Source organism: Pinus tabuliformis, chromosome 1_1 (genome assembly GCF_031772625.1).
Source record: "Pinus tabuliformis cultivar Carrire ecotype Pingquan chromosome 1_1, CPIR1, whole genome shotgun sequence".
Lineage (NCBI taxonomy): Eukaryota > Viridiplantae > Streptophyta > Pinopsida > Pinales > Pinaceae > Pinus > Pinus tabuliformis.
Window position 1 is genome coordinate 893,250,426 of NC_142297.1, and position 72,089 is coordinate 893,322,514.

Sequence of the window (72,089 nt, forward strand, 5' to 3'; positions counted from 1 at the left end):
AAGTCACTTAACATATAAACTACATATGACATATATAATGTTATTATAACTACATTTTATAATGAAAATATGAATATATTATAACTCCAAAACATTGAGCCGTATACATCATGACATTGTGAATAGATAATATAGACATATTTTTTTGTTTTTTTTGTGTTTTTTTTATATCAACCCACCCGTACTTCATGGGCTATGACAATCACATCCACTATTCATATGATCCGAGGAATGATCTGCCCAACTGGTCGATTGATTATTCGGGGAAACCAAGAGCCGAGGGGATATTTTATATTTTTGTTATATTAAAAAATTTTCAAATAATAAAAATAAATTTTATTTAAATTAATTATATTTAAATATTAATAAATCTAAAATATATAGAATAACCAAAATGTGATCTACATAAATTAACTTAAAAACAAATTTAAAAATAAATAAAATTCAAAATAACAAAAAAAGGTTTTATCATAAGGTTTAATGTACTTATGAAGGACATGGTGAAATGGAGGATGACGGACCACACGGGATTTGGAGGAAATTTCTAGAGAGCCCCTTAGGTTTCTTTTCGGATCATTGCATCTAGGGAACCTTGGAGGACTTTTCAATTTACTTATTTTAATATATTTTTAATATTATTTAATTAATAAATTAATAAATTATTTACAGTTTAATTAATTATAATTAAATGTAATTAAATTAATAAAATAATTTAAAATGAGATATTTTTCGGGTAAAAATCACATTAGAGAAATTATGTTGATACGTTTCAAACCATCCAATGTGGTCTATGGTTAGGACAAGATGGAGAATTAGATCTAGACACCATATTAAATAGAGATATCGTCATAAAGAGATAATAAATTCTAATGGTTAGATTGAAATGGATAATTTGAATAAAATAAAATATTTATTAAAAGGAAATAGATTGGAATATTCAATTTTAAAAGAGGATTAAAAATCCTAAAAAATTAAATTGGGTCAAATCTAACAAAAGGAATAAGTGAAGGTCAACCAAAATAAATGATAAATAAAATAATATCAAATTCAAAGTTACCAATTAATTCATATTAAATTAATTAAACAAATAATTAATTTTATTATTATTATTATTATTCCTATTACTATTATTATCATTGATCAAGAAAATAAAGTATTGAAAAAAGTCAAGATTATTTTAAAATGGGTGAAAGAAAATAGATCAATAATTAACATGTTAAAAGATTGTTCATTTATTTATTTATTTATTTATTTAGGGAAGAAATTTGAGAAAAATAAATTAATAATAATAATAAAATAAAAAATAAATTAAAGGATTACATAATGCAAAAAATATAATAAATCATGAATCAAAAATGAAATAAGAATAAAAGAAGTTAGAAATCACAAGGCTAGAAAAAGGCAAACAATGACATGAAACACAAGAAGGGTGGAAATTTAAGGAAAAAGACAAAATAACCAGATAAATAGAACCTAAACCGAAATGCCAAGGATCCAACAACTGCTAATTTTCTATCGATCATCTTTATTCAGATTACTAGGTCTCATTTCAATCTCTAATGCTTCCCTAAACTTTTGGTGATGGAAATTATCAATCCTCCCAATGACTCGGGCCTCTTTAGTGCAATGTGGGGTTTCGTCTTTTCTGCATTGTTTTGTTAATGCTGAGGAGCGGGTCCTCCCATGCTTGATGTCTGTTGCATGCTCTTAAATCCTTTGATTTATTTAGCGGCCAATTTCACCAATGTAGGGAGTCTTGCATGAACATGCGATAACATAAATACATTTCATATTCTTAGAGTCCACTGGGTCTTTCATTGATCATAAGGAGATAGAATGGTGTTTAGGGGCCTGAAGGACAAGGGAACCTTAGATAAATGGAAGATGCACCCCTAAACTTTAATCTTTAGGCTCATTTTTAACCTTAGGATCTTTTCCAGCTTTATCAAACTTATGCAACATGGGTACCTCTTAGATGAAAAAATAAATTGTGCATCCAACGAGTGCTCCCACTTGAAATTTGAGTAAAATCATAAGGAGATAAGTTGTAACAGTTGAAAAAATAGTTTTTTTTAGTTATTATTTTTTTTATTTTTTAACTACAAAAATGGTGAATCATCCCCTATGGTTGACATCATCATATTGAATTCTAGTGACTCTTATAAAGTTGATTTTCGTTGTGCATTTTTGTTTTGAGGCTCATTTTACCTCAAAATTTCTCTAACGGTTAGTCAATTGAATAAATGTTGTGTAGAGTGCAGACAAAAATTTGTACAATGAAAGGTTTCTGCATAATGAAATATCTATTGAAGGAAATGTAACTAGGTTTGGTCTTCATAAATGTAATTTTTATATTTGTACTTATTCAAGAAAAGAGAAATTATTTTCATATTATTTGTAAATGAGTTTCTTGCTCATTGAAAATAGGTCAAGCACATTTTGAAGTGCTTCTAGAGAGTCAAAGTCAAAATGTAATTATGATGAGACCCTTTGAGGGCATGTTACATCATGTATGTCAACATACAAGGTCATGGGAACACCTCCAAGCATAGTCAAATCCTCTCCTAGCACCAACGAAGTCTCCAAGTAGCAAAATAATGAATAAAAATGAATTATAGAGAAAACTGTCAAGTCGGCCTTATGGACAGTCAAGTCGGCCTAAAAGAGGAGGGACAAACCTCTATTTATAGAGGTTGTCCACTCCTCATTTGGAATACTTCTCTCTAAAATCCGCAAGCAAGAAAGACGATGAGGAAGGATGAAGATAAGCCAAGGAAAAGGGTTAAAAAGACAGCGTGATAAGGAGACAGAACAATGAGGATAAGAAGATGGTTTTCTAGGTTTTTTGTAGCCAAACGTGCAAGTTTCAGGAAGGCCTGCCTGCAGCCATAGTAGGAAAATAAAGATCATTATATATCACTATTTTGGGTGAAAAGTAGGCCTACAAGGCCTCTCTCTCCAACGAAGAAAAAATAAAAGATCAACGAGGTTAAAAGAACTACTTTAGGGTTCTATCCATAAGTAACACAAGAATAACCTTTGTAGATTTGACAGCAGATGAAAGCAGCACATGGAGAGGCATCATTCGGAGGTATAACTAGGTTTACAAGGTCTCTAAGGAAAGCGAAGAAGGTTCTCCCTATACCGAAGAAGTGAATCCCTAATGTTATAGAGTTCCTCCTAAGAAGAAGAGAAGTCTGGCTTGGACAAGCAGCAGAAGAAGGACAAAGTACTAGGGAGTAAAGTGCCAGAAGGAAGAGGTCCATGTGCTAGAAGTTATAGTGTAGAAAGAGGAAGGATTTGACTCATGCTTGGAGGATATCCTAGTCAAAGGTCTAGGGTTTAGACATTGTTCAAATAGGAAGCTTCAATAAGATAAAACTTACAAAGGGTTTTCCTCTCAAGAGTGGAGAGGTTTTGTCCCTGGAAGAGAGCCAAATTTTGTGTTCTTATCATTTTGTTTTGGTAGAAGTTTGATGAAGTACACACATATGCACTAATAAGAATAAGAAGAAGAATAAGCTAACAAGAAAAGTAAAAATACTCCACAAATTGTATCAAGTAATGAAGAATCACACTACACTGCTTTGCCCTAGATTCTTCAACATGGTATCAAAGTTAAGGTGACACATCAGAGAAAGGGAAACTCAAGAACACTCATCAAGAAGAAGAATCTACAAAGTTGAAGCATCAAGCCTAGAAGTCTCAACCACTTCAAGGACAAGAAGGGTCTACAATCCATCTTCCATCATGGATGTCTACAAAGCCAGAAGAAGAGCCCTACATAAAGGCACCTACGAAAAAGAGCAGATTAAAGCAGGACCTACATCAAGCTACAAGTCTTCAAGCAAACATCATCACCAAGAAAGTCCACTTGCAGAAGGCAACATGAAGAACATCAAGATCTAGGAAAGGCAAGCCATCAAGCCTTCCAGGAGGAAGCAAAACCATTATATCTAAAAATCTATCAAGTACATGTCCCATTCTGAATATACATCAACGTCTTTTTTCAAGGAAAGCATTAAATTGGTATGTATCAATAACTTTCTTTCATGGAAGAAGAGGATTGATCTACTACTCAAGGAGAATGAACTCCTAGAGCATGTCAAAGTGAATATCATTATCCCTGCTAAGGAACAAACTCAAGCCTTAGCCAAGTATCATAAGGATGAGACAAGAGCTCAAGGGATTATGATAGAATCAATCAAAGACTCTCTCATTCCCTATGTCTCCAAGTTTGAGACATCAAAAAGAAATCTATGATAAGCTAGTAGATATTTATCGGTATCTACAACCAAAGAAGTAATATCTCTAAGGAATGAATTATACAAGATGAAGATAACAAAGGAAGGAATAGATCCCTACTTCATGAAAATCCCTAAAATGAGAGATCAACTTCAAGATCTTGGGGAAGTCATGTTTCACAGAGAGATGAAAACTATAGTACTCAATGCTCTACCTGAGGAGTGGAGAAACTTCACATCTAGCATATATGCCAAGAAGGAAGCAACCACTCTCATTGAAATTTCGTCTCTATACAGAACAAAGGAAACTCGACTTAAGGAAATGGAATATGTGGGATAAAGGAGCAAGAATTTTCGACCATGGCCAAGAGAAAGGGTAAATTTTGCAAGTTTGGTCCAAGATGAACAAACAACAAAGATATGTCCAAGATCAAATTCTTTGCATTCCAAAAATATGGACATTACAAAAGGAATTGTCCTGAACTTAATAAGGACAACAACAACAAAAGGAAGAGGGAAGAAGCTCACATAACTCGAGAAATGAAAGAAGAAGGAAATAAGAAAAAGAAGGAAGATCTTCGGATCTCTAATATGACTAGTCGTCAAACTCTTTACTTCTAGACTTCTTTCAAAGTTTTAAGTAGAATAGGAGCATGTAGGAATAAATTAAATTGCATGGATAGAATCACCCTTTATAATATCGTAGCATGATCTACATAGAGTTTTAGACACTCATGTATATGTAGCATTTATGATAAGAACAAAAATGTATAAGTAGAAATGTCTTCTAGAATATAGGAGCATGGCAGATATAGCTCAAGATATTTGTGTAAAAGAAGCATACCTAATATAGGACCTCATACATGATGAAAAAAAATTGATCATGATAATAATATTAGAAGACCTACATCATCAAAAGAATGAAAACATTTGCAAGGCAAGGATCTTTAAGATCCTGTAACAGAATATTCAAAAGAAGGTTCATGGGCTCAAGCAGATGTCTCATTGGGAATCTCATTCATGGGTTTCAAGAAAAGAATAATATATAGGTAGGCTAAGATGAAGCAAGAAGGGCCACACCAAAGGATGATCAAAGGAGAATCAAGATGAGGTATGTATGCATCAAAGTTTAAGTCATGTTATCATTTGTATATTATTGAGTCATGGGTATAGTTCTACAACATCATAAAGCATGAAAGAATCTCTTTCACCAAGGACATGCTCAAATGAATGCACTACAATGCAATGAAGGTCAACAAAAGAATATGCTCACTTAAGGAGCATAAGATTGCTGACTAAGAAGCAAGAAGAAATGTTGACAAGTCCATAAAGCAGACAATGAAGGAATGCTCTCACAAGAAGCATTAGATGGTTGACCTATCTATTTGAGGAGAAGAAAATGAAGAAATAGATCAAGCATGTGAAGAAAACCATGATCACCAAGGATCACTATATGATAAAATGCCTTGAAAATACATCTCCCGAAAGAAGGCAAGACAACTCTAATAAAAGAAAAAAGGACCCTTGACACCTTTGACGGCCTTGGAGATACAAAAGGTGCAGATAATTGATTCTACTCTACAGAAATGTGATGTTGAATAAGTCATCCAACAAAAGAGGCAATGTTGAATCAATATCAGGATGAAGTCATGATGGGCTACTAGGTCAAAGCATGTAACCTAGCAAGTACTATGAAGCATCCATGAGGAGAGTATTACCAATCATGGGCAAGATGACAAAGGAGTAGCCTAGATGACAAGAAAAACCTGATAGTCACTTTCCACGAAGCAATGAAAAAGCAAGAAATTGATCTATGGATGGTGCCCTACCTAGAAGAAGTTCGATCAAAGACTTCATGACATCAAGAAAGAAATCAAGCAACTGAAGGACCCACGAAGAAGAAGCTGATGATGAAGGAAAGAGTCCCAAGTTAAGAGGGAGCTCCGACAGGTCCCTGATCAAGAGGGAGTTTTTGAATCACCCCTGATTACAAAGGAGTGACAATTGTGTTTACCATTTCACGGGTCATGCACTATACCAAGTCTAATAGCTGTAAGTCTAGATGAAGGCCATGAATGGAAATGTAGACACAAGATAGGCACAACATTCTTGTCTAAACTTGGGAAGAAATAATGGGAGGATTAGGTAATAATTTGGTATCTAATACTCTTTGAGGATGTGTAGGGTATCCAAGACAAGAGTAGGAAAGAGGACCGATATTCTTTGAGGGCTGGGAACCCAAGATAAGAATAGGCCTAAAAGGTCATTCTTGAGAACACTCAAGTGGGTATGTACCTTGAGAGACAATGATGAAGGTGTCTATAAATCATTGGTCTCACCAGCATTGTAGTTCATAGTCTTGTAAAGAGAGGGAGTTGTTAATCAAGGCCTTGTACTATGACAATGTTGATGGATATGATGCTATAACAGATGGATTACAAATCCGGTTTCTCTTATGTGAATTCTTCAAGATTGAAAATTTCCAATCACCTTGTAATGTTGTATGAATACCTCCCTAGTTAAGAGGAAGTGTCGAAGGAAATGTAACTAGGTTTGGTCTTCATAAATTTATTTTTGATATTTGTACTTATTGAAGAAAAGGGATTATTTTGATATTATTTTTCAATGATTTTCTTGCTCATTGAAAATAGGTCAAGCACATTTTGAAGTGTTTCTATAGAGTCAAAGTCAAAACATAATTATTATGAGACCCTTTGAGGGCATGTTACATCATGTATGTCAACATATGAGGTCAAGGGAACACCTCCAAGCATAGCCAAATCCTCTCCTAGCACCAACGAAGTCTCCAAGCAGCAAAATAATGAATAAAAATGAATTATAGAGCAAATTATCAAGTCATCCTTATGGACAGTTAAGTCGGCCTAAAAGAGAAGGGACGGACCTCTATTTATAGAGTTTGTCCACTCCTCATTTGCAATACTTCATTCTGAAATCCACAAGAAAGAAAGAGGACGAGGAAGGATGAAGATAATCCAAGGAAAAGGGTTAAAAAGACAGCATGACAAGGATTTTGACAGAACATCAAGGATAAGAGGATGATTTTCTAGGGTTTCTACAGCCACACGTGCAAGGTTCAGGAAGACCTACCTATGGCCATAGTAGAAGTAAAATAAATATCATTATATACCACTATTTTGGGTGCAAATAGGCCTACAAGGCCTCTCTCTCCAACGAAGAAAGAAGGAAAGATTAGTGAGGTTAAAAGAACTGTTTTACGGTTCTATCCACAAGTACAGTAGGAATAACCTTTGCGGATTTGACAAAAGATGAAAGCAACACATGGAGTGACATCATTCAGAGGTATAACTAATTCTACAAGGTCTCTAAGGAAAGCGAATAAGGTTCTCCCTATAGCGAAGTATAGAAGCCCTAATGTTCTAGGGTTTCTCCTAAGAAGAAGAGAATTATGACTTGGACAAGCAACAGAAGAAGGAAGAAGTACTAAGGAGTAAAGTGTAGGAAGGAAGAGGTCCATGTGCCAGAAGTTATAGTGCAGAGAGAGGAAGGATTTGACTCATGCTTGGAGGATATCCTAGTCAAAGGTCTAGGGTTTGACAATTTTTCAAATAAGAAGCTTCAATAAGAGAAAACTTACAAAGGGTTTTCCTCTCAAGAGTGGAAAGGTTTTGTCCCTGGCAGAGAGCCAAACTTTGTGTTCTTGTTATTTTATTTTGGTAGTATTTTGATGACGTATACACATGTGAAATAATATGAAGAAGAAGAAGAATAAGCTAACAAGAAAGTAAAAAGACTCCACAAATTATTATCAAGTAACGAAGAATCACACTACACTACTTTTCCCTAGATTGTTCAACAATATCTTTGCAAAAACTCTTTGCATAAGCAAGGTAAGGCTTGTTTATGGTTATGTTTGTGTAATTATACATATGTGCAAGAGTGTGGAGGAATCTTTTAAGCTTTCATTGTGCGGACCTCTGCATAATGACAAACCTTCCACATAATTCATACACACTCACACTCAATAACAATTTTTTTAATCACAAAATTTACAAAAACACATTTCTTCATGTTGATACCTATAAACAATGTTCGTCCCCGCCACTACCTTATTAACTGGATTTATGAGGAAGTGCGGAAGTGCTAAGAATAGTGATTTTACCTCACTCTCATAGAATCAACTTATTTTGTGATAAAGACTTTGTTAATTAATTGATTAAAGGTTGTTCTCTTCTAATGAAAGTTGTCATAATTGTGCAGAACACAAAAGCGGAATCGAAACTTTTATTGTAGAAAATGTGAAATATCATTATGTTAGAAAACGTGAAACTTTTATGTAATAGGAAAATGTAAAATATCATTACATTGTGAATTAAAGTTATAAAGTTCCCTATGCACCTCTGTTCTCTGGCACATATCATACACAACTAAATATGTAAAAGTTTTAGATGGAAAATAGTTTAAGATTAATTTTCCCTCTATAGCCCCATTCTCCCACAAAATCCCCATCCTTTGCCGCAATAAAATCTTTGCACAAGGAAACATAATAGTATTAATTCAACAAAAAATCATAGTTAAATTAATTACATGTCGACATTGTGAAACGTTTCCATTATCGCCTTCGATTTTCTTGATTGTTTGGTAGTTGTGGATCAAGCCAACATTAATGGTGAAGGCAGAGGCTTAAAATCAAGGAAAGTTAGATCGATGGTATATTTATATTGTTGGAGCAACTTTGCAAGCATAGAGTCAGGGATTATAGCCATAATTCACCAAGTTTATTAGCAAGTGTGGCACAGGTTGAAGTTTATGGAGCACGAACAAAAATTTCTACAATCAAAGCTCTCTTCACAATGAAATTTGTCAATATAAAACTCTCTGCATAAGCACAAATGTTGGTGAATACCTCTCGGAGATGAAGTATTTTTACGCAGTTCAGCAAAATCAACTTCTTTTGTGCTCAAGACTTTGCTAATCAATTGATTAATTGTTGTAATGAAATATCTACGCATAAGCATATTTACATGGGGGAAGCTTTTCTTATGGTTATATTTGTGTAATTAGGAATATGTGCAGGGTTGCGCAGGATGTCCATTGTGCAGAGGAATATTTCAAGCTTTCATTGTATGGACCTCCACAGTCCGCACAATGACAAACCTTTCACACAATTCATACATGCTCACACTCATAATAAATTTTTTCAATCACAAAATTAAAAAAAAAATACTTGTGTTCATGTTAACACCTATAAACAGTGTTGGGCCCCACCACTATGTTATTAGCTGGCTGTAGGAAGAAGTGTGGAAGTGCGAAGAATAGTGATTTTTCTACAGTCCCGCGGAATCAACCTATTTTACGCTAAATATTAATAATAATTAATTGATTAAAGGTTGTGCCCTCATAATGAAATATCTCATAATTGTGTGGAGTATGAAAGTGAAATCGAAAATTTTATTCTCGAAAAAGAACATTGAAAGAGCCCTACCTTAATCAATTTGTATATTGAGAAAAATTATATATATGTAATAGGAAAATATGAAATATCATTATATTAATAATTAAAGTTATAAAGTTCCCTCTGCACCTTTGTTCATATCTTGTCATGCACACATCCTTCATTTCGTACCATTAAATTTGTGAATGTTTCAAATGGAAAATAGTTTAAAATTAATTTTCCCTCTACACCCCATTCTCCTTCACATTCCCTATCCTCCACATAGTAGAATATTCGCACAAGGAAACATAATAATACTAATTCGAAATTTATTCATAGTTAAATTAATTGTGTGTCGACAGGATAAAATTGTTTGGTACGTGTGGATCGAATCGGAATTAATGGCAAAGATAGAGGATTTAAATCAAGGAAAGTTAGATCGATGTTATATTTAGATTTTTGGTGGGTGTCATACAGGTTGAATTTTATGTAGCGCAATTATGGAGTTGCAGAGTAAGAGCTTTGCATTTCTTTAGTTAAAATGGTCATTGCTCTATAATTTATCATTGCTAATGGAGAATGATAATGAAGCAGATAAGGATATCATGGTGCAACATGGGATTTTACTGTAGGATGGGGAGAGTAGCTTTGACTCCACCATTGACTAGGATTCCCCTCCTTGTGAGCTTGAGCTAGAAGTTAAGGTGCTTGTAGGTTCGTTTTGGAGACTATATGGGGCAAATTAGTTTAGAATAGCTTGTATGGTATAATTGTGAACTGTGTCAATCCTTCTTCAATTTTTTGGACATTAGAAGAATAAATATTGGTTGATGACGTACAAGGTTGTGTCCATTCACCTCATTTCCTCATCAGATTCGAAAATTAAAAAAAAAAAAAAAAAATCCATGCATAAAATTTGGATATGTATGGTAGAATCTTCATTCATTGTTTTTAACACTTTCACATCCATTATCCATCCACGTGTAACAACATTCTAGAGATCATATTACTGAATATTAAAAGTTAATTAAGGCTAATAATGAAATCGTTATGGAGAAGTATTTCGCCCAAACTCCGCAATAATGAAAATTATAAAAATGCAAGCATTCTCGAATAATAAGAAAATGTGAGCCCTACATAAATAAGCATGGCCTCAAAAAATTAATTAGCAGTAGAGGTTGCTAATAATTTTTCCAATGATGCCAAAGCTCATGAGATTACCAAATATGCATAAATAGCTTTGAAATGGTTTATTTGTGCGGAGGACATGTATGTGTGGAGATAAGGGAATATAGAGAAGCACTTCGCGTAATAAAAAAATTCACTCTACCTCCGCACTTCGCAATAAGGACAAATTGCACTCCCAATTAAAGTTTCATCAATCATTCTATCATTAATAACAAAACTAGTAAACGATAACTATAATACATGCAATCATAACAAATTCCATAAGCCATGCAATTTGAACAAATAACAGTAGATGCTTTATTACATTTAATATGATTTTGTCTAGGCATGGTCACATTGTCTAGCCATCTGATTTTGATTAAACATATTTGTGACAAAATAAATATGCAAATAGAAGTGTATAAAGGAGAATTTCATATCGTTTCAATTTGCTATAAGGCATATTGGTTTCAAAAATCTGTCTATATACTTGAATTCACTAGATAAATGCCAAAATATTATTTTATAATATAGATAGATACGATTTTATTGATATAAGAGTAAATGATATTGAGAATTTTAGTGATAATGTGATTGTGTATCATTTATCTGAATATATATTAATAGCACTGCTAAGAATGATTAATTCTTCAATGTTAAATGTGAATTTGTTTGCATCATAATCAGTATATGTATTATCTCTCTGCATAGTTCTTTTGTATCACTTTTATTATATATTATTGGTAATATTTTAATACTATATCATATTTTGAATACCGCTAGCTAATTAATTAAAGGTTCTACAGAGTGCAGATAAAACTCTACACCTTGAAATCCCCCTGCATAATAAAATCTCTCTCTACATAATGAAAGTTGTTCGCTCAATTCCCTCCACATAGTAAAAGATATTAGCATAATGAAAGCTCTCTCCACACAGTAAAATCTATCAACATAATGAAATATTTCTACATAATGAATTTTGTTTGCAAAAAACTCTCTCGATAATGAAATCTTTCTACAAAAGTGCAAAGAATAGTGATTTTCCCACGATGTTGTATAATCAATTTCTTTTGCACTGAAGAGATTGCATTGTAGATTTTTTCTTGGAACACGTACGAGAGTACAGAGCTTTGTTTGAATGCGGAGAGTGAGTGTGGGAGATTTAAAATATAACATACAATTATGCACAATCAAATTCTCTACACTTCAAATCCAATATACAATATCAATTCTCATTTATCAAATTTAATATTGCATATTATACTTCTTATTTGTGCAGTTTAATAATAGTGTTTAAAAAATATTTTATTATGTAATTACTGTAATGATAACAAGTAACATACAAATTGTTGGAAAAATTTAGTACTAGAGCATGTGAGAAAGGACAAGTGTGTTATATGCAAAAAAATTGTCAAGATGGTAATGTTTACGAAGATACAGAAACTTAGAAATTTCAAGTAGCAATGAATAATTAATTAATGCTTAGCATGATATTAATATCTATTTAGAAAATCGATACGCAATTATGTTATCATTGAAGAATTTAATAGCATTTAATTTGATGCATTGTGTAATGGTTATTGGTTGCAGACATATTAATAAAATCATATCTATCAATATTATAAAATACTCCTTTCAATATTTATTTGGTAAATTAAAGTATACATAATGATTTTAAAAGAGCAGCTTTGGTTAGAGATGTTGTTGGTGTTGGTGTTGGTGCAACGAGTGTTGGTGATCAGTAGTTTGTATCTACATGTGACAAGTCAGAAAGATTAGTCATAAACAAAGGATATGTGGAGGAGGTACAGTTTACAAATTAGACATTAGTTTGGAGACCAAGTGATAGTTTTGTGAATGGACATGCTTCCGTGTCTTGGATGGAATATTAAATCTATTTCCAAGGCTATTTCTAAACCGAACAGTTTGATACTTATTTCTATTATGTTGTGCCTATATGAAGGTGCAAGATGGAGATAGATGGTGCTATTTAGTCTTAGCTTTCTCATGATGTTCAAAGCATAATCGTTTTTGGCAATGCAATGATACTAAAAGTTTTCCAAATCCTGAAAGTTTTGTTTAGTTGTTATCGATAGTGTAATCTTTTATTTTTCCTTTCAAAGTGAAGAGTTTACAATCAAAGCTTTTATTGTGCATAAAAATCTTATAATAGTTTTGGAATGCTAGTTTTTAGCTATACACAAAATGACAAAACCCATACCAATTTATAAATTGTTACTTAATTCACGTATTTGAGTGAACAGAGTTCATTGAATATTTGGATAGTGTGACAAAGGAAATAAGGCATCTAAGTCATGAATTGACATCTAAGATATGAAATCACTTTGTCTTCCACATAGTAAAATTTGGTTCATAGCAAGACAAGTTTGCATAGTAAATGTGTTGAATACGTGTTGGTTCGGTGAATAAATGTGGAAAATATTTATATTTGCTAGCAAGAGAACTTTATTTAATCAAAATAGAATAGGATATTGATAAAATAGTATCTCGATATCGATTTATAAAGCGTGCAAAATGGATCAATCATGAAACATAATTGTATCAATTGGACTATGTCAAGTTGGAATTTAAGTAAAACATATATGATTTAAAGTAATCAATTTCACAACAATATTTTTGATTAAAGATCAGGAAAATCAGTACTATCCATATTGATGACGATCACTGGTTAATGAATACAATTAAAATTGATAGTAGTTAAATGTCATTTCAGAACTTAGATGTCAATTCGTGATTTAGATGACTTATCGCCTTTGACACATTATATGCAGTCTTGTTTCCAATCAAAGAAATTTGTCAATGTTTATTTTTTTGTAGACTCGTTAGTAAGTTCTTGGAAATCAACTTGCTTTGTTTGTTCTGAAAATACTAAGTGTTTTCAGGATTTTCTTTATAATTTGCCTATTGTTTTCTGAATTTGTTACTAAGATTGAAAAAATGGCCCAAAGCAACCATCGCAGAAGCACGTAGGAATAGGTACATGTAGAGAGCCAAGATATCTTAATGCTTAGTTAAGGTATTTTAATGCTAATAGAAAGATATTGGAACTTCAAAAAATGTTTAGGTGATTCCAAGATGAACTAGACACCATAAGCATGTTGCAAAAAGAGCTCTTGAAAAACATGAACAGAGCAATCAAATCTCCATTTTGGTAGGATAATCAATAGAAGCTTTAACCTCCAAAACCAATGGTTAATTAGCAAAGAAATTGTTACCAAATTTTATTATTTTCTCAACCAATTTTGAAATTCAATATATGTTAAAGGTTATGTCTTATAATATTCTCAACACACATAAAGAAGAAAAACATATCAGACTATTTTGGATTACAGATATATGTATAGATGCAAAATATTTTATAACTTATATCGTAGTCTTGCTTATTCGATTTAGAAATTTGTTTCATATATGTATGATAATAATTTATTTAGATATTTGTTAAAATATTGCATGAAATAACTTTTTTTGTAGAAAGAATATTGGATTGGTTGACAATGTAAACAAAGAAAATTGTGATTGCAAACTCCATTAATTAATAACAATGTCACCGAAAAATGATTAACTAAGCTGTAAAATCTCACGTAACCAAGTTGCAATATTGTCTGAGTAGTTATAGAACTTGAAAATTTGATAAATAAATAAAACAATGTAAGAAACGATATTGCAAAAAAGAAAACACAACAAAGCATAATACAAAACATAGAACTTGAACAAAATAACTCATTGAAATACATTATTGCACAATGTCATATTAGCATTTGCATTAGTAGAAGAAATCGCCTTGTTTTATCTAATGATTGCATTCCTAATCTTGTTCTCATGAGTATAGTATATTTCTTGACAATGTGAAATCAGGTCCCAATCATCGAGTAAAATGAAAGAGTTGTTTGACAATAGTCCAATTCTTAAACCAGAAACTATAAGTAAATGTTAAGTTTCTTAACAATGCAAACAACGAGAATTGTGTCATTACTAGATTTGAAAATGTAAACAAATAAAATCATCATTGTATATGTATAATCAAGTTTTGATGGTTTATTTTAAATGTGCCATGTGTCTCAAAATTGGACAACATATAAATAACAATTGATTTGTTTGTACAATATTTCTCATAGGAAAATTCTCAAAGTTCAGGTAATACTTTTTTCCAGTTCCATGCCTCTCAAAATGCACTATATTTAAGTCTTGTCATTTGTATGTATATTGTAGTTTAGCTGATGGAAATAAACGAAGCGAGAGTCCTACTTGCAAGTGGTGCAATAAAGAATAGTTTTATTCATAGTTCTAGTACTTGTAATTGGACTACTTTATTTCACACATATAGTCTCAAATGGGTTTGTATATGCACTAGTCATTGTCAGGTGTCCTTGGAAGTACTGTAAAATTGATATAGAAAATAGAGGCCTAGTAACATCAAATCAAATTTCTTTTTGTTATTTTTTCTTTATCTATGTCTATATAAACAATACAATAAAGTTTACCATGCATATTCCACTTAGCGAAGAAAATAGGTTTCTTAGATTTTCAGATTTCTTTCCTATTTTCAATGGACATATGAACATTGATTGTGAAGTTAGGAAAACTCTTTCTTGTTTTCTAACTATATTTTTTTATCAATATTAGCGGAAAAATGTTTTCTTGCAATTGTATTTGAATTGAAAGTCATGCGAAAACAATTTTATCGGGTACTTGAACCTATCACATATGTAGAATTTGTAAAGCAATACATGAAAACTATATAACACATGGAAAATAACTTTGTAATATTGAAACATTCAAATAAATCAAAGCTTATTGTTTCCCTGTCCTATTATACATTGTCGTCTTTGATTTCCAACATATATTTCATTGTTGTGTGTGTTACCAAAATTGAAATAGTAGTGATTGTTCCAACTGGAAATGAATCTTCATTATGTGACATGTTTGCAATCGTCATATTTGGAAAGAATCAGTACTCTGCACAAATAGGACAAATATTTTCTACACTGTTAAAACTATTTAGACAAATAGTTTTTCATAATCACCACTGTCGTATTTATTATTTAGAATTATTTCGGAATCTCTAATGGAAACACAAACATTTGCAATAAATTTTGTTTCAGGTTGTTCGATAAATTGTGTTGGCACAAACAATGTTATTCTCATTTTGAATTTCTTATCTATTAAATATGCATGGAGTATTGCTTTTGTCTTGTTTTATTTGTCCAAAAATGTTCAATATGTAACCAAGACAAGGCCATAAAAAATCCTCCCAGTTATATTATTACTGATATCTTTGATCAACAATGGCATAGACTCAATTTCCTTTTTCCTAGTCATGAGAATTGAATTGAAATAAATTAAAAAAAGGGAACAAAAACACAAAAAATAAATTTGATATGTAGTTAACTAAAACTGCATAGAACTACCTATTTGCTTTTGTTTATTCATTGGTTTTTTGTTTCTTTCATTTTGTCTATTGCGATATTTGTTTCTGTAGTACTTCATTTCTATCTCTATACCCTCATCCATCTCTATTGTAACATCATTAGAATTTGATATATTTTTCATGTTCACATATAATACATTGAAATCAATGCTTAAAAGAACATTATAATTGAAACTAAGTAAGAACTATCTAATGAAAATAGAATGAGATAATGTGAATTAATTTCTAATGTACATAAACTCTAAATAGATTTTAGTTTCAGCAAATACAAATGTTTTATAGAAATGTTCATGTACTTTTTTCTTTGTAATTATTATCCTCGATCCGAATTTCTAAGTTTTATATGTTTCCTAAAAATTGAAAAGGCATTGCTTTTAGTTAAAATACATTAAAATTATAGCAAAAAAAAACATTGGGTTGTATAATGTAAAAATAATAAAATAGCAATAAATAGAAGAGAAACACACCTCTTAGCCAAGTTATCATTGTCTTTAACGGTATATTTTCTAATTGTGTTCATTTTTGTTGCTTTAATGATAAGAGTTAGATCAAATATATAGAAATAAGAAAAATAAGACATTCTTATTTCATAGCACAGGAGTAATTCAAACATAAGAGCTATATGACAGTAAAACATCATGTGTAAATGTGTTTAGCATTATCACATTATCCAATACTTGAAGTTTGTACATCATTTCTATATGAATGTATCGTATATTGTATAAATGTTCTAAGCACTCACATATAGATGAAACAATGCATTGTTTTCCTATAAAAATGCTACATTTTTTTCACTTTTGTTCGAAATAAGCTTGCAAAGGTAATCCCTCACAGTATGCAACTACCAGAACAACACCATATAGCTTGGAAAATGAATCTATTTGTAACAAACTCATCTCAAAACTAATGTAACATGCATTCATAATGTGTATGCTAAAAAAAATGCATGATGAACACCTGGAAAATGCTTCTGCAAAAAACACAACCAAAATTAGTGGCTACAATTGTCACTTTACCATATAAATATTTAACATACATATGAGATAGTCAATGCAGTTCGACCTACAAATAGGAAAAATTGTAGTCAAAAATAATTTATAGTCAGTGGACTTTGACCATGAGGCGAGTGATGTAGTCTCCATTGAGGTAGGGAGTTATCAACGCATTTCATTCAAGAAGAAATTACTATTAATAATAAAATTTAACATTAAATAAACTTGATTCAATATATCATTGTACAAAGTAAAAAAAATTGTTCTCTGAAATTATTATTATTTTCATATACAAAATTTTTGCTAAGAGGTTTGCTTATGTTCAATTTAATAAAATAGATCTTAAATAAGAAAATTTGTAAAAGTTTTAAATGAAAAAGAGTTTAAAATTAATTGTGTTCACGAAATAAAGTTCGCTTTACACGTTCATTCTCCCACACATATCTTTTCCTCTGCACTGATTCTTCATTCCATATAGATTCATAACTCCTACACATACCCTATCCTCCGCAGATATTTCCTTCCACACATATAAATATGTAGAATAATAAAAGATAAATATAGTAGCAATAGTTGTCTTGTTGTCAATGACAAAGAACTAGTCAAATAAATGCTCGCCGCACCCCCACCCTCTCTGAAACACAATGAGAGATCCCCACAAGAAAATATTTGGACAATGAAATGTGCTAAAACTGACTGAATATTGTTAGTTCAAAGTAGATATTGAAAGTGATTGAAAAGCTAATGGTTATTGCTAAAGAAATTACATTGTGTGGAATGCTTAAATATTATATCAAACCTTAATATTGGTTTATCATCTCCATAAATGAAGCAAAATCAGATCTACTTGGAAAAGTCAAAGTTATTTTGATTAATAACACTAGTTTTTTGATATGCATAAGAAAGAGAAACGTTGTGGGATAACTAAGCCATAAATACTATATAAGAAAAATTGGGAAGAAATATGCAAAAGTAGATTTCAGATATTAATTTAATGTGAAATATGAGAGAATGAAGAAAAGTATAACATATACAGTTAGAGACAATAGTACACAATGATAATTTTTCTAGAAGGTGCACTTTCTCCAGCACATACCCCATTCTCCGCACATCTTTCGTTCTGCACAACTAAATCTAAATAATAAAAGATAAACAAAATAACAATAGTTTCCTTGTTGTCAGTGACAGAGAACTAATTGAAGAAATGCCCACCCACCCTCATGCTCTTTCTAGTTTTTCCTATTACATTATGACTTGGAGTTTGTGTTCCTATTCAAATTAAATTTGCATCTATGGAGTAAAATTCCCTTTGCACCTTGGTTCTCCCCCACATACCTCATGCTCAGTACATCCTCCAGTCCACACAAATTCATAGCTCTATGCAACCGCTCTTTTGCATAGCTAAATCTTTAAAGTCTTAAATGAAAAAAAGTTTTAAATTAATTTCATCTCATTTGATTATCATTATCACATTATACAACCATGTTTTTTTTCTATATCTTTTATGTATTCTATAACATGTAATTTTGTATACAGAAAGGCACTCAAAAATGTATATAGACATAAAAAAACATTACGGAACAATGTTTTTGTTGCCTATCCCACAGAGCCATTCTTCCGCACAAAAGAGGTTGTTCATTTAATTTTGCAAAAAATCTTGAATAAGAGCACCACCATTCCATTTCTGATAAGCAACATCAAATGCAATTTTTTCAATATCACTACGTCAATGTTTCCTTAACAGTTCTTCACGATTACTTCATGCTTTGAAAGTATTGCTACTCCACAACTTGCCCCATTTTCATTAAATTAGATATTAGTATTAATTAATTATGCATATGCATATTAATTATAATCCTGGAAAACTAAAAATATCCTTTCCACTCCACAACATGCCCAGTGTCCTTTCGATCTGCTATATACAACTTCTTTACATATATCAAATAGAACAAGCAATTGTATTAAGGATCCACATAATCTTCAAGCACTTTGCACAATCTTTCGCACCTCTGCACAATGTGTCAACATTGCTTGTTCTGCACCTCCGCACAATGTGTCAATGTTACTTTTTCTGAACCTCCGCCCAATAATATAAGGAAATTTATATAAGTGACAATATGATTTTAAAGTTAAATTTGATTTTGTCATAATCAAAGTTTCATTGTGCAACTCAGGCTTCCCTACAACTTTGGCTTCTCTCTTAGAATTATAACGGAACACTAAGAATTTTTGATACATTTTACGAAATGCGGAAGTGCCCACTCGTACATTTTTTGGATTTATACATTCTACTGAACATAGTTAATAGTTAGAAGGAGACTTCATTTAGTATTAGATACTAATGCTACAATGCAAAAGTGCAAGCAATGTTTTCCTTGTACGGAGTGCGGAAGTGGAGTTGAATTTGCTTTCTTTGTACATAGATCTTGTTGTGGTGTCCACACATGTATCCCTTCAATAATGTGTCTTGGAGACTAAGGTTATTTTTCATTTTTGTGAGGAGCACACTACACTAAATAGTAGTTTAAAGGTTTGTCCAATTTTCAGAAAATGTTGTTATAGTGAATTAATGAGATCATTGCATTTTTGTTTATGCAATGTCCTCCAATATGGATTTCATGAAAGCATTTAGTTCTCACTGGTGTTAATTCTGTTATCAGTTCTACTAGCATGTGAAGCAATTTTCATGTAGAAAAATAGGCCAACCACCTCCACATTGTAGGAGCTAAGAGTTTCAAAAGGCTTCAGTTGATTTCACAAAAATATTTGCTAAAAGTGTTAGTAGCTTTCCCTGTGCAAAAAGCTCTACACACTGCTTGTTCATACAAGAAAATCTTTGCACACTACATGTCCCTCTTTAACAAACTTTATAAACACGGTAAACGTATTAACTTTTATTTTTTAATTCCAAGGTGATCAATTTTATTCACGCTATCAACAAGGTTTAATTGGGAACGTAATTCGATATATACGAAAATGATTATCACCTAGTGATGTTGTCTAACATGGTGACAAGTTCCTGGTGTTGTGAGGAGGAAAGTTTCCTCTCATTGTGTAGAGGCAAGTTTACTCCACACAATGGGAAGCTTCATTCAAATTTGAGACCGCAACATGTCTAATTTTCATGTTTATTAATAGTCTAATGTTCATATTTATTTATTAATAGTCTAATGTTAACAAATATGTCATGAAGTGATTTTCTTGGGATAGCATGTGAAACAATTGTCATGTAGAAATATAGGCCAACCACCCCCGCATTATAGGAGCTAGGATTTTCAATAGGCTTAAGCTTATTTCATGAAAATATTTGCTAGGCTTGTGCAAAGCTTTGCATCTAGCACTAACAAAATAGTGTCGCCAGTTGTAGAAGTGCCATTTCACTACAGAGAGCTTTATGTGGGAATATTTTGATGTGCGAAGAGCTCTGTGCACAGATTTTTGTGCGAAGTGTAGAAGTGGAGTCAAAATTTTTAATGTACGAAGCACTCCTACACTTTTTCTTATCTCCACATATAGCTTTTGTTGACACCTTCGCACTTTGCACATGTATCCACTCAACTGTATGTCTTAGAATTATAAGGAAATGTGGAGGTGTGGAAGCAAGCATTATGCCATGGGAAAGTCAATGTTTTATTACATGGAGTGCAGATGGACAATGAACTTCTTTCTTCAAATATTTGACTAGGTGAAATGAATTACTCCATTATTGTAGAGTGTACGGAAAAAATTCGTTCATTGTTTATGAAATCTCTATGCACAATGAAAGCTCTCCACAAAATTATCTACCACTAATTAATTTATTAGAGGTTCTGTAGTCTACACAATGAAGCTTTCCATACAACTAAATACTTCCACACAAAACTTTCATCATTTTTTTTCTTTCTTGAACAATATTGGTTCATTTTCTGCAAAGTTCTTATTTTGCTTAAGATTGAAATGCTTTGTATCAAGCAATTGTATACCTAAAAATCGAAATCAAATAAAATCAATATATCAATTTCATTTCGAAATACAGGAAAAAACTTTCATTATGTATAGTAGGGAGATATGGGAAAAGCGTAGTAAAATCCTTTCCTAGACTGTTGTAGTCCGCACAAATTTAAAATATTAAGGAAATCAACATTATTCAAGCTTCATAGCAAATAAAAGTACTTGAAAAATATAAAACCCTTAACTACATTTCTATTATGTGTTATTGGCATATGTACGCATGACATAATATAGGAGCTCAAAGCATAAGTATCTAACATTAAGCAATACAATCACAATAACAAGAATTGTATCAAGTTTCAAATTTCAATCATCATAGATATGATTAAAATAAATACAATATATGAAACATACATATGAAATCTAAAGTTGTTTTCGACTATTCATTATAACTATAATCAGTGACTTATGCTCTATTAATGTTTCTGAAAATTTCACAGTATACAGATGCATACAAGATCATATGCAAAACATTAAGTACTCTAATTCTCAGTGCAAATCGCTTATATCAGTATTGAAAATGCTCAATAGCTCAGTTCATTAGCTCATTTACTATGTTATTTTGGCATCTTCTCTTCAACTATCTACTCCTACATTCTATAAAAGTAAATGTGTTCGTCCCAATGGGGACTAGGGTTGGGCTCTTGTGAACCGTAATATGGAAAAAGGAAACTACAAAAGAAAACAAGGAACCGCATTAAGCAACTAGACTAGGTGACATTAATAAAATTAACACATCCCAATAACTAAATACTACCAAATAGAAAAAAAATATGTGAATATTTAAGGACACTTACAGTATGTGAAATCATATACGCTAATTATTTCACTATCAGTTGTCTTATGCATTCATGACCTATTGAACCAATGTCTTCAACATAGCTTTAATGAAATCTTTCATTGGAATGATTGTAATATCTAGCTTAACATGATGGCTGAATATCTTCTTTTTGATCTCCATGGCCTCTTTTTGTAAATGAGCAGCTAAGACAGACTTCTCATCATAAATACTAACAAAGATAACTAGCCATTTGCTAATTTCTTCTAGAGTAAAATTAGTTATATCATCAAATTGTTTTTCCATTGACTCTTTTAGCTTTTTCAATTCAACTATTAGTGTATCTTCAGTGATCAATTAAGAATTTCATATGATGCATTGACCGTCTAGAGCTTTAATTTGCATCGCCTCTAGAAATGCATCACTTATTCTATTCTTTATGCTTTCACATTCAAAAATAATGTTTTCTAGTGTATTGATTATTTTGGACCATCTAGATTTGATTTGCCTAATTTGATTAAGATTTGAGAGTTCTCTATTTTTTTGTCCAGATCAAACAGCAATTCAAGACTTTAACTAAAATAAAGTAAGTAATTATTAATGAAATGCTTGTCTTTGTTAATATTACTCCTCACCAAATCGAAAAATGAGTTGATTTCATGTGCTAATCGTAGCAGAAACTACTTTCCATGCATGTTCAATGATTCCTAATCTTTGGGATACATTAGTGACAATATGACATTTGGTTGCATTAAGTGTTAATAAATCCATGATATGTGTTAGTAGTGGGAATTGCAAGAAGCAGTGTCTGTAACATGAGTGGAGTCATCAACCAAAAAACCAGATTTAAACCATTTTCCATCTCTTGCTATACACAAATTCTATAATTAAATGTTATATATTCAAAAAAAAACTAATTTAATTTCTTATATTTTGTAATTTATACCATATTAAATTCATTATAAAACTACCCCAAATTATTTTTTCAAATTAATAAATTATTATTTTTCCATATTTACATTGCCATCTATCAAAAATCACTATTTACACTTACTGAATTAAATCAATCTATTAAACATAAGTTAAATTAGGCATCAAATCAATCTATTACACATAAATTAAATTACGCATCACTTTTGACAAGATGTTTTTTGTACAATGATTCTATTTTAAAAAATATAAAATAATAGGTTTCTGATCTCTCCAAATTCAATTATATAAATATATAAATTTTGGAAAAATATGACCTAGAAAATAATATCATCCACGGTCACCTTTTACGGTATATATATATATATATATATATATATATCTCTCCAGAAAATGAGATCATTCACCGTCACCGTCGCCTTTTATGTATAGTCCACTGACAACAACTCGAAGCATAACTTATGCTGATGTTTTAGCGCAGCGCAGCGCAGCTCTTGAAACTCTCAAACCGGGTTACGCCACTAACATTGTACAGCATTGAAACATTAGCATTTTCTTGACATTGCAGATTCTTGATATCAGCTGCTTTCAACAGTGATGTTGTGCATGTGTCACTGCTAACGATATCCAAAATTAATATAGATCTCATTTCACTATCCTCCTTCAAGAGTTTTATATGATATGTGGTTTAACTTATATTAAACCAGATCAACATTGTTAAATAACATATACCTTATATCTATATATAGATATACATACATACACGCGTGTTACTCAATATTTTTTGTTATTATATTTTTTTGGTTGTTTCTTAATCATTTAAAATAAAAATAATATATACATATTATTAACTATATATATAACTAACTTCTATATATATGATTTACCCAAGCTAAACCTAATGCAACTTAGGAGATAAGTGCATATCCATTCCCATGACAAGAATGCCTTCTCTCCACTTTCTTGAAAAGAGCATATTACATTACTTCTACATAAACATGATTTACCCAACCTAAACCTAATGCAAATTGAGGAAGTAAGTGCATATCCATTCCAATGCCAAGAATGGTTTCTCTCTCCTGACATTCTTGAAAAGAGCAAACCACTACCCATCATAATCGTGTCATCGATAACTTCAGTAAGAGGAACCACCTATGACAATTGGGCCACCAGCAGGGAGAGCATGACGAGCAACAGTCTTGCAGTGGACATCGTCGCATGGACAGCCATGAAATGCACAATCTGCATAAATTATTGGTAATGCTGTCTTTCTCTGTGTTACAATCTGCGTAAATTATTGGCAATGCTGTCTTTCTCTGTGTTACAATCTGCATAAATTTTTGCCAATGGTGTCATTGTCTGTGTTCGTGTAATCATGATAGAGAAAGAGCAGCCACATCAATAAAGCAAATCCACTTCCTGAAATTTATAATATTCTGGCTGACAGTGCGCCGTCCATTGGTCTTTGAAATCATAGATGAAAGAATTTATTTATGGGTGGAAGTTCACGTGCGGGCTCGCGATTGATCATATTTGTTGCAAAACAGCTATAAATTCAGACACTCCAATCCTCCCAGTCCATAGTCATAGTTGTAACGTGTAGTACAAACAATCAGTCATTCATAGCAAGCAATGGCGTTCACTATTGCAAACTTGCTTTCTCTCGTCGTCATTCTGAGTGTTGTTTTGGGAGCAAACGCAGCAGGTGAATGTGCAGTGGAGTCAGAGGCGACGAAGCTGGCGCCGTGCATGGAGGCCGCTCAGAACGCAAACGCTCCCGTCTCAACCGGCTGCTGCAATGCCGTCCACAAATTCTCCACCGATCCCGCCTGCCTCTGCTCCGTCATGCTCTCCAAAACAGCCAAAGCTGCAGGAATCGATCCCGCCGTCGCCATATCCATTCCCCAGCGCTGCCAATTCTCCGACAGACCTGTTGGTTACAAATGCGGAGGTAAGATATATATATATATATATATATATATATATATACATTCTTGGACTTCAGCTTTCTTTCTTATTTTTTTTAACAAGAATTCTACCGAATAACGATGGTGTTTTTTGGTTGGCAGCTTACACTGTACCGTAAAGGAATCAACAATGGGCCTCCCAGCGTATATGAACAAGATACGGAGGTTCATACATAGCATGTAAAGTGGGCTGGGCTGCACCGAAATTCCTGCATGGATATATTATAGACTGTTTAATGCAAACGTATGGATGTGTGTTTGCCGCTTCTGAATGCAAATACCAAAATAATGAAGCCATGTGTTGTAATCTATGCTGCAATACATCTCTGCGGTTTGCTGTTTTATACTGAACTTCAGTTTTGTTTATGGCACACAGTCGAATTAATATATTTCCATAAATTTTATATATAGACAACGATACTCAACCACAATAAATGGAATCTGAAGGTACTCATATAAAATTTAAAATATTTATAAGGATTCTAAAAGGATAGAACATTAACAAGAAGTATGCACAATATTCTTTATCCATTCTTTTGAAATCAAATTTTAAGCTTTATGCTTTCAACTAAAGTATGATTTCATTCAACCTTTTGTATTTAGAAATATGAATTATATTGCGTATAAGATTAGTTTTATGGATCAAATTTAAAATAAGTGGGGCTTACCTCAAGCTAAAAAAATAGCATCTTCTAACTCTCATCAAAATTAGAATTTTTTTGGAAGTATGATTTTAATAACCTTTTTGTATTTAGAAATATGAATATGAATTATATTTTTTATAAGATTAGTTTTATAGATAAAATTTAAAATAAGTGAGATTTACATGAATGTAAAAAATATCTAAGCTTTATTAAAATTATTTTTTTTTATAATTATAATTAAATAAAATCCAAATTGAAACACTCACATATAAAGAAAACATTTGATTAATAAAAAGGACAACTAACTTTATTTTTTAAACACAAACAATATGTGTTTTCATCTTAAATTCAAAGCACGATGTATAAGTTTTAAAAATATATTTAAGTACAAATGAATATGTTAAACGCAAGCTTTAACATAAAGAGAGTAATCTAATATTGAAGAAACCATACTCATAAAGAGTGTAATCTAATATGGAAGAAACCATTCTCATCAAATGCATTGATACTAAAATGCAATTATATTAAAATGCAATGTAATTTTAAACTTAAAATGAGACGTATGTATGGAGATTACTTCAATAAGACATGGTATTTTAAGATTGAGGATGAAATCTAAAGAAATCCATGACAAGAAATTGTAAGTTTTGTTTATGGTTAGTGTGGAGGAATTTCATTGTGTAGACGAAGCTTTTAATCTTTTATTGTGTGGACTTCGGCACAATGAAAAACCTTCCACACAAGTCATACATGCTCACACTCAATAACAATTTTTTTAATCACAAAATTTACAAAAATACATTTGTTCATGTTGAGACCTATAAAAAATGTTGGTCCCCACCACTATCTTATTAACTAGATTTATGAGGAAGTGTAGAAGTGCTAAAAATAGTGATTTTTCTGCACTCTCAACTTCTTTTGTGATAAAGACTTTGTTAATTAATTGATTAAAGGTTGTGCTCTTATAATGAAAGTTGTCATAATTGTGCAGAACAAAAAAGCGGAATCGAAACTTTTATTGTAGAAAATATGAAATATCATTATATTAGAAAACGTGAAACTTTTATGTAATAGAAAAATGTGAAATATCATTAGATTGTGAATTAAAGTTATAAAGTTCCCTATGCACTTCCGTTCCTTGGTACATACACATATCACACACAACTAAATATGTAAATTTTTAAATGGAAAATAGTTTAAGATTATTTTTCCCCCTACAACCCCATTCTCCCGCAAAATCCCCATCCTTCGCCGCAGTAAAAGCTTCGCACAAAGAAACGTAATAGAATAATTCAAAAAAAAATCATAGTTAAATTAATTACATGTCGACATTGTGAAACGTTTCCACTATCACCTTCAATTTTCTTGATTGTTTGGTAGTTGTGGATCAAGCCGACATTAATGGTGAAGACAAAGGCTTAAAATCAAGGAAAGTTAGATCAATGGTATATTTATATTGTTGGAGCAACTTTGCAAGCATAGAGTCAGGGATTATAGCCATAATTCGCCAAGTTTATTAGCAACTGTGGCATAGGTTGAAGTTTATGGAGCATGAAAAAAAATTGTACAATGAAAGCTCTCTGCACAATGAAATTTATCAGTATAAAACTCTCTACATAAGCACAAATTTTAGCGAACACCTCTCGGAGATGAAGTATTTTTTTGCAGTTCAGCAAAATCAATTTCTTTTGTGCTCAAGACTTTGTTAATCAATTGAGTAAATGTTTTAATGAAATCTCTATGCACAAATATATTTTCATGTTGGAAACTTATGGTTATATTTGTGTAATTAGGCATATGTGCGGGGTCATGCAGGATGTCCATTGTGTGGAGGAATATTTCAAGATTTCATTGTGCGGACCTCCACACTCTGCACAATGACAAACCTTACTCACAATTCATACATTCTCACACTCATAATAAATTTTTTCAATCACTAAAGAAAAAAAAAAAACTTGTGTTCATGTTGACACCTATAAACAGTGTTGGTCCCCACAACTATGTTATTAGTTGGCTTTAGGAAGAAGTGTGGAAGTGTGGAGAATAGTGATTTTTTTGCATTCCCACGAAATATTCTTTTACGCTAAATAATAATCATAATTAATTGATTAAATCTTGTGCCCTCATAATGAAATATCTCATAATTGTGTGCAGTATGAAATCGGAATCGAAAATTTTATTCTCGAAAAAGTAAACTGAAAGAGCCCTACCTTAATCAATTTGTATATTGAGAAAATGAATATATATGTAATAGGAAAATGTGAAATGTCATTGTATTAATAATTAAAGTTATAGAGTTCCTTTGCACCTTCGTTCATATCTTTTCATGCACACATCCCTCATTTCATACCATTAAATTTGTAAAAGTTTCAAATGGAAAATAGTTTAAAATTAATTTTCCCTCTACACCCCTGTTCTCCTACACATTCCCTGTCCTCCGCACAGTAAAATATTCGCACAAGGAAAGCTTCAAACAAGGAAACATAATAATATTAATTTGAAATTTGTTCATAGTTAAATTAATTATGCTTCGACGGAATAAAATTGTTTGGTACGTGTGGATCAAACTGGAATTAATGGCAAAGATAGAGGATTTAAATCAAGGAAAGGTAGATCGATGTTATATTTATATTGTTGGTGGGTGTCGTACAGGTTGAATTTTATGGAGTGCAATTCTAAAGTTGCAGAGTAAGAGCTCAACATTTCTTTAGTTAAAATGGTCGTTTCTATGGAATTTATCATCGCTAATGGAGGATGATAATGAAGTAGATAAGGATATCATGGTGCAACATGGAATTTTAGTGTAGGATGAGGAGAGTATCTTTGACTCTGCCATTGACCGGATTCCCCTCCTTGTGAGCTTGAGCCAGAAGTTAATGTGTTTGTAGGTTTGTTTTGGAGACTATATGGTGCAAATTAGTTTAGAATAGATTATATGGTCCAATTGTGAACTGTGTCAATCCTTCTTCAAGTTTTTGGAAATTAGAAGAATAAATCTTGGTTGACAATGTACAAGGTTGTGGTCGTTCATCTTATTTCCTTATCAGATTTGAAAATAACAAAATTAATTTCCATGTGTGAAAATTAGATATGTGCGGTAGAATCTTCATTCATTGCTTTTAACACTTTCACATGCGTTATCCATACACACATAACAACATTCTAGAGAGCGTATCACTAAATATTAAAAGTTAATTAAGACTAATAATGAAATCGTTATGGAGAAGCATTTCGCCCACACTCCACAATAACTAAAAATTGTAAAAATGCAAGCATTCTCGAATAATAAGGAGATGTGAGCCCTACATAAATAAGCATCGCCTCAAACAATTAATTAGCAGTAGAGGTTGCTACTAATTTTTCCAATGATACCAAATCTCACGAGATTTCCAAATATGCATAAATAGCTTTAAAATGGTTTATTGTGTGCGGAGAACATGTATGTGTGGAGATAAGGGAATATGGAGAAGCACTTTGCACAATAAAAAAATTGACTCTACCTCTGTACCTCGCAATAAGGACAAATTGCACTCCCAATTAAATTTTCATTGATCATTCTATCATTAATAACAAAATTAGTAAACGATAACTAGAATACATGCAATCACAACAAAATCCATAATCCATGCAATTTGAACAAATAACAGTAGATGCTTTATTACATTTAATATGATTTTGTCTAGGCGTGGTCACATTGTCTAGCTATCTGATTTTGATTAAACATATTTGTGACAAAATAAATATGCAGATAGAAGTGTATAAAGGATATCTGCATATCGTTTCAATTTGCTATGAGGCATATTGGTTACGAAAATCTGTCTATATACTTGAATTCACTAAATAAATGCCAAAATATTATTTTATAATATTGATAGATACAATTTTATTGATATAAGTGTAAATGCTATTGAGAATTTTAGTGATAATGTGATTGTGTATCGTTTATCTGACTATATATTAATAGTGTTGCTAAGCATTATTAATTCTTCAATGTTAAATGTGAATTTGTTTGCATCATAATCAGTATATGTATTATCTCTCTGCATAGTTCTTTGGTATCACTTTTATTACATATTATTGGTAATATTTTAATACGATATCGTATTTTGAATACCGCTAGCTAATTAATTAAAGGTTGTGCAGAGTTCAAATAAAACTCTACACTATGGAATCCCTCTGCACAATAAAATCCCTCTACATAATGAAAGTTTTTTGCTCAAATCTCTTCGCGTAGTAAAAGATATTAGCATAATGAAAGTTCTCTCCGCACAGTCAAATCTCTCGACATAATGAAAGCTTTCTACATAATGAATTTTGTTTGCAAAAAACTCTCTGGATAATGAAATCTTTCTGCAAAAGTGCAAAGAATAGTGATTTCCCAAGATTTCGTATAACCAATTTCTTTTGCACTGAAAAGACTGCATTGTAGATTTTTTCTTGGAACACTTACGGGAGTACAGAGCTTTGTTTGAATGCGGAGAGTGAGTGCGGGAGATTTCAAATCTAACATACAATTATGCACAATCAAATTCTCCGCACTTCAAATCCAATATACAATATCAATTCTCATTTATCAAATTTAATATTGCATATTATACTTGTTATTTGTGCAGTTTAATAATAGTGTTTAAAACATATTTTATTATGTAATTACTATAATGATAACACGTAACATACAAATTGTTGGAAGAATTTAGTACTAGAGCATGTGAGAAAGGACAAGTGTGTTCTATACAAAAACTTTGTCAAGATGGTAATGTTTACGAACATGCGGAAACTTAGAAATTTCACGTAGCATTGAAAAATTCATTAATGCTTAGCAATGATATTAATATCTATTTAGAAAATCGATACATAATTATGTTATCTGAAGAACTTAATAGCATTCAATTTGATGCATTGTGTAATCATTACTTGTTGCAAACATATTAACAAAGTCATATCTATCAATATTATAAAATACTCCTTTCGATATTTATTTGGTTTATTCAAGTATACATAGTGCTTTTAAAAGAGCAACTTCGGTTAGAGATGTTGTTGGTGTTGGTGTTGGTGGTCAGTAGTTTGTATCTACATGTGACCAGTCAGAAATATTAGTCATAAAGAGAGGATATGTGGAGGAAGTACAGTTTACAAATTAGACATTAGTTTGGAGACCAAGTGATAGTTTTGTGAATGGACATGCTTCTGTTTCTTGGATGGAATATTAAATCTATTTCCAAGGCTATTTCTTAACTAAACAGTTTGAGACTTATTTCTATTATGTTGTGCCTATATGAAGGTGCAAGCTAGAGATAGATGGTGCCATTTAGTCTTAGCTTTCTGATGATGTTCAAAGTAGAATGGTTTTTGTCAATGCAATGATACTAAAAGTTTTCCAAATCCTAAAAGTTTTGTTAAGTTGATATCAACACTGTAATCTTTTATTTTTCCTTTCAAAGTGTAGAGGTTACAATCAAAGCTTTTATTGTGCATAAAAATCTATAATAGTTTTGGAATGCTATTTTTTAGCTAGATACAAATTGACAAAACCCATACCAAGTTATAAATTGTTACTTAATTCATGTATTTGAGTGAACATAGTTAATTTAATATTTGGATAGCATGACAAAGGAAATAAGACATCTAAGTCATGAATTGACATCTAAGATATGAAATCACTTTGTCTTCCACATAGTAAAATTTGGTCAATAGGAAGACAAGTTTGCATAGTAAATGTGTTGAATACGTGTTGGTTCAGTGAATAAATGTGGAAAATACTTCTATTTGTTAGCAAGAGATCTTTATTTAATAAAAATAGAGTAGGATATTGATAAAATAGTATCTCGATATCGATTTATAAAGTGTGCAAAACGGATCAATCATGAAACATAATTGTATCAATTGGACTATGTCAAGTTGGAACTTAAGTAAAACATATATGATTTAAAATAATCGATTTCACAACAATATTTTCTAATTAAAGATCAGGAAAATAATTTCTATCTATATTGATGACGATCACTGGTTAATGAATACAATTAAAATTGATAGTAGTTAAATGTCGTTTCAGAACTTAGATGTCAATTTGTGGTTTAGATGACTTATTACCTTTGACACATTATATTCAATCTTGTTTCCTATCTCTCATTGTTTATTTTTTTGTAGACTCGTTAGTAAGTTCTTGGAAATCAACTTGTTTTTCTTTTTCTGAAACTGTTAAGTGTTTTTAGGTTTTTATTTATAATTTGTCTATTGTTTTCTGAATTTGTTACTAATATTGAAAAAAAAGGTCGAAAGAAACAATCACAGAAGCACACAGGAAGAGGTACATGCAGAGAGCCAAGATATCTTAATGCTTAGTCAACGTATTTTAATGCTAATGGAAAGATATTGGAACTTCAGAAAATGTTTAGGTGATTCGAAGATGAACTAGACACCATAAGAATGTTCAAAAAAGAGCTCTTGAAAAACATGAATTGAGAAATCAAATCTCCATTTTGGTAGCATAATCAATAGAAGCTTTAATCTTCAGAACCAATGGTTAATTAGTAAAGAAATTGTGACCAAATTTTGTTATTTTCTCAACCAATTTTGAAATTCAATATATGTTAAAGGCTATGTATTATAATATTCTCAACACACATAAATAAGAAAAACATATCAGACTATTTTGGATTACAGACATATGTATAGATGCAAAATATTTTATAACTTATATTGTAGCCTTGCTTATTCGATTTAGAAATCTTTTTCATCTATGTATGATAATAATTTATTTAGATATTTGTTTAAATATTGCATGAAATAACTTTTTTTGTAGAAAGAATATTGGATTGGTTGAAATGTAAAAAAAGAAAATCATGATTGTAAAGCCCATTAATTAATAACAATGTCACTGAAAAATGATTACCCAAACTGTAAAATCTCAGGTAACCAAGTTGCAATATTGTCTGAGTAGTTATAGAACTTGAAATTTTGATAAATAAATAAAACAATGTAAGAAACGATACTGCAAAAAATAAAACACAACAAATCATAGTACAAAACATAGAACCTGAACAAAATAGCTCATTGAAATACATTCTTGCCAATGCCATATTAGCATTTGCATTAGTAGAAGAAATTGCCTTGTTTTATCTAATGATTTCATTCCTAATCTTGTTCTCATGAGTAGTATATTTCTTGACAATGTGAAATCAGATACCAATAATTGAGTAAAATGAAAGAGTTGTTTGATAATAGTCCAATTCGTAAACCAAAAACTATAAGGCAATGTTAAGTTGCTTGACAATGCAAACAACAAGAATTGTGTCATTATTAGATTTGACAATGTAAACAAATAAGATCATCATTGTATATTTATAATCAAGTTTTGATGGTTTATTTTAAATGTGCCATGTGTCTCAAAATTCGACAACATATCAATAACAATTGATTTGTTTGTACTCATAGGAAAATTCTCATAGTTCAGGTAATACTTTTTATAGTTCCACGCCTCTCAGAATGCATTGTATATAAGTCTTTTCATTTGTATGTATGATGCAGTTTAGCTAATGGAAATAAAAAAAATTGAGATTCCTACTTGCAAGCGGTGCAATAAAGCATAGTTTTATTCATAGTTCTAGAACTTGTAATTGGACTACTGCATTTCACACATATAGTCTCAAATGGGTTTGTATATGCAGTAGTTATTGTCTAGTGTCCTTGGAAGTACTGTAAAATTGACATAGAAAATAGAGGCTTAGTAACATCAAATCAAATTTTTTTGCTCTTTTTTCTTTATCTATGTCTATATAAACAATATAATAAAGTTTACCATGCATATTCCACTCAGCAAAGAAAGCAGGTTTCTTAGATTTTTGGCTTTCTTTCCTATTTTCAATGGACATGTGAATGTTGATTGTGAAGTTAGGAAAACTCTTTCTTGTTTTCTAACTATATCTTTTAGCAAGATTAGTAGAAAAAATGTTTTCTTGCAATTGTCTTTGAATTGAAAGTCATTCCAAAACATGTTTATCGTGTACTTGAACCTGTCACATATGTAGCATTTGTAAAATAGTACATGAAAACTATATAACACATGGACAATAGCTTTGTAATATTGAAACATTCAAATAAATCAAAGCTTGTTGTTTCCCTGTCCTATTATACATTGTCGTCTTTGATTTCCAATACATATTGCATTGTTGTGTGTGTTACCGAAATTGAAATAATAGTGATTGTTCCAACTGGAAATGAATCTTCATTATGTGATAGGTTTTAAATGTCATATTTGGAAAGAATCAGTACTCTACACAAACAGGACAAATATTTTCTACACTGCTAAAACTATTTAGACAAATAGTTTTTCATAATCACCACTGTCGTATTTATTCTTTAGAATGATTTCAGAATATATAATGGAAACAAAAACATTTGCAATAAGTTTTGTCTTATGTTGTTCAATAAATTGTGTTGGCACAAACAATGTTATTCTCATTTTCACTTTCTTATCTATTAAAAATGCATGGAGTATTGCTTTTGTCTTGTTTTATTTGTCCAAAAATGTTCGATATGTAACCAAGACAAGGCCGTAAAAAATCCTCCCAGTTATATTATTACTGATATCTTCGATCAACAATGGCAAAGACTCGATTTCCTTTTTCCTAGTCATGAGCATCAAATTGAAATAAATTCAAAAAAGGGAACAAAAACACAAAAAAGAAATTTGATATATAGTTAACTAAACCTGCATAGAACTACCTATTTTCTTTTGTTTATTCATTGTTTCTTTCGTTTTGTCTGTAGTACTGCTCATTTCTATCTCTACACCCTCATCCATCTCTATTTTAACATCATTAGAATTCAATATATTTTTCCTGTTCATAAATAATACATTGAAGTCACTGCTTAAAAGAACGTTATAATTGAAACTATGTAAGAACTATCTAATTAAAATAGAATGAGATAATGTGAATTCATTTCTAACATACATAAATTCTAAATAGATTTTAGTTTCAGAAAATACAAATGTTTTATAGAAATCTTCAAAGTACTTTTTTCTTTGTAATTATTATCCTCGATCCGAATTTCTAAGTTTTTTATGTTTCCTAAAAATTGAAAAATCCTTGCTTTTAGTTATAATACATTAAAACTATAACAAAAAAAAACATTGGGTTGTATAATGTAAAAATGATCAAATAACAATAAATAGAAGAGAAACACACCTCTTAGCCAAGTTATCATTGTCTTTAACGGTATATTTTCTAATTGTGTTCATTTATGCTGCTTTAATGATATGCGTTAGATCAAATATATATAAATAACAAAAATAAGGCGTTCTAATTTCATAGAATGGGAGTAATTCAAACATAAGAGTTATATGATAATAACTCATCATGTGTAAATGTGTTTAGCATTATCACATTATCTAGTATTTGAAGTTTGTACATCATTTCTATAGGACTATACCATATATTGTATAAATGTTCTAAGCACTCACATATAGATGAAACAATGCATTGTCTACATATCAAAAATGCTACATGTTTTTCACTTTTGTTCAAAATAAGCTTGCAAAGATAATCCCTCACAGCATGCAACTTCCAGAACAACACCGTACATCTCAGGAAATGAATCTATTTGTAACCAACTCATTCGAAAACTAATGTAACATGCATTCATAACGTGTATGCTACAAAAATTGCATGATGAACACCTGGAAAATGCTTCTACGAACAACACAACCAAAATTAGTGGCTACAATTGTCACATTACTTTATAAATATTTAACATACGTATGAGATAGTCAATGGAGTTCGACCTACATATAGGAAAAATTGTAGTAAAAAATAATTGATAGTCAATGGACTTTGACCATGAGGCAAATGATATAGTCTCCAGTGACGTAGGGAGTTATCAATGCATTTCGTTCAAGAACACATTACTATTAATAATAAAAATTTAACATTAAATAAATTTTATTCAATATATCATTGTACAGAGTAAAAAAAATTGTTCTCTGGAATTATTATTATTTTCATATACAAAACTTTTGCTAAGAGGTGTGCTTATGTTCGATTTATTAAAATAAATCTTAAAATAAGAAAATCTATAAAAGTTTTAAATGCAAAAGAATTTAAAATTAATTATGTTCATGAAATAAAGTTCGCTTTGCACATTTGTTCTCCCACACATATCTTTTCCTCTGCACTAATTCTTCATTCCATACAGATTCACAACTCTTGCACATACCCTATCCTCCGCAAATCCTTCCTTCCACACAGATAAATATGTAGAATAATAAAAGATAAATATAGTAAAAATAGTTGTCTTGTTATCAATGACAAAGCATTAGTCAAAAAAATTCTCCCCCACCCCCACCCTCTCTAACACACAATGAAAGATCCCCACAAGAAAATATTTGGACAATGAAATGTGCTAAAACTGACTGAATATTGTTAGTTCAAAGTAGATGTTGAAAATGATTGAAAAGCTAATGGTTACTGCTAAAGAAATTATATTGTGCGGAAGGCTTAAGATTATATCAAACCTTAATATAGGTTTATCGTCTCCATAAATGAAGCAAAATCAGATATACTTTGAAAATTCAAAGCTATTTTGTTTAATAACACTAGTTTTCTGATATGCAGAAGAAAGAGAAACGTTGTGGGAGAACTAAGCGAGAAATACTATATAAGAAAAACTGGGAAGAAATATGCAAAAATAGATTTCAAATATTAATTTAATGTGAAATATGAGAGAATGAAGAAAAGTATAACATATACAGTTAGAGACAATAGTACACAATGAATTTTTTTCTAAAAGGTGCACTTTCTCCAGCACATACCCCATTCTCTACGCATCTTTCATTCCGCACAGCTAAATCTAAATAATAAAAGATAAAACAAATTAGCAATAGTTGCCTTGTTTTCAGTGATAAAGCACTAATTGAAGAAATACCCACCCACCTTCCTGCTCTTTCTAGTGTTTCCTATTACATTATGACTTGAAGTTTGTGTTCTTAGTCAAATTAAATTTCCGTCTATGGAGTAAAATTACCTTTGCACCTCGGTTCTCTCGCAGATACCTCATACTCCATACATCCTCCAGTCCACACAAATTCATAGCTCTATGCAACCACTCTTTCACATAGCTAAATATTTAAAGTCTTAAATGAAAAGGAGGTTTTAATTAATTTCATCTCATTTGATTATTATTATCACATTATACAACCATGTTTTTTTTTGCTATATCTTTTACGTATTCTATAACATGTAATGTTGTATACAGAAAGGCACTCAAAAATGTATACAGACATAAAAAACTTTACGCAACAATGTTTTTGTTGCCTATCCCGCAGAACTGTTCTTCCGCACAAAAGAGGCAGCTAATTTAATTTTGCAAAAAATCTCGAACAAGAGCACCACCATTCCATTTCTGATAAGCAGCAGCAAATGCAAAATTTTCAATAGCACTACGTCAATGTCTCCTTAACAGTTCTTCATGATTACTTCCTGCTTTGAAAGTATTTATAATCCACAACTTTCCCCATTTTCATTAAATCTTCTGTTAGTATTAATTAATTATGCATATGCATATTAATTATAATCCCGGAAAACTGAAAAGATCTTTTCCACTCCAGTTAATGCCTTGTGTCCCTTGAATCTACTATCTACAACTGGTTTACATATATCAAATAGAACAGGAAATTGTATTAAAGATCTACATAATCTTCAAGCACTCTGCACAATGTTTTGCACCTCTACACAATGTGTCAGTGTTACCTGTTCTGCACCTCTGCACAATGTGTCAATGTTACTTTTTTTGAACCTCCGCCCAATAATATAAGGAAATTTATATAAGTGACAATATGATTTTAAAGTTAAATTTGATTTCATCATAATCTAAGTTTCATTGTGCAACTCTGGCTTCCATAAAACTTTGGCTTCCCTCTTAGAATTATAACATAACACTAAGATTTTTTGATACATTGTACAAAATGCAAAAGTGCCTGCTCGTACATCTTTTGGATTTATACATTCTACTGAACATAGTTAATAGTTAGAAGGAGACTTCATTTAGTATTAGATACTAATGCTACAATGCAAAAGTGCAAGCATTGTTTTCCTTGTACAGAGTGCAGAAGTGGAGTTAAATTTGCTTTTCTCTGTAAATAGCTCTTGTTGTGGTGTCGGCACATGTATCCCTTAACAATGTGTCTTGGAGACTAAGTTTATTTTTCTTTTTTGTGAGGAGCACACTATACTAAACAGTAGTTTAAAGGTTCGTTCAATTTTCAGGAAATGTTGTTATAGTGAATTAATGAGATCATTGCATTCTTTTTATGCAATGTTTTCCAATATGGATTTCATGAAAGCATTTAGTTCTCACTGGTGTTAATCATGTTATCGGTTCTACTAACATGTGAAGAAATTGTTGTGTAGAAAAATAGGCCAACCACCTCCACATTGTAGGAGCTAAGAGTTTCAATAGGCTTTAGTTGATTTCACAAAAATATTTGCTAAAATTGTTAGTAGCTTTCCATGTGCAGAAAGTTCTCCACACTACTTGTTCATACAAGAAAATCTTTGCACACTACCTGTCCCTCTTTAACAAACATTATAAACACAGTAAAGGTATTAAATTTTGTTTTTTAATTCCAAGGTGAGCAATTTTATTCACACTATCAACAAGGTTTGATTGGGAACATAATTCAATATATATGAAAAATGATTATCACCTAGCGATATTGTCTAACATGGTGACAAGTTCTTGTCTAACATGGTGACAAGTTCTCGACGTTATGAGGAGGAAAGTTTCCTCTCACTGTGCAGAGGCAAGTTTCCTCCGCACAACGGGAAGCTCCATTCAAATTTGAGACCGCAACACATCTAATTTTCATGTTTATTAATAGTCTAATGTTCATATTTATTTATTAATATTCTAATGTTAACAAATATGTCATGAAGTGATTTGGTTCGGATAGCATGTGAAGCAATTGTCATGTAGAAATATAGGCTAGCCACCTCCGCATTGTAGGAGCAAGGATTTTCAATAGGCTTAAGTTTATTTCATGAAAATATTTTCTAGACCTTTGCGGAGCTTTGCATCTAGCACTAACAAAATGGTGTTGTCGCCGATTGTAGAAGCAACATTTCACTGCAGACAGATTTGTGCAGGAATATTTCGTTGTGCGAAGAGCTTTGAGCATAGAGTTTTTTGCGGAGTGTATAAGTGGAGTCAAAAATTTTACTGTACGAAGCGCTCCTGTACTTTTTCTTATCTCCACATATAGCTTTGGTTGACACCTTCGCACTTTGCACATGTATCCACTCAACCGTATGTCTTAGAATTATAAAAAAATGTGGAGATGTGGAAGCTTGCATTATGCAATGGGAAAACCAATGTTTTATTAAATCCATGATATGTGTTAGTAATGAGAATTGCACAAAAAAACGTACATGAGTGGAGTCATCAACGAAAGACCCAAATTTAAAGCATTTTCCATCTCTTGCTATACATAAATTCTATAACTAAATGTTATATATTCAAAAAAAACTAATTCAATTTCTTATATTTTTGTAGTTCATACTATATTCAATTCATTATAAAATTACCTTAAATTATTTTTTCACATTAATAAATTATTATTTTTGGAATTATTAGTTTTCCATATTTACATTACCATTTATGAAAAACCACGATTAACTTACACTTACTAAATTAAATCAATCTATGAAACATAAATTAAATTACGCATCACTTTTGACCAGATGTTTTTGAACAATGATTTTATTTAAAAAATATAAAATTATAGATTTCTTATCTCTCCAAACTCAATTACATAAATATATAAATTTTGGAAAAATATGACATAGAATATAATATCATCCACGGTCACCTTTTATGGATTTTTTTATTTTTTTTTTCAAAAATGCATATAGAAAATGAGATCATTCACCGTCACCGTCGCCTTTTATGTATAGTCCACTGACAACAACTCGAAGCATAACTTATGCTGATGTTTTAGCGCAGCTCAGCTCATGAAACTCTCAAACCGGGTTACGCCACTAACATTGTACAGCATTGAAACATTAGCATTTTCTTGACATTGCAGATTCTTGAAATCAGCTGCTTTCAACAGTTTAAAAGGGCTCCTCCTCCAACTAGTGATGTCGTGCATGTGTCACTGCTAACGATATCCAAAATTAATATAGATCTCATGTCACTATCCTCCTTCAAGAGTTTTATATGATATGTGGTTTAAGTTATATTAAACCCGATCAACATTGTTAAATAATATATACCTCTTTTATATATATATATATATATATATATATATATATAGAGACACGTTTTACTCAATATTTTACGTTATTATATTTTTTTTGGTTGTTTCTTAATCATTTAAAATAAAAACAATATATACATATCATTAACTATATATATAACTAACTTCTAGATATGTATGCTACCCAACTTAAACCTAATGCAAGTTGAGGAGATAAGTGCATATCCATTCCAATGACAAGAATGGCTTCTCTCCACTTTCTTGGAGAGAGCATATTACATTACTTGCAGATAAATACGATTTACCCAACCTAAACCTAATGCGAATTAAGTAAGTGCATACTGCATATCCATCCCAATGCCAAGAATGGCTTCTCTCTCCTCACTTTCTTGAAAAGAGTAAACCACTACCCATCATAATCGTGTCATCGATAACTTCAGTAAGAGGAACCACCTATGACAATTGGGAGAGCATGACGAGCAACAGTCTTGCAGTGGACATCGTCCCATGGACAGCCATGAAATGCACAATGTGCATAAATTATTGGCCATGCTTTCTTTCTCTGTATTACAATCTGCATAAATAAATTTTTGCCAATGCTGTCATTGTCAATCATGATGGAGAAAGAGCAGCCACATCAATAAAGCAAATCCACTTCCTGAAATTATAATATTCTGGGTGACAGTGCGCCGTCCATTTTGAAATCATAGATGAAAGAATTTATTTATAGTTGGATGTGCACGTGCTGGTTCGCGATTGATCATACTTCTAGAGTAACTACTATAAATTCAGACACTCCATATCTCCCAGTCCATACTCATAGTTGTGTCTTGTGGTTCAAACTATCAGTCGTTCATAGCAAGCAATGGCATTCTCTCTTACAAACTTGCTTTCTCTCCTCGTCATTCTGAGTGTTGTTTTGGAAGCAAACGCAGCAGGTGAATGTGCAGTGGAGTCGGAGGCGTCGAAGCTGGCGCCGTGCATGGAGGCCGCCCAGAACGCAAACGCTCCCGTCTCAGCCGGATGCTGCAACGCCGTCCACAAATTCTCCACCGATCCCGCCTGCCTCTGCTCCGTCATGCTCTCCAAAACAGCCAAAGCTGCAGGGATCGATCCCGCCGTCGCCATATCCATTCCCCAGCGCTGCCAATTCTCCGACAGACCTGATGGTTACAAATGCGGAGGTAATATATATATTGGTTACCAATGCGGAGATAATATATATATATATATATATATATTCTTGGACTTCAGCTTTCTTTCTTTCTTATTTTCTTTTAACAAGAATTCTACCGAATAACGATGGTGTTTTTTTGGTTGGCAGCTTACACTGTACCGTAAAGGAATCAACAATGGGCCTCCCAGCATATATGAACAAGATATGGAGGTAAACTGGGCTGGGCTGGGCTGGGCTGCACCGAAATTCGTACATAAATATATTATAAAATGTTTAATGCAAACGCATGGATGTGTGTTTGCGCTTCTGAATGTAAATACCAAAATAATGAAGCCATGTGTTTGTAATCTATGCTGCAATACATCTCTGCGGTTTGCTGTTTTATACTGAACTTCAGTTTTGTTTTATGGCACACAGTCGAATTAATATATTTCCATAACTTTTATATATAGAAGGTATGAGGTGAAATATAACCACAACGATACTCAACCACAATAAATGGAATCTGAAGGTACTCCTATAAAATTTAAAATATTTATAAAGATTTTAAAAGGATAGAACATTAACGAGAAGTATGCACAATATTTTTTATCCATTCTTTTGAAATCATAATTTTAAGCTTTATGCTTCCAACTAAAGTATGATTTCATTCAACCTTTTGTATTTAGAAATATGAATTATATTGTGTATAAGATTAGTTTTATGGATAAAATTTAAAATAAGTGGGGCTTACATCAAGCTAAAAAATAGCATCTTCTAACACTCATCAAAATAAACTTTTCATATTTAGAAATATGAATATGAATTATATTTTTGTATAAGATTAGTTTTATAGATAAAATTTAAAATAAGTGAGGTTTACAGGAAAGTAAAAAATATCTTAACTTTATTAAAATTAGTTCTTGAATGGAGTTCGGATTTTCCACAGTGTTCATGTTTTTTGGTCGACGTTTCGAGTCTGAAACTAGACTCATCATCAGGACAAAAAGTGAGGAGAAAAGAAGAGAATGTTAGGCATAAATATGCTGTGAAGACCAATGGCCGACTCTTTGCTTCATTGATAATTTAATTTATTATTGTCATTTAGGTTTTATTTGATTTTTCAATTTAATTATTTTAATAACCACATTGTAATTATTTTTAATTTTTTTATTACTATTACTATTTTATATTTAGTCTTATTTTATCATAATGCCTCATAATTAAATACTTGCTTATTAATTATGGTTTATGCTTATTAATATTATGATACTATTCTTAATTGTTTAACATGAGACTTTATTAGTATTGTTTATGTAAGTTGTTTATTATGTCTTCTTATAAATTAATTTATTTGTTATCAAAATCTCTTTTTGTAATTCTTAGATTATTTAGTATTATTCTTTATTAGTCTTTTAATATTTAATGCTTTTATGTTTATATTTATTATTTGTTATTGTTAATGTTATTCTAATTCCATAACATTATTTTGCTCCTATTATCTATATTATTATTTATGATATTTACTATGATATTAGTTAAAGTTCCTCCATATATATTTATTGTTATTTATTATATTTGATATTTATTATGATATTTATTAATGCTCTATTTAATTTATCTATTATTTATCTATTAGAGTAGATGTTTGTTTATTGATAGTTGCTTATCTATTTTATTATATGTGCTATATCCTACGATATTTATTAATGTTCTTCTATACATGTTTATTATAAATTAATTATTTACTAAGATATTTACTTTTTGTGATTCTTTAGATTATCTAGTATTATTCTTAATAGTCTTATAATATAGCTTTTTATGTTTATATTTTATTATTTGTTATTGTTAATGTTATTCTAATTCCATAATATTATTATGCCCTTATTATCTATATTATTATTTATGATATTTACCAAGATATTAGTTAAAGCTCCTCTATATATCCTTATTGTTATCTTATTATAATTGATATTTATTATGATATATATTAGTGCTCTACTATATATAACTATTAATTTAACTATTATTTATCTATTATAATAGATGTTTGTTTTATTGATAGTTGCTAATCTGTATTACTATATGTGTTATTTACTAAGATATTTATTAATGTTCTTCTATACATGCTTATTATACCTATTATAAATTTTTATTTGTTTTTATATTTGATGAGGTTCATGTTAGCCTTATTATTTATTTAATATTAATATTATTAATGCTTCTATAATTTGCGCTCATTAATGCTTTTTATACCTTTCTTATTAGATGTTTAATTTTATTTTTATTGCACTATAGTAAATTATTAGGTTTCTTCTAGTCTCGGATTCTCAAGAGTAGCATGGTTAGTTTTATTATTATGATGGCAGGTTAGGAATTTCTAACATCATTATTAGGATTATTAGCGAGGGTTAGCACGGGGTTCCAATTTTTGCTAATCTCCATGCCACCATCCCTATTCAGGTTTTTAGGATGTTTAATGATTTCAATAGCTTCCCTAACTTTACGCTTGAATTGATGTTCTACATTAGCAATGACTTTGGTGTCTTCTAAGCACATATGATGATTAGTTTTACCTACATGATCAGCTAGGGCTGAGGTTTTGGTTCTTTCGTTACGAATGTCTGCACTATGCTCTTTGAGTCTAATCTTAACCGATCTACCAGTTTCTCCAATGTATTGATCTCCACAAGAACATTTGATGATATAAACTCCTTTTTGCTGAAATTGCTCCTGGTTATCCTTAACAGATCTCATTCTCTGCTTAATGGTGGACAAGGGTTTGAAAGCAGTTTTTATATTTTTCTTATTGAGGATTTTGGCTATTTTGTCGGTGACTCCTTGTATGTAAGGAAGGCAGGTAAAGGAGGTTGGGTTGTCTTTTGTTTTGTTTTTATTGTTATCAGTTTTAGCTTTTTGAATGGCTTTGTATATGTTTCCATTGCTGTACCCTAGGTTGGCAAAGGTTTTTTTAAGGTGGGAAATTTCTTCATCGGTATGGTTTATATCAGAGATTCTATAAGCTCTAGTAAAGAGGGTTTGTAGCACCCCCATTTTTTGGGCGGGGTGGTGATGAGAGTCGGCATGAAGGTAGTTATCAGTATGGGCTTTCTTTCTAAAAACTTTGTGACCAATGGAACCATCCTTCCTTCTAATGAGGAGAATGTCTAAGAAAGGAATGCAATTATTTTCTTCAACTTCCATGGTAAATTTGATGTCTTGAGATAAGCTATTGAGATGATCCAGGAACTTGCTTAGCTCTTTCTCGCCATGAGGCCAATTGACACTGGTGTCATCCACAAACCTAGCCCATGATTTGGGTTTTAGTGGATATGAATCCAATGCCTTCTTCTCGAATTTTTCCATGAAAAGGTTTGCCATGATAGGTCCCATGGCAACACCCGAAGTTTGTTCAAATATTTCGCCTTGGAAGGAGAAGAAGGTTGAGCGGAGACAGATTTCGGCTAATTTAGCGGTCTGGGGATCTGCTACGTCTTTGACTACCTGAATAGCATCATCTAGGGGAATTTTGGTGAAGAGCTGGACTACGTCAAAACTTACGATTTTGTCTCCTGGTTCAAGCTTGGTGTTTTTTATGTGATTTACAAATTGATTGGAGTCTTTAATGTAAGAGCTGGTCTTACCCACTAGAGGGGATAGAATGCTGGCGACGTACTTGGCTAACTCATAAGTAGGAGACCCTATGGTGTTGACTATGGGTCTTAGGGGGACATCTTTTTTATGAATTTTAGGGGCTCCATAGATCCTGGGGGTGATTTCGCTGTTAGGAGTCAATCTCTTCTTTATTTTATCATCAAGGCTTGTTTCTTTAATGGCTTTCTTTACGAGGTTTGTGATTTTGGAGATGGGGTTTTTCTCTAGCTTTTTGTAGCTACCACTATTGTATAGGTGGTCTTTCATTTTGTTTATATAATCTACATAGTCCATCACGACAGTGGCGCCTCCTTTGTCGGCTTTTAAAATGACTATGTCCTTATTATTTCTAAGGCTTTTTAGGGCTTTAAGTTGATCAGGGCTTAGGTTTCTTCTGGGTGGCTTGGCTTTTCTAAGGATGACAGCAACCTCTTGCCTGATGAGCTCTTTGTCATCATCCTTGAGCGACTTGATTCCATTTTCTAGGTTGCAAATGATATCTTCATTGGGGATTTTGTTGGGTGCTAAAGCAAAGTTAAGACCTTTGTTAAGGACCTCCATTTCTTCAATTTTCATTATATTGCTAGGGTGTTCGTCTGCTGTTTCGCTGGTCTGAGGGCTGGTAACCGTGCTGGCTGTGTTACTGCTTGCCCCATTTATTCCGCAATCAGCCTCGGTTCCAACTGTATGCGAAGCTCCTACTTCTGCAGCGATTATTTCATCCTCTCTACAGCGTTCGGTGTCTTCAGGAAACAATGCAGAATGCGAAGGGGCCGTCAAGTCAATTCTGCTGCACATATGAGTTGAACGCTGGCCTGTCAACGCCCTCACCTGGGCTATCTGCCTGTGCGTTTCTTCAGAAATGTTTCTCTCACGTCTAACCATGCTATCTAGTTTTCTCAGGTGCTTGGCCTCTGCGTTTTCCTTCATTTTATTGGCATTCAGAGCTGCGGATGCATCTATCACTTTCCATAGGTCCTGCTCTATTGACGCTGCTAGTTTCAGGTGGGATTTGAAGGCGGCTGAGGATAATTTTGCCAAGGAGGTTCTGGTTTTGCGACTTAACCGATCTACCAGTTTCTCCAATGTATTGATCTCCACAAGAACATTTGATGATATAAACTCCTTTTTGCTGAAATTGCTCCTGGTTATCCTTAACAGATCTCATTCTCTGCTTAATGGTGGACAAGGGTTTGAAAGCAGTTTTTATATTTTTCTTATTGAGGATTTTGGCTATTTTGTCGGTGACTCCTTGTATGTAAGGAAGGCAGGTAAAGGAGGTTGGGTTGTCTTTTGTTTTGTTTTTATTGTTATCAGTTTTAGCTTTTTGAATGGCTTTGTATATGTTTCCATTGCTGTACCCTAGGTTGGCAAAGGTTTTTTTAAGGTGGGAAATTTCTTCATCGGTATGGTTTATATCAGAGATTCTATAAGCTCTAGTAAAGAGGGTTTGTAGCACCCCCATTTTTTGGGCGGGGTGGTGATGAGAGTCGGCATGAAGGTAGTTATCAGTATGGGCTTTCTTTCTAAAAACTTTGTGACCAATGGAACCATCCTTCCTTCTAATGAGGAGAATGTCTAAGAAAGGAATGCAATTATTTTCTTCAACTTCCATGGTAAATTTGATGTCTTGAGATAAGCTATTGAGATGATCCAGGAACTTGCTTAGCTCTTTCTCGCCATGAGGCCAATTGACACTGGTGTCATCCACAAACCTAGCCCATGATTTGGGTTTTAGTGGATATGAATCCAATGCCTTCTTCTCGAATTTTTCCATGAAAAGGTTTGCCACGATAGGTGAGAGAGGAGATCCCATGGCAACACCCGAAGTTTGTTCAAATATTTCGCCTTGGAAGGAGAAGAAGGTTGAGCGGAGACAGATTTCGGCTAATTTAGCGGTCTGGGGATCTGCTACGTCTTTGACTACCTGAATAGCATCATCTAGGGGAATTTTGGTGAAGAGCTGGACTACGTCAAAACTTACGATTTTGTCTCCTGGTTCAAGCTTGGTGTTTTTTATGTGATTTACAAATTGATTGGAGTCTTTAATGTAAGAGCTGGTCTTACCCACTAGAGGGGATAGAATGCTGGCGACGTACTTGGCTAACTCATAAGTAGGAGACCCTATGGTGTTGACTATGGGTCTTAGGGGGACATCTTTTTTATGAATTTTAGGGGCTCCATAGATCCTGGGGGTGATTTCGCTGTTAGGAGTCAATCTCTTCTTTATTTTATCATCAAGGCTTGTTTCTTTAATGGCTTTCTTTACGAGGTTTGTGATTTTGGAGATGGGGTTTTTCTCTAGCTTTTTGTAGCTTTTTGTAGCTACCAAAACCTCAGCCCTAGCTGATCATGTAGGTAAAACTAATCATCATATGTGCTTAGAAGACACCAAAGTCATTGCTAATGTAGAACATCAATTCAAGCGTAAAGTTAGGGAAGCTATTGAAATCATTAAACATCCTAAAAACCTGAATAGGGATGGTGGCATGGAGATTAGCAAAAATTGGAACCCCGTGCTAACCCTCGCTAATAATCCTAATAATGATGTTAGAAATTCCTAACCTGCCATCATAATAATAAAACTAACCATGCTACTCTTGAGAATCCGAGACTAGAAGAAACCTAATAATTTACTATAGTGCAATAAAAATAAAATTAAACATCTAATAAGAAAGGTATAAAAAGCATTAATGAGCGCAAATTATAGAAGCATTAATAATATTAATATTAAATAAATAATAAGGCTAACATGAACCTCATCAAATATAAAAACAAATAAAAATTTATAATAGGTATAATAAGCATGTATAGAAGAACATTAATAAATATCTTAGTAAATAACACATATAGTAATACAGATTAGCAACTATCAATAAAACAAACATCTATTATAATAGATAAATAATAGTTAAATTAATAGTTATATATAGTAGAGCACTAATATATATCATAATAAATATCAATTATAATAAGATAACAATAAGGATATATAGAGGAGCTTTAACTAATATCTTGGTAAATATCATAAATAATAATATAGATAATAAGGGCATAATAATATTATGGAATTAGAATAACATTAACAATAACAAATAATAAAATATAAACATAAAAAGCTATATTATAAGACTATTAAGAATAATACTAGATAATCTAAAGAATCACAAAAAGTAAATATCTTAGTAAATAATTAATTTATAATAAACATGTATAGAAGAACATTAATAAATATCGTAGGATATAGCACATATAATAAAATAGATAAGCAACTATCAATAAACAAACATCTACTCTAATAGATAAATAATAGATAAATTAAATAGAGCATTAATAAATATCATAATAAATATCAAATATAATAAATAACAATAAATATATATGGAGGAACTTTAACTAATATCATAGTAAATATCATAAATAATAATATAGATAATAGGAGCAAAATAATGTTATGGAATTAGAATAACATTAACAATAACAAATAATAAATATAAACATAAAAGCATTAAATATTAAAAGACTAATAAAGAATAATACTAAATAATCTAAGAATTACAAAAAGAGATTTTGATAACAAATAAATTAATTTATAAGAAGACATAATAAACAACTTACATAAACAATACTAATAAAGTCTCATGTTAAACAATTAAGAATAGTATCATAATATTAATAAGCATAAACCATAATTAATAAGCAAGTATTTAATTATGAGGCATTATGATAAAATAAGACTAAATATAAAATAGTAATAGTAATAAAAAAATTAAAAATAATTACAATGTGGTTATTAAAATAATTAAATTGAAAAATCAAATAAAACCTAAATGACAATAATAAATTAAATTATCAATGAAGCAAAGAGTCGGCCATTGGTCTTCACAGCATATTTATACCTAACATTCTCTTCTTTTCTCCTCACTTTTTGTCCTGATGATGAGTCTAGTTTCAGACTCGAAACGTCGACCAAAAAACATGAACACTGTGGAAAATCCGAACTCCATTCAAAAACCACACCACAGTAATCTGCAAACCAAAATTAGTTCTTTTATATAATTATAATTAAATAACATCCAAATTCAAATACTCGCCTATAAAGAAAACATTTGATTAATAAAAAAACAATTAACTTTATTTTTTAAACACAAACAATATGTGTTCTCATCTTAAATTCAAAGACCATGTATAAGTTTTAAAAATGTATTCAAGTACAAATGAATATGTTAAACGCAAGCTTTAACATAAAGAGAGTAATCTAATATTGAAGAAACCGTGCTCATAAAGAGAGTAATCTTATATGGAAGAAACCATACTCATCAAATGCAGTGATACTAAAATGAAATTATATTAAAATGCAATGTAATTTTAAACTTAAAATGAAACGTATGTATGGAAATAACTTCAATAAGACATGGTATCATGGTATTTTAAGATTGAGGATGAAATCTAAAGAAAGGCATGACTAGAAATTGTATACTTAAAACCATTTTTAAAATCAAACTCAATGTTAAAGGAATATGTCAAGAAGCTTATATTTTTCATTTGGATTCTAATAGATGGTTTTTTTTCTTATTTTGATTTTAACATTTATTTTTTTAATTAAAATAAGATAAAAGAGAAATTTTAGATCTAATAAAAAAACTTTATATATATAAATTTATAGATTTATTTATTTGTTATTGAAAACATTAAATGTGGAATTGGTTATTGGTTTTGACTTTGTATAGTTAATGCAGATTTTTTAAAATAAAAAGAAGAAAAAAAATGTGATGGAACACACCAACATTAACATAGAAATTTATGCTAGAAACCTAAATCTCAACCATCAAAATTTTCTTCTTAATATATTCTATTATTTGCAATGTTACAATATAATATGCATATATTGTAACATCTATAAAATCCCAATCCATTAACCATGGATTAGAATACAACCATAGTTCCTTAACTAGTATTGAAAAATTGTTGGTTGAACCACCATGTGCCCTAAAAATGCTAAAGGGGAATACTGCAAAATAATATCCATATGTTATATTTTTGGGCAATGCCTTGAACCCCCAAATAGGGGCGTTCTTTCTCCCTCGAAACCCTCTTGTTACCCCTTCATTGACCTTGATGCAACAAATTGCAAGTGGGATAGTCATGTAAAGAATATAACACATACCCAACACTATTCATAGAAGAGAGTCTTGTAGGATCACTTTGCTATTACATGGAAACTTATGCCAAGTCAAGATCAAATAAGTGAAATAGTGAATTACCCATTTTAAAGAATAGGCCAAGAGAGTCTTGTAGGATCACTTTGTTATTACATGGAAACTTATGCCAAGTTAAGATTAAATAGTTGAAATAGTGTATTATTCATTTTAAAGAATAGTCCATAAATCAATTATTCAATAGCACAACGGAAAAAACATGTATCATGGTAAATATAATGACAAAATGTGTTTATTTTTGGACCTATAATTCTTATTTTATGTTTCTAAGGTCTAATTTGTAAACCTAATGCTTTGTTACGCAACCTATCAAGACTCAACACTTATGATATCTCAAAAAACTTATCAATACCTCAAAAAACTTATCAATACCATATGATAGTTACCTAGGTACAAAATGAGGTAAATAATATGTCTTTAGAAATATATTAAACAAACATATATTTTGAGAACACTTCAATCTTTGTTTCTAGTGCTAAAGAACAATACTTTTTAATCATGACCTTGAAAATATGTGCAACCTTCCCGGGTCATAAATTAGGTATATGGATTCAAAACAAAGAAAATGATGACTCATTAGAAACATTATGAAGAGCACTGAAATATGGATGGTTGGGGAAGGTGGAATGGTGCGCTATGAAGGAAATGAGGGAGACACCAAGGGAAAGGGTGAGATGAGCTTGAGGGCGAGGAGGAGAGGAGCTGAGGGGGAACCAACATAGAGTGGGAGGAAGGCGAAACTAAAGGAGGTAGGCATGAGGGGCTTGGATGAGAGGGGCTTAAGGGGAAGAGATAAGAATAGGTGAAGGGTGGATGGGTATGGAAAGGGGAGTGGTGAGCATGAAGTAAAGGATGATGGATCCAAAGGGGAAGGGGTAGGAAGAGAGGAATTGAGGGAGATCAATCTTTGAGGGGAAGAAGGAAATTCTTACAAAATATATTGCTTAATACCCACCTTTGTTTGATTGTTGTGTGTGAATGTAGAAACTCTAGGTCATTTCTAGAATTGACATACTTTACAATCCTCACAATGGAAAATTTGTATATTCATTTAAATTGGAGGGGATTATAAGGTGTTTCAATAGATGGCTACCCCTATCTTGTTATTCTCAATTCATGCTTATAAGATAAAATATCTTCTCATTGGGAGCAAGTTCTAGCTAAAGGGGAATGGGGAATGTGGTGGACTATGGAGGTGAGAAGATGTAAATGGTAAATGGATGGGGGTGGGGGGAAATGGAGAGCATAAAATAAAGGAGGGAGGAGCCAAGGTGGAGTGAGTGGCAAGACAAAGGGAGATGAGGAGAGAAGGTAAGGGAGGGATAAAGGGGAAGGGGGGATGTCCTTGGCTAGGGATACGACAAGAAGCAAATGATCAATGGGTAAGGTAGGGGGACTGGTGGGCATGAAGAAACAAAAGGAAAATTCATTAGAAGGTTGGGAGAGGAGGTAAGAAGAGAGAAAATGTGGGTGGGAATCATAGGTAAATCGAAAGGGGGATAAGAGAGGGAGCTAAGTGATACTAGCAGAGGTAGGCATGAGGGGGAAAGGTGGTAGAGGAAAAGGAGGAGGTGAGAATAGGTGAAGAGTAGATGGGTAAATGATGGGGAGTAGTTATAATAAAGGATAGGAGGCACTAGGGGGCTAGTAGTAAAGAAAAGGTAGGGGTCTATGGGTTAATGGGGCTAGGTTCTATGAAAAGTTAGGGGCTAGGACCCTGCATTGGTATTTGAAATCATAAATCGAAGAATTTATCGATCAGTGGAAGTGCGAATGATACCCTTTCATTTGATCATATTTTTTAGTAACAACTATATATTCACTCACTCCCGCTACATGCTCATAGTGGAATTTACAGTCAAGGCTATCAGACATTCATAACAGGTAATGGCCTTCTCTTTCACAAAGCTATTTTTCCTCCTCATTCTGGGTGTTGTTTTGGGAACAAATGCAGTGGGTCAATGTGTGGTGGAGTCGGAGGCATTGAAGAAGGCATCATGCATGGACGCCACTCAGAACACAAATGCCCCCGTCTTAGTCGGCTGCTGCAACACCATTCATAGTTTCTCCACCGATCCCGCCTACCTCTGCTCTGTCTTTCTCTCTAAAACAACGAAAGTTGTAGTGATCTATCCAGCCATCACCCTGTCCCTCCCCAAATATTGTGAATTCTCTAACAGACCCATTGGTTACAAATGTGGAGATAAAATGAAACAAATTTTATTTTTATTTTTATTTTTATCGAAATATTTATTTATCTAAAAAATAAATTTTGAAATATTTTAGAAATTCTAATTTAATAATTTGAATTCACTTCTCTCTCAAATTTCTAAAATATACCAAAATATGGGATCACATTACACTTGAGTGATTCCTGCACCATCTTAATAAAAGAATTCTACAATACAATATAACAATAATGATTTTTGTTGGTAGCCTACAGTGTGCCCTAAAGAGATGAACCAGTTTCCACCCTTCCTGGATATGAAAGTTCTGTGGGGTTTATACATACTATGTAAACTGTACTAAGCTGGGTTGGACGGGACTGAGATTCTCCATAGATATATTACACTATATGTATTATAACGTGTGCGTGGGCTTAGGTAATTATAACAATAAGACAATGGAGTTGCATGTATGTAATCGCTCCGGGATTGTTTTGTGAGTTAATGCCCAACATTTTAAAGTGGGTTAATGCACATGTCTACAAGTTATGTGTTATCTGTAATATCTCTGGTTATATGTAATAAAAGAGATAGAATGTTTAGAATTTCTTCTATTGAGGAAATTTATATTAATATTTTATAAATAAAGAATAGCTTAGACTATGGAATGGTTAAATATTCAAGTATAACTTTATAGATTTAAAAAAATTAAGGATGTGAGGGCACTTGAGTACATTCCACATAACTTTGGTGGTTGATTAAATGTATAAATTCTTAATTATGTGTTAATTATGTCTTTCGTATATATTTTATTTATTTATCTCATTTTGTTTAAAATTTAATATAGATTTATTGAAATGGTATAATTTATATAATTTAAATATTTTAAAGAAATTTACTTTATTTAAAAAAATAGTTCAAAATTTAGCAACAAAAAATATTAGCAATTTATTTCTTACAACACAATTTTAGCTAATGGCTACCCAACTCAATGGTAGATTTTTGTTGTTTTTTCATTATAAAAAAAAATAAAGGAAAATATATACAACCAATTGCACTGAGCTCTTGATTACTTGAACTAATTGGCATTGGCTAGAGTATAAGTTTATCAAATTACTTTTACTTAATTGATTATTAAAATATATTAATAATATTGAAAACATATTATTGTGTTTAAAATTAATTAAATTCTATATCATAATAATTTATATATTTTTATTTTTAACTATATTTATAACATAATTTAAATATACAAAATTTACCGAGAAAAATTTAAAAGAAGGAAAACACTTACCAATTCACATTCCAACAAGATGGATAGCAACATGGTTGCTAGTACCTGCCTAAGGGAAAAAGAAACACCAGTGGTGACATTCAGAATTTTGTGGACTAGAACACCTGTGGTGGCCATTCGGATAGTCGTCGAATAGAACACTCATATTGGGCATTCAAACACCCAACGACCATGGAACTACCTGCATGCATTACACATGATCCTTCCTGCATAATCATTTGGATAGTTGGATTACTGGTGTCATGATGAATCTACTTGCTTCAAAGGGAGATGTTGTAGCATATTGTAGTGGATTTGTATATCCATTCTGCTCATGGAGTTGATTTCCGCCTCAATTCCAAACGAAAGAGAGAATCTACATTCTGAAAAGATGCAGGTATAATATAAAGCTTTATTCATCAGGTTGTCATTCTGCATTTTGACTGTCTTGTTCCCGCCCGAACTGCATGTTGCATTAGCTATTCAAATTGCTTATCAAATCTTCTCCAATTCTGATTGATTGAGGTTTTCCTTCAAAGTGATCGTGCATTTATGTTGGGTTTTCATGTCAATTTATTGTACTCGAAAGGCTGAATGGAAACAAAGCCAACTTTCTTTTCTAATAATGAGGATGCCTAGGAAGACATCATGGGGAAGAACAACATTGCACTGGGGAATCGACAAAACTTTCTCATGGCGTCTCTCCATTTCGAAATCGACAGATAGGCCCTCGCAACAAAATTTTGTACCTCTTCTGTTGATGGCTCTATAGGCACTAGGTCGAGTACTATTTTTGTGTAATTCTCTGGTTTTTTCCTACGAAGGAATATTGTACCCTTCATTCTTTCCTATGCCTAAAACGTATTATATATATATATATATATATATATGAGTGCTTGTTCCAATGAATGCTTGTTGTAGAGGTTTTTGAGATGTAGTCTTCTCATGAAGTGGATGTTGTAGCATGCTGTAGCGGTTTTTGAGATCCAATGTGCTCATGAATTCATCGCAACCTAGTGACTAAGGTTCGGGTAGACCTGGGTAGCTTTGGCTTCCCCTGTGGCTCTATGAAACTTGAAGAAATGAATTAATATTTCTAAGCAATAAGATGGGGAAATAATAAAATTTTAGGAACTCCTATCAACAGTCTCATATCGAATATGTCTACAACAACTGGGTACAAAACTAGTAATGGGACAATTCAGGGATTTAATATTTGATGGCGTGAATAATAGGCTCAATTTAAGTGTTGTACAGGGGGATGCCCAAGCCTGGTATCCCATTAACGTCTATTCATGTTAAGCTCTCAGATGTCCTTCTTGATTATATGAATGTGGAGTTTTTAGCCTCCACAAGGTTGCTTTCTAGTGCTCATCACCTTCTTGGATGGAGTTTCAAGGATGAATGGGCCTACACAGGACCTTAAACTCTCAAAGCTTCCTCAGATTACATTTGCAAACTCTATGGTGAAAACTAGAAGGTTCATAGTTGGGGTATCCATAGTTGCTGTAAGTATCACGGTTGTTGCAATTTTGGCAGCAATTTACCTTATTAGGGGGATTCAACAGAGTGAGGTGATTGAAGAATGGGAACTTGAATATGGTCCTCATAGATTACCCTTCAGTGAACTTAAACTGGGCACAAAGGGATTCAGGGATAAACACTCTTCTAATTTTTTAGTTGTGATCTAATTTATGGTTTTGTTTATGCATAGAAGAATTTGTGTGCCATTGATTTTATCTTGAAAATTTAAATCCCATAAATATTTCCTTGTTAGCATGCTACAAAAAAAGTTAATCTAAATAGAACTTTGTTTTGTAGCTAATGAATATCATCTGATTCATTTCTAAAAAATGGATTCTTTGGATCCACTATAGTTAGCATTAGGTGTTAGTGTTTCTTTGTCTGTGATTGTGTTTCTCTGAAAGCGAGTGGACAGTGTTGGTCATAGGCTACATGGTGTTTCAATTGGGTTTCCTCGATTTCTTTGTTGGGTTTCCTAGATTTCTTTGTTTTAGCTAGCCAACATCAGGGTTAATGGATATGTGTGAAGGGTTAATGGATATGTGTGAATTCCTGCAGGAAAGAAGAAATTAGAATTCTCATATGACAATAAAGAAGAGAGAAATTGGTTTGAGAAATCGATTGCAGCCATTAATTGTCCAGTCACAAGGTGAGCATTGAATTCCCATTTAATCAACGTGTATCAACGTGTATTAGTTTCCTAGTTGTAAGCACAAAATCTTAAGATATTTTTTAGGCAACTTGAGTAAATGATATTAGTTTCTTAGTGTTAAGGAGATCACATTAAGGGGATGACATCATGCATCTGATACATGCAAGAGGGCAGTTCCATGGAGCTCTAAAATTCAATAAACATTTAAGATTTCCCATTTAAGATTGCAAGCGGGAATTTCTCATGGAGCTCGAGCTCTGAAATACAGTAAATACTAAACATTTAAGATTTTTTTTGTGTTTACAAGAAAGCTTTTGAATGGTAGGTTTACTGCAAATCTTTTGAATGTTAGGTTTACTGCAAAATTATAAATATGAAAATTGATTGTGCAGAAAATCATAACAAAGGATGCAGGAAATCATCACAAAGGATGTAGTTGTTTCTTACTAAGGATGTGTTTCCTACTTGCAGGATTTGTTGTTCTTCCCTCTGTTCCTCTGTCCCTCATGAGTCACCCAATGCAAACAGTGCAAATATTTGGTGCAAATAGTTGATGGAGCGACATACTTGAATTTGTTCCTTTGTCCCTCATGAGTCACCCAGTGCAGATAGTTGGTGCTAGTTGGTGCAGATAGTTGATGAAGCGACATAGTTGAATGAATGAATTTACAGGCAGCAAACAAAAATTTGGACAGACATGCAAGTAAAAAATTGACAAACATGCAAGTAAAGTAAAAAATTGACAGGCATGTAAGTAAAGTCGATTGAAACCACGATTTTGACATGACAGGCATGGTTTGACACGGCAGGAATGATGTGTCTCCAACAGTCACATTATCTCTCCATAGTCATAATAATGTGAATTTCAACCTATATTAATACCCCATTAGCGATTGTTCATGAGTTACCATTTAATGTTTTCGATTAATGCTAGCATTAATTTACCAATTTTAGAATGCCAAGCAAATGTAAAGAAAAGAGATAAATATAGCCCATGGTTTTGCCTCCTGACCTCGAGAAAAGGCCAAATAAGATGGTAAAAAAAAATACATTGTCGAATATGCAATACGGTTCTAAAAACTTTGCTTATTTATAATCGTTAGTAACTTAAATTAATGTTAAAAAGCCACATTTCAATTATTATAGTCCCCACCTTGCCTGCAGTGAGAACTAATAAAAGCATTATCACCCAAATTTAAAAGTCGTTTACTTTGTCAATGTCCCAAAAAAAATTTAAACTTATTTGTTTCCATAATAATCACAATCCCAAATCTGAAAGGAAATAGTGTGCAACTTGCATGCCCAAACAAAACAATAAAGCACTTCACAATTCGTATTTTTTCAACCATCGATAAAGGCACTATCATCGAAATTGGGAAGACATTTATTTCGTCAATGTCTTTATCCAAAGTTTATTAACATAATATTTCCCTTAGTAATCATAATCTCAAATCTGAAAAAAGAAAAGACTTTGCAAGTGGCAACTTTTCAAGAAAACCACAACATGAAAAGCATTTGTGTTGTCATTGTCTACATCCATCTACAGGTGCTATTATATATTTAAATTCGCAAGCATGTCCTTACAACACAAAGATGCATTCTTACATATGAATAACATGCAAGGGCTCCATGAATATCGTGCATAGGGTGAACCATATATGTGTTACGGAAAGTGACAATGAGCCAATAACCAAGCATGAAGCTTTGGCAAAGGTTTAGAAAACTACTTTTGACTTTAGTAAATGTTTATTGTAGATTTCTTATGTTTATTGGATGCAAGGAATTTTTAATCCGGATAATAATGTTCTTTACCAGATTTGAAAGCATTAAAGCATTTGTTATTAAGGCAACATAAATTTTATTAAATTAATTTAAAAATTAAAATTAAAAATTGAATATATATTATATAATATTGAATTAATTATTGAATAAAGAGTCACATAACTACTACTTGAAGCAAAAAGTTGAATACCATCCAAAAGGAGAAAAAATTTGAAAATGGCTCCTCGCCCCACCAAGAACGTTGTTGTAGCAAACCCTACTCCAAAGAAGGAGAAATATGGAGGTGCTAAGTCAAAGCAGACAACGACAATAGTCAAGTCTGTGTCGGTTGTTACTGTTGAAGCCGAAAGGCCAAACAATTCACCAGAAAAACATAATGGAACAGAGGCAACACTTGACGTCGACATAGCTATAGCTTTCAATTCAGTGAGATTATTTGTGGTTCGAGTCGTAGCAACACCAATATGGAACCAAAAACAGGACATGTCTGCCGCCATGAACCGCATAGTCACAGCATTGGGGTGGGAAAATCCATATCTAAAAGGCCTCCTCGAAGCCATAGATGGGTATCTAACATAGGGCTACGCCAGGTGCATTGCATGCAACCACAAGGGCACACTTCCTGCAGGAAACAAATGGAATGCAAAGAAATATGAGGGATCGGCTACCACTACCTTTAATTTATTGTGGCAAATAGTATATGAGGCGCTTAAAGAAGATGGATCCGGTCCCGTTTCTTCTGCTAACTCATATGCCCCTCCTTCATCAATCATCTTCCAAAGGGTTCCAATAGATCTAGCCAACCAGAAGACCGTTTACCAAACTTTCAGGTCAAATCCAGTGAGTAAAATATGTCTGCGCGTGACGCAAATATGGGTTCCAACCCCAAAAGGCAGAGAAGGGTATGTAAAGGGTACATTACCAGGCATCTGGGGAGTTCAAAATTGTTTGTTGCTTCTAACAGCTCATAGAGAACCTAACCCCCAAGTGGAACATGGTCATATGCAATGGACAGATCTGGCATATGACCCACTGCAATGCTTCCATGCCCTAGATTTCGCAAGAAAGGACCAAATAGAGCACCAATATGCTTAGATCCATCAGATCCAAACAAATTGGTAACAGATCAAGCCCTTTCTCAGACATATCCACCCACTTTTGAGATGGATTTGGTACAAATTTTCATTAAAACTTCGGAAGAAAGGCATATCTTCTGGAGGATCCAGAAGGGGAGGCAGATCCAAGACTTAAGACATGAAATCCAGACTCACCTTGGTATACCAGCAAGCATGCAAAATCTAATTTACTCAGGACACAACCTTCAGGATAATTACACACTTCAGGATTATGGTATTGTCTCAAACTCGAATATCATAATTAATCTGCTCTTGCAAGGTGGATGTTGTGAAACCAGCGCCAAGAGCACATGATCTTTTAAAGATGCAGTCAAAGGAAAGGAAAAAGATAAAACCAAACTAGCTTCATTGCCCCAACTACCAGGGCCCTACATCATGGAACAAAAATCTTAGACTCCTGACCTCACAGTCTCAATGCCTTTGTATTCAGATTTTTATACTAAAACAAGCATATGTAGATTTAATGGATTTTGGCCTAAATCTGATGTTTCGCACCAATGGATATTTGTTGCATGGATGCCAAATTGTGAAATCCACTTATGCTCCAAGGGGTTTTTTATAGTCAGATTCAACACAGTACAAGAAAAGGAACATATCCTCAATAAGGGACTATGGTTTTGGGGCAATGCAGGATTCTTCATGATCCCTTGGTTTCTAGATTTTGATGCCAATACAATGGTGGTATCAAAAATGCCAGTTTGGGTCAAGTTGCACTTTATTACACTTCTGGCATCATAATGTTTTAATAGCTATAGGGAACTCCTTATGAAAGTTCCTAAAGATTGATGCAGACAGACTCACAAGAGGAATCCTTACTTTCGCCAGGATATGCATCGAAGTAGATCTTAGTCAAGGACTACCATATTGTATTACATTGATTTTCAATAATACACAGTGGAATCAACCATTAGATTACGAAAATACATTTTTTTGATGTCGTGGATGTCTTCAAGCATGCCACCTCTACAGTGCCTGTCCACAAGCTAAAAAAGACCCCAAATGGAATAAGAACCAACATAAAAAGCCAAAAGGTTGGCAATATACAGACCCCTTGGAAGAAGAAGCAAGAAAAGTAGAAACAACAGAAAATAAAGCAGAAATCGATGTACAAAATGTCTAGAACAACATACAAAAGGAAGAGAAAGATCCCACCAATATCTGCAACTTGTAACCCAACAACCCTTTGCAGCAACAACAGTCCCAAATAATAGGAATGGAAGTAACTGGCAAGAAAAAAACTCATGGATCAGAGGGATATGATTCTGACAAAGAATATCCTATAAATACAAATGAAAATCAACTATCCATTGTAACGTCCACTCCCAACACTAGAGGTTGGCGAAAAGTGGAAAAGAAGAAAGGTGGAAAAGAATAGGTTAGCTGTAATTTTTATAGTTTTTTTATGTATTCTGTGAAAACAGGGTCAGATCATATGCATATGCTTTTTAGCATCTACAACATGTAATTTTGTCTCATGAATAAAATTACGATTTTTCCAAGGGGAATAAAATATTGAATTAATTGTTTATTATTAAGTTGTAGTTATTGATATCAAAAAATAAAAATAAAATTGAATATATACAAGCACAATCACATTATTAAAAATGATTAAGTGGTAATTGTTAGAATAAAATTGAATATATACTATCACAAATACATTATTAAAGTGGTTCATATCTATTGATAGACACAATTTTTCACCTTAAAAAAAAATAATGAAATCGATTGGCATATATCAACAACTTTTAATAATGTGGTCATGTTAGTTGATAGCCAACGTGCATGAGGAGAATTATTAGATCATGGTTGACCTTGATTGATTATGGTTGACTATGGTTAAATAAGAGTGACTATGGTTGATCATGTTTAATTATAATTGATTATGATTGATTATGGTTGATATGGTTTACCATGGTTTACCATGCAAATAATGCTTAACCTTTGTTTGACCATGAGTGACTATGCCTATCCATGTTGGCCATGTTAACATGGTTGAAAATGGTTCAATATGGTTTGATCATGGTTGAGTTGGTTTCACAGCAATTGAACATGTTGAAATTACTGATTGTGGTTGAGCTTGCTTAATCATGGTCGAGCTTGATTGATCATGGTTGACCATGGTTGAGCTTGCTTGATCATAGTTGACCACGATCAAGCTTGTTTGACCATGCTTGACCATGTTGATGGTGGTTGATTATGGTGGTACATGTTGACCATGATTGGCCATTTTTTATCATGTTTTACCATGTTTTACCATGCTTTACCATGCTTGATCATGTTTTACCACACTTGACCTTAGTTGGATTTGACCATGCATACCATGCTTTGACAATGGTTGACCATGTTTGACCACGTTTGACCATACCTAACCATGTTTGACCATACAAACATGCTTAACCATGTATACCATGTTGACCATGATTGAACATGGTTGAGCATGGTTGACAAGGTTGACAATGGTTGACTACGATGGACCATGGTCAAGCTTATTTGACCATGGTTGATTATGGTTGAATATAGGTGAACATGGTTGACCATGGTTATCAAATTTTAAATAGAGATTACTATATATGACCATGTTGTTTATAGTAGACCTATTTTAGCCATGTTGACCATGGTTTACTAGGTCAACCATGTTGACCATGTTTGACAATGTATATTATAGTTTGTTGATGTTTACCTTTGGTTCACTACTATTGGCCATGTTGACTATGGAAAACCATGTTGTCTCTGGTTGATGATGGTTGACCGTGTTTAACCATAGTCAAGTTTGGGTGACCAAGCCATGCTTGACCATGGTTAACCATGCTCGACCATGCATCACAACTTAACAAACAAAAAACATCACAATGTGAAAAAACAGATATATATGTGATAATGTGATGAACAAAACCATGGTAAATTATGGTCATCCATAGTTAATTTGGTCAATCATGTTTGACTATGGTCAAGTATGGGTGACTATAGTTGACCAAATTAGATTTGGACAACTATGGTTGACCATGGTTTCGCTAATTTCATGATGATGTCAATATTCATTGCCTTACAATGTCATTTTTTGTTTCTCAGATCATGATGTCATTTTTTGTTTGTCATATTGTGATGTCGAATTTTGTTCATCACATTGCAATGTTGATTTTATTCATCACATTGTAATGTTGCTTTTAGTTTCTGCATTATGACATCATTTTTTGTTCGTCACATTGCAATATCATGTTTTGTTCGTTATATTGTCACATCATTTCTTGTTCATCACATTGCAATGCCAATTTTGTTCATTACATTGTGACGTCATTTTGCTCATCACTTTGAGACAATGATATCTAGACACATAGTGACATGGATTTTTGTTCATCATGTCAAACATGGATTTTTGTTCATCACGTTCTAATGTTAATTTTTTTGTTGCATTGTAATAATGACTTATATTCATCATGTTGCAACGTAGATTTTAATTTGTTGCACTACAACATCATTTTTTATTCATCATATAGCGACATATTTTTTTTTGTCACATTACAAAGTTGATTCTTATTCATCACATTGTGACATCAACTTTTGTAAAATCACATTCAGAGATCAATTTTATGTCCATCACATTGTGATTTCAGTTATTTATCATCAAATTGTGACGTGAATTTTTGTTTTTCAAATTGCAATGTTGATGTTTTTCATTGTTTTATAATGATGATTTTTGTTCAACATATTTTAATGTCAATCTCCGCCAACATCAATTTTAGTTCATCACATTATGATGTTAATTTTTGTTTGTTACATTGGGATGTCAATTTTTGTTCATCACATTGCAACATCAATTTTTGTTCATAAAATTTTGATGCCACCTTTTTCATAACATTTTGACACCAATTTTTGTTTGTTAGAATGTGATGTTGATTGTTTTCATCACATTCTAGTATTGATTTTTGTTCATCAAATCTTGACATTTTCTTTTCATCACATTGTTTCATAGACTTGTATTCATCAAATTACAATGTCATTCCTACTTGCATGAGATATTCCTTCTTCCTCATGTATTATGTATAACTCATTCTTTATTTGTTTTTGTAGTTAATTTGGGATATATTATCCCTACTGCAAGCAATGATCCAGGTGGATATATGTGGCCACCTTCCAAGTCCACTTGGACCCCCACCATTGTTTCTTTCAGCTTTTCAGTTTCCTTAATTGTAGCACAGTTTACTATTTTTAGCAAATTTTCGGGTCCGAAACTTCCGGAGCCGTTTTGAGGCCCTAAACGATGTTTTTTTGGGAAAAATGGGAGCAACATGGGTCCTTGGCCCAATGTTCCTCTTCCCAAAGTTGTATTTCTAAGATAGATATTTCTAACGAGATATTGTATGCGTCAAACGGATATCGTATGCCAAAGCTACGACCCCGAGAAGTTGATGTACCAATTTACAGAAACTGGGCCCACAATTTGTTATTTTATCTTCGAGGGTTAGGTTTTTGGATGTTGAGGGTTTTCCATTACTTCTTAATAATAAATAGGCCTTCGAGCCTCATTGTAACACAGGTCAGAGGCATGTAGCCACCACATCTCTTCTTAGAGATAAGCTACCATCACCCTAGCTAGTCTATTTCCATTGCTATTTGTAAGCATATTTCGGTATTTTACATTAATGAAATGAAGTATTATTTCCACTACATCTTTTTGTTTATGGTTATCTCTATAATCTGTTGCGTTCTTGTTTAAATATGGATTAGTGGTATCAGAGCAGTCTACTTTTTCTCTATTTTTCTTTGCATATCCCCAACGAGGTCGGGATATAAGGAGTTAGGGCTTGAACTGGTCGAACCTTTACACGACCAGCCTCGCAAATCCTAACAGCCTCCCATGGCATATGAAAAGAAAGATGAGGGGGTAGGAGATCCTATCAAAATCTTGCTCAAAGAATCCCTCGAGTGACAAAGGAACGCGATGATAGACAACTTTGCCCAAATCCTTCAACGGCTACCGAGGGGCGACACATCAGCTTCTAACAGCTACTCTGGAAATGCCACACCATTTAAGTTACAAGTTAATTTTGAAATACCCATATTCAAGGGTTAGATAGACGCAGATGTCGATGATAAATGGTTAAATCTGCTAGAGGGTTATTTTTCTGTTCATGATTTTTCCAGTTAGGAAAATATTATTTTCGCTCTTCTCAAAGCAGCCCCCCACATCAAGGATTGGTGGGAAACCTACTACGAGCAGAGGGATGAAAGTACAGGATCACTATTTTCAACCACACCCACTTGGGATTCATTCCGGGATGCCATCAAGGAGTAGTACTACCCTGTCGGAACCTATGAGGATCAATACATAAAGTGGACCACGTTGCGGCAAGGGAGGGACCAAGATGTACCTGAGTTTACCAATATTTTCCATACCCTTCGCACAAAGTTGGGTATCAAGGATTTAGAGCAAGATTTGGTACTCAAATACTGCGCCTGCCTACACAAGTACATCCGAAAAGAAATATAATTCCTAAACATCCCCTTGCTCGGCACATCATACCGATATGTCGTTAAGGTCCAGAAAAAGTTTGAACAGAAGAAGCGAGACTTTGGATCTGCAAATCTCAAGCAAGGGAAAGGTGCCCCCAAATCGAAGAATAAAGGACAAAGCCAAAAAGGGGCGGCCCAAGACAATCCGCCAAAGCTGTAAGTAAAGAACAGCGCCATGAAGCTGAAAAAGGACACGGGAAAGTGGTGTGAGTTCCATAAGAGCTCCACTCACAACACAAGTGAGTATTGAGCCAAGCAGTCACTGGTGGCCAAGCTAAAGGTTTCAGAATCCAATGCATGTTTCGTCTCTAAGTCAGAACCTGACATGGGGAATGACAAAGGGAAGCAGATTATCGATGTGGAGCCCAATGCCACCATTGCCACTACGAAGATCCAGAAGGAGGAACCCGAAGATCTAGAGGAGGAGGAGCATCTCTTCCACTCCCAGATGTGGATAAAGGGCTCCCCGCTACAGTTCATTGTCCACAGCAGGAGCCAAAAGAACCTCATTTCGGTAGTGGTCGTCAAGCGGCTGGGCTTACTGACCACAGCACATCCACATCTGTACACCATCAAGTGGCTTCACTAAGGATGGGATCTTCACGTGAGCCAGCAGTGTTGCCTTCCATACAACATCAAGCCCTTCACGGATGAGGTATTGTGTGACATTTCTCCCCTTGAAGTTTGTGATGGATTATTAGGACAACCATACTTGTGGAAGTGACATGTTGTTTATGAATCAAGGCCCTGAGTTGATATTGTTACTTTGGGAAATAAGTTGTACAGGATACTGAACATCGCACCACCTACCACCATCTCTTTGGTTACTGCAAAACAATGCAATAAGTTCATTTCCAAAACTGGGAAATTTGTTTTCCTGATGACATGCCCTCAAGGAAAGAAGAAAACGGTGATAGTACTACAAAAGTATTTCTATTGGTCGAATCTTCGACAGGATGTCGAGAATTACATCAGATCATGCATTGCCTACACCATTGCCAAACTGACCATCAAGAAGCAAGGCTTCTATACCGCACTGCTTACCCCTAGTAGACCTTGGGAATCCATCTCCATGGATTACATGTTAGGACTTCCTTCCACTAAGCATGAAAATGACTGTGTTTTTGTGGTCGTCGATAGGTTCTCGAAGATGGTCATTATGGCGGCTTGCAAGAAAAATATCACAGCAGAAGCCATTGCTAAACTCTTCTTTGAAAGAGTGTGGGTACGCTTTGGGATCCCACAGTCTATCATCTCGAATCAGGACAATAGGTTCCTCAGTACATTTTGGTCCAGTCTCTGGTCGATGCTGGACACCAAACACACTAAGTCCACAACCTTCCATCCTCAAACTGATGGCCAGACAGAGGTTGTCAACAGGATGATCGAACACATTCTGCACATGTACAACTCAAAGCATCCATGCACATGGGATGAGAGCCTCCCCTATGTTCAGCACAGCTACAACTGGGCTCTACACAGCTCGACTGGCCACACCCCTTTTCAGGCGGGCTTGGGATTCCAGCCATTATGTCCCATTGATGTGGCCATGCCATTTGCAGCTACTCACATAGATTCATCTCATGTCCACTCCGAAACAGATAAGGCAACCAACTTCATTGATCACATCCAAAATATTCGCCAGTAGGTCCATGACATTCTGGACAAATCAAATGCTAAGTACAAGCATCGACATGATCAACATCGGGTGCCACTCAAGTTTCAGTTGGGTAACAAAGTCTAATTGCATTTGCAAAAGGAACGCCTTACCGGAGCCTATCGAAAACTCAGACAACTTCGATATGGTCCTTATACCATTACCAAGGCTGTGGGAAACAATGCATTTGAGCTCAACATTCCCCCATTCCTTTGCCTGCACCTAGTATTCAATGTGGACTACCTTTGGCCATACTTTCCACCATTACTAGACACATCTGACATTGCAAAACAAATCACACCCACAGAGTAAAATCCAGATTGGATAGAACAAGTTGCAAGTGATCAGATCATGGACACAAAGATCAAGCACACTCGCTAGCAAAATATCCAACTGTATCGAGTTTTCAAAGTAGGCCAACTCCTTCACCAAGGCAAATGGCTCACCAGGGACCAAGTTCAGCAGAAGTTTCCTCATCTCATGGAGGAACTCAACGCAATGAGGACCATTGCTTCCTAAGAGGAGAGGAATGATCCAGGTGGATATTGGTGGCCACCTACCAAGTCCACTAGGACCCCCAGCATTGTTTCTTTCAGCTTCTTAGTTTCCTTAATTGTAGCATAGTTTACTATTTTTAGCAGCTTTTCGGGTCCGGAACTTCCGAAGTCATTTTGAGGCCCTAAACGGCGTTTTTTGGGAAAAATGGGAGCAACATGAGTCGAAGGACTAACATTGCTTTTGCCAAAGTTGTATTTCTCATATAGATCTTCCTAACGAGATATTGTACGCATCAAATGGAGATCGTATGCCAAAGTTACGACCCCAGGAAGTTGATGTTGAGGGTTTTCCATTGTTTCTCAACAATAAATAATACTTTGAGCCTCATTGTAACACAGTTCAGAGGCATGTATCCGACACATCTTTTCTTAGAGATAAGCTACCATCGCCTTAGCTAGTCTATTTCCATTGCTGTTTGTAACCATATTTCAATGTTTTACATTAATGAAATGAAGTATTATTTCCACTGCAACTTTGTTTTTATGGTTATCTCTATAATTTGTTGTGTTCTTATTTAAATCCAGATCAGTGGTATCAGAGCGATCTACTTTTTATTTGTTTTTAGTTGCATGTCCCCATCGAGGTCAGGATATGAGTTAGGGCTTGAACTGGTCAAACCTTTACAAGACCAGCCTCCCAAATCCCGACGGCCTCCCATGGCAGATGAAAATAAAGACGAGGGGGCAAGAGATCTTATCAAAATCTTGCTCGAAGAAGCCCTCAAGCGACAAAGGAATGCGATAATGGACAACTTTGCCGAGATCCTTCAGTGGCTACCCAGGGGCGACGCAATGGCTTGTAACAGCTACTCTGGAAATGCCACACCGTTTATGGTACAAGTTAATTTTGAAATCCCCATATTCAAGGGTTAGATAGACGTAGATGCTGTCGATAAATGGTTAAATCTGCTAGAGGGTTATTTTTATGTTCATGATTTTTCCAGTCGGGAAAAGATTATTTTCGCTCTTCTCAAAGCAGACCCCCACATCAAGGATTGGTGGGAAACCTACTGCAAGCATAAGGACAAAAGTACAGGTTCACTATTTTCAGCTGCACCCATGCGGGATTCATTCTGGGATGCCATCAAGGAGCAATACTACCCTGTCAGAAGCTATGAGGATCAATACATAAAGTGGACCAAGCTACAACAGGGGAGGGACCAAGACGTGTTGGAGTTTACCAATATTTTCCATACCCTTCACACAAAGTTGGGTATCAAGGATTGGGAGTAGCATTTGGTACTCAAATACCATGGCTACCTGCACAAGTACATCTAGGAAGAAATAGAATTCCTGAACATCCCCTCGCTTGGCACAGCATACCAATACACCCTCAAGGTCGAGCAAAAGTTTAAACAGAAGAAGCGAGACTTTGGATCTACAAATCCGAAGCAAGGGAAAGGTTCCCCCAAACCATAGAAAAAAATACAAAGCCAAATCGGGGCGGCCCAAGATAACCCACCAAAGCTGTAAGCAAAAAACAGTGTCGTGAAGCCAAAAAAGGACACGGGAAAGTGGTGTGAGTTCCCTAAGAGCTCCACTCACAACACAAGTGAGTGTCAAGCCAAGAAGTCACTGGTGGCCGAGCTAAAGGTTTTAGATTCTGATGCATGTTCCAACTCTCATTTAGAACCCAACAAGGGGAATGACAAAGGGAAGTAGATTATCAATGTGGAGCCCAACGCCACTGTTGCCACTACGAAGATCCAGAGGAGGAGCGTCTCTTCTACTCCCAGATGTGGGTAAAGGGCTCCCCACTATAGTTCGTTGTTGACAGTGGGAGCCAAAAGAACCTCATTTTGGTAGAGGTTGTGAAGTGGCTGGGCTTACTAACCACAACACATCCACAACCATACACCATCGGGTGGCTTCACCAAGGATGGGATCTTCGCATGAGCCAACAATGTCACCCTCCATACAACATCAAGCCCTTCACGGATGAGGTATTGTGTGACGTTGCTCCCCTTGAAGTTTGTGATGTATGATTAGGACAACCATACTTATGGAAGCGACATGTTGTGTATGAATCAAGGCCCAGTGTTGTTATTGTTACTTTGAGAAATAAGTTGTACAGGATACCGAAGGTAGCACCACCTACCGCCATCTCTTTGGTTACTAAAAAACATTGCAGTAAGCTCATTTCCAAAACTGGGAAATTTGTTTTCCTATTGATACGCCCTCAAGGAAATTTGTTTGTTTCAGCTTTTTAGTTTCCTTAATTGTAGCACAATTTACTATTTTTAGCAGTTTTTCGAGTCTGGAACTTCCAGAGATGTTTTGAGGCCCTAAAAAATGTTTTTTGGGAAAATTGGAGCAACATGGGTCCACAGATTGATGTTTCTCTTCCCAAAGTTGTAGTTCTTGGTAGATCTTTCTAACAAGATATTGTAAGCATCAAACGGAGATGGTATGCCAAAGTTACGACCCCGAGAAGTTGATGTACCAATTTACCCACACGAGGCCCATAGTTTGGCATTTCATCTTCTAGGGTTAGGTTTTTGGATGTTGAGGATTTTCCATTGTTTCTCAACATAAAATAGGCCTTCAAGCCTCATTGTAACACAGTTCAGAGGCATGTAGTTGCCACATCTATTCTTAGAGATAAGCTACCATCACCCTAGCTGGTCTATTTCCATTATTGTTTGTAAGCATATTTCAGTATTTTACATTAATGAAATGAAGTATTATTTTTGCTGCATATTTGTGTTTATGGTTATCTCTGTAATTTTTTTCATTCCTGTTTAAATCTGAATCAATGGTATCAGAGCAGTCTATTCTTTGTCTATTTTTCTTTGCATGTCCCCAACGAGGTTGGGATATAAGGAGTTAGGGCTTGAACTGGTCGAACCTTTACAAGACCAACCTCACAAATCCCGATGGCCTCCCATGGCAGATGAAAAGAAAGACGAGCGGGCAGGACATCTTATCAAAATCTTGCTCGAAAAAGCCCTCGAGCGACAAAGGAATGTGATGATGGACAACTTTTCCCAAATCCTTCAGTGGCTACCTAGGGGCGACGCATCGGCTTATAACAGCTACTCTGGACATGCCACATTGTTTAAGGTACAAGATATTTTTGAAATCCCCATATTCAAGGGTCAAATAAATGTAGATGCCATCGATAAATGGTTAAATCTTCTAGAGGGTTATTCTTTTGTTCATGATTTTTCCAATCAGGAAAATATTATTTTCGCTCTTCTCAAAGTAGCGCCCCACGTCAAGGATTGGTGGGAAACCTACTGCGAGCAGGAGGATGAAAGTACAGGCTCACTATTTTTAGCTGCGCCCACTTCGGATTCATTCTGGGATGCCATCAAGGAGCAGTACTACCCTGTCGGAAACTATGAGGATCAATACATAAAGTGGACCACGCTGTGGCAGGGGAGGGACCAAGACGTGTTGAAGTTTACCAACATTTTCCATACCCTTCACACAAAGTTGGGTATCAAGGATTCGGAGCAGCATTTGGTACTCAAATACCGTGGCTACCTACACAAGTACATCCAGGAAGAAATAGAATTCCTGAACATCCCCTCACTTGGCATAGCATACCGATATGCCATCAAGTTCAAGCAAAAGTTTAAACAAAAGAAGCGAGACTTTGAATCTACGAATCCGAAGAAAGGGAAAGGTGCCCCAATACTATAGAACAAAGGACAAAGCCAAAGCGGGGCAGCCCAAGACAACCCGTGAAAGCTACAAGCAAAGAACAGTGCCGTGAAGCCAAAAAAGGACACGGATAAGTGGTGTGAGTTCCATAAGAGCTCCACTCAAAACACAAGTGAGTGTTGGGCCAAGCAGTCACTGGTGGCGAAGCTAAAGGTTTCAGAATCTGATGCATGTTCCAACTCTGAATCAAAACCCGACAAGGGAAATGACAAAGGGAAGAAGATTATTGATGTGGAGCCCAATGCCACCGTTGCCACTACAAAGATCTAGAACAAGGAACTGTTACAGGTCAATTTGGGCACATCAATCCCAACTTTCAGATCTGTATTATTAGGTTCCATCAAACCCTAATTTAGTTGTTTTCATTCCCTAATGAGGTCAACCTACATCATGCTTGCTTCCCAAGAGTTTCCATGACACCATTCATCCAAAAAATGCCCCTAAGGAGATCAGTGCAGGTAGCCTTCTATCAGGTTTGTTACACTAAAATTTGTCACCATGACTATTTGTAGTCAGTATGGCTCCAACAATAAGCATACTGTCCTCATTGGCAAGTCTTATACCTCTGCTCCTCATGTCAAACTCCAAAAAAGAGAGAAAGTCTTTAAAAAATCAATATAACTCTGGTTCCACACTTTCTCTTACTCTTACCTGCGTGCACGCACCTCAAGTACATAATACCTGCGTACTTGTATGCTCTGTCTATAAAGGGGTGGGTGCGTACCCCTGTAAAATTCAAAAGGCACAATTTTTACTTCAAAAAACTTACTTGTGGTCGATTCTAGAGCATTCTAGAAGATGGTTTGACGTGGATTGAGCACCTCCAGATGGTTCATGCATCCCAATGAAAGAGGAACTTATCCCATGAAGTGGGGAACTATCCCTTTGAAAGAGGGGCTTATCCCATTGATGGTGGACCTGTTTAACTTCCTCCAAAGCATTATAAATACAGGCATTGGGCCAGAGGCAAGGGAGGTTGAAAGCTGAACATTCCTAAGGGTAGATGCTGCTGAAATTAGGACTCCCTTATAGAGCTTGAGAGGAGAGATCACATTCCTTTCTTAGCTTCATTTGGAAGTGGGTGAGCTGATCAAAGTAGAGGAGAACTCTTGCTGGACCCTGGGAGGGACCTGCACAACACCAAGGCATTGGTTGTAAGGTTTCTCTTGTTTCCAATTAATACAATTAAGTTCATTTTTCTCAACAAGTTGTTATATATAATTTGTTTCATAAACTCCTTGGTCTTTATGATGAATATGTTTTATTATATGAGTTATTCAGGTGCTATGTAATCGTTTGCTTGTTTGTGTATCTAGGCTTCAAGGAGAGGAGCTCATCTGGATCGAAGAGGCTTGGCTGCTACAAACAACGTTGGACTAAAGGTAAGCCTTAAACACCTGGTTGCTTTTATTTTAAATGCATATTTAGGGAAAGATAGTGCTTGATTGTTTTGTTTTTCACTAGAAAAGCCTTGTTTTCTAGGGAGGTCGGTTTTGTCCGCAAAATTGACTCTTTCCGCATGACAAAATGGCGACTCCGCTGGGGAATCCATGGATTTGATTGATTTCTCTTTTGATTGATACTTTGATTTGAGAAACGTTGATTTATTTCTAGTTTTTGACTGATTGACTGTGAATTTGGGTAGAATAGCTTAGGATTGAGTTAGTTTTTATTTTTCTTGTTTTTGAGAGAAGTACGCACCCTCTAAGTTAAGCACAATGTGTACCTGTACGCACTTCTGCTTTGCACACAGAGCATGGCCGCACATATGCAAACAGGCTGCCTGCGTACCCTGTCAAAAGTTTAGAAAATTTCAATTTTTTCCTTTTTTACCTATTAGATCTTGTTTATAGCTTATTTGTTGCTGCCCAGATCCACTGGTTACCTGTCAGAAGTTTTCATCTAGGCTTGTTTCATTAGCATCAATGGTTTTAGTGAAGTTCATAGAAATTCTAGCCCTAGGTTTGATTTTTGTATTGGTCTTGTAGTGACTCTGGATTTAGAAGTTGTAGAAACCTTGGATATCCCTGGTCGTTTCAGTCTTCTTAGGAGTCAGACCATTCGTAAAATCCACCTTTGTTTGAGAAACCTATCGTTGTGTTGTCTCTTTGCGGAATTTCAAGAAGGCTTGTTTGTTAAGCTGTGAATTTCATTCTTAAGAAAAAGAACAAGAGCTTTTTATTTTTGTTTTTGACTGATTTATGATTCTGCATGAATTAGTCCTTGGTTCAATTGTAACTGAGTAAAACAACCTGGAATTATATTTTGTAGGCTTTTACCTCATTGGATTTGCTTTTAGGTAAATT

At 33.5% G+C, this 72,089-nt stretch overlaps 3 protein-coding genes across 4 annotated transcripts; 2 read left to right on the forward strand and 1 right to left on the reverse strand.

Moving 5' to 3' along the window:
- The first annotated feature begins 24,551 nt into the window (after positions 1–24,551).
- Positions 24,552–41,424, forward strand: LOC149217283 (uncharacterized). 2 transcript variants are annotated; one of them, XM_089391342.1, is made up of 3 exons: positions 24,552–24,914; positions 25,033–25,095; positions 41,216–41,424. In XM_089391342.1, exons 1-2 carry the CDS (start codon positions 24,596–24,598, stop codon positions 25,047–25,049), a joined length of 336 nt encoding a protein of 111 aa, XP_089247468.1. In that variant the 5' UTR covers positions 24,552–24,595; the 3' UTR covers positions 25,050–25,095; positions 41,216–41,424. The 2 variants fall into 2 exon arrangements, with proteins under 2 accessions (XP_089247468.1, XP_089247467.1); XM_089391341.1 differs by lacking the exon at positions 41,216–41,424 and having other exon boundaries at positions 25,033–25,281.
- LOC149217284 (uncharacterized) lies at positions 40,648–41,287 on the forward strand. The gene is made up of 2 exons (XM_089391339.1): positions 40,648–41,012; positions 41,153–41,287. Exons 1-2 carry the CDS (start codon positions 40,694–40,696, stop codon positions 41,167–41,169), a joined length of 336 nt encoding a protein of 111 aa, XP_089247465.1. The 5' UTR covers positions 40,648–40,693; the 3' UTR covers positions 41,170–41,287.
- Positions 41,425–43,354: 1,930 nt separating the features above from the next.
- Positions 43,355–45,568, reverse strand: LOC149217285 (uncharacterized). Its single transcript, XM_089390177.1, has one exon. It carries the CDS (start codon positions 45,566–45,568, stop codon positions 43,355–43,357), a length of 2,214 nt encoding a protein of 737 aa, XP_089246303.1.
- Positions 45,569–72,089: the final 26,521 nt, after the last annotated feature.

Bases quoted from the DNA above. Each gene is read 5' to 3' on its own strand.
- LOC149217283 (XM_089391342.1), top strand. From the start codon at position 24,596: ATGGCGTTCACTATTGCAAACTTGCTTTCTCTCGTCGTCATTCTGAGT.
- LOC149217284 (XM_089391339.1), top strand. From the start codon at position 40,694: ATGGCATTCTCTCTTACAAACTTGCTTTCTCTCCTCGTCATTCTGAGT.
- LOC149217285 (XM_089390177.1), bottom strand. From the start codon at position 45,568: ATGAAGGAAAACGCAGAGGCCAAGCACCTGAGAAAACTAGATAGCATG.